The 60,948-nt window shown below is 35.6% G+C and overlaps 2 protein-coding genes, 1 non-coding gene and 2 pseudogenes across 3 annotated transcripts; 2 read left to right on the top strand and 3 right to left on the bottom strand.

The window, feature by feature from the left end:
- The first annotated feature begins 207 nt into the window (after nt 1-207).
- Nucleotides 208-11,553, top strand: LOC132167557 (protein DETOXIFICATION 24-like). Its single transcript, XM_059578572.2, has 9 exons — nt 208-397; nt 3,579-3,828; nt 6,192-6,733; nt 7,062-7,148; nt 7,236-7,292; nt 7,763-8,001; nt 8,094-8,212; nt 10,916-11,002; nt 11,129-11,553. Exons 2-9 carry the CDS (start codon nt 3,583-3,585, stop codon nt 11,189-11,191), a joined length of 1,440 nt encoding a protein of 479 aa, XP_059434555.1. The 5' UTR covers nt 208-397; nt 3,579-3,582; the 3' UTR covers nt 11,192-11,553.
- Nucleotides 11,554-15,577: 4,024 nt separating this feature from the next.
- On the top strand, nt 15,578-27,040 carry LOC132167567 (protein DETOXIFICATION 24). The gene is made up of 9 exons (XM_088513056.1): nt 15,578-15,744; nt 19,313-19,562; nt 23,208-23,749; nt 24,696-24,782; nt 24,868-24,924; nt 25,071-25,309; nt 25,411-25,529; nt 26,178-26,264; nt 26,803-27,040. The coding sequence occupies exons 2-9, from the start codon at nt 19,317-19,319 to the stop codon at nt 26,860-26,862; spliced, it is 1,437 nt and encodes a 478-aa protein (XP_088369182.1). The 5' UTR covers nt 15,578-15,744; nt 19,313-19,316; the 3' UTR covers nt 26,863-27,040.
- Nucleotides 27,041-29,123: 2,083 nt separating this feature from the next.
- LOC148587303 (uncharacterized) lies at nt 29,124-37,434 on the bottom strand (annotated as a pseudogene).
- A 5,845-nt stretch (nt 37,435-43,279) lies between these two features.
- On the bottom strand, nt 43,280-46,977 carry LOC132188359 (uncharacterized). Its single transcript, XR_015911411.1, has 3 exons — nt 46,758-46,977; nt 43,957-45,801; nt 43,280-43,883 (listed from the first exon to the last, which is right to left on the bottom strand). It is a non-coding gene; the product is annotated as an uncharacterized LOC132188359 (transcript).
- Nucleotides 46,978-48,872: 1,895 nt separating this feature from the next.
- LOC132172169 (uncharacterized) lies at nt 48,873-50,495 on the bottom strand (annotated as a pseudogene).
- Between the last annotated feature and the right edge of the window lie 10,453 nt (nt 50,496-60,948).

Here is a 60,948-nt window from a genome sequence, read left to right as displayed (position 1 = left end):
AAATAAAAAAAAAATGCATTGGTGTATATATATGTCCATAGGAGGTAGCACCATCTTCAAGTTTGGAGCCTATATAATAACAATCTTCTACGTTCCTCCATGACAGACAAATCATTTATGGGGCAATAAATTCGGAAAGAGGAACTTTTACAAGCGACAAACTAATTAAGTTTCTCAAAAAAAAGAAAAAAAAAAAAATCAGAATAAATTTCTCTCTCTATAGCTCTTCATGCTGCTCCTAGACGATTTGTTTATAAAATATAAACAAACAGGTTCGATCGTCACCACTATCTCTCTCTCTCTCTCTCTCTCTCTCAGATTGGAGCAATACACGGCTCTTGAAGTGAAGTTGGGTTCAGTCAGAAGGCATTCGTCTATCTATTCTCAGAAGGCAAAGGTAAGCTCTCTACTCTCCTACTCATGATATTAAAGAGAAGTTTCCTTTTACCTCTCTTCTCTTAGTTTATATATCATGTTGCACTAGTACTTTTCTATACATTTCCCAAGTGGAAGTGACTATATTGCCTCGTTAAGACTCTTGCTTTTAGGAATAATCCTGTTCACAACACTTTGCCTGTTACATCAACAAACCATGTCTCAAATGCTTCACAGAAGAGCAAGACTTGGTTTTTTATTCCCACATGTTAATCAGCCCTTTAAACATATGATCATGCTGCATATATGATTGCTAATTTTTCAACTATTTTTTCTTTAGTTAAAAATAAACCCTATTAAACAGTATTAACCCTATTAATCAGCCCTTTAAACAGTATTATTTATCTGTTCTTGAATCAACCCTATTAATTAAAAATAAAAATAAAAAGAAAAAGTCAAAATCCTGATGAACACTATCACATTAATGAAAAAAAAAAAGATTATAATATAGCATTATTCTATCTAGTCTTACCGTAGGTTGAGGTCCAGCTTAGACGATATTTTAGAAGAGAAGAAGGATGGGTCATTTGACATGGATAGCTGATAGATGATGCCATCGAGTACGTTGTGTTGTAACTTGTATTAGAGGTTTCGATGCTTACCCGTGGCCAAAGTCCCAACCACAGAAAGGATTGACCAACCAAAAGAGAGAAAATAGTCACTTGTTTCTTAACTTATTCAATTTTCAACTACCTGAAAGGTAGGTCATAGGTGGAACTTTTTATTCCTTAATTTCTTTTATTTATTTTTTTAGGAAAATTTCACATTACTCATGAATTGTCACTTATTTTATAAAGCCTTCCTAAAGTTTAAAATTTTTTAATTTAATGTATCAAACTTTTAACTTTTCTTAATATCCTTATTTTGTCAGGATTTTCGTTAAAATCTAACAAAATTCTCAAAATACCCCCCTTTTCCAAGAAAAAATATTTAAAATTTTTTGCAAAGATTAAGACATGGATATTTTTTGCAAATATCGATAAATTAAAACCAACCCCTTAATCTTTGCAATTTTTTGTTCTTTTTTCTTTTCCAAAACAAATAGGGTATTTTGAGAAAAGTTAACGAAAAAGTTAACTGAGTGGTGAGATTGTAAATAATTAAAAGATAGATACGCTAAATTAAGAGAAATTAAACATTAAGAAAAAAATCGTAAAAGTGATTACAATTCAAAATAGTTAAGTAAAGTTTGGTAATTTTTTATGTTCTTTTATGTGAGTGATGGTTTTTTTTTTTTTTTTTTTTTTTTTTGTTCTCAAGCTCACTTGAACTTAATGCACAGTTATTTCATGGCTACCAATTTTTTTTTTTTTTTTCCAAAAAAAAAAAAAACAAAGGCCTAAAATTAGCCACGTCATCAATATAAGTTAAGGGTGCTGTGTCTTCCACGTTCCACCCATTTCTGTACCCACGATCAACATAATTCCTGAAAAACGAGATAACACCCAGAATGAAGCCTACGATCCATCTCTAGATTGGATTCGTACATCAATATATCGTTCGTTTGTCGGAGCCGACAGGCAGATCCAAAAATGGTCTAGCTGGTCCTTTCGACAGTCACATTATATTATAGTTGACTACCAAATCCCACAATATGAATGAAAAGGTTGTTATGATTTGTGAGATAAGAGGTTTATGAATACAAACTTTACTATTTTTTGTTTTTAATTTTTCTTCAAATTTTTTGGGTTAGTGTTCTGCTAGGAGTTCCAAGCGTTCGACCTTCTTCTTCGGCATGAGCTCCATTTTGTTCAGCAAAACAACTAATCAATTTCTATTTTTGAGAAGGATTAGAAAGGTCTCATATATCGTTTTCATTGTCTATGTATATTGATAAAATATGACTAATTAAATTTAGGAGAAAGTCCACTACCCCATTCAAACTATCACATAATTGACAATGTTCTCCCCAAACTTTTAATTGTGACAATTTCTCTCCAAATTATCAAAACATTGTCAATGTCCCCAAATGACGAAACTACCCTTATAAAAAAAATACTAAAACTTCTTAAAAAAAAAAAAAAAACACTAAAAATGAGAGGAAAAAAAAATAGGAGTGACTAAATTTAAAAATTAAAAAAAAAAATCCTTTTTATAAGAAAAAAATTAAAAAATTTTGATTTATTTTTTTAAATTGAAAATTTTCGTTTTTATTTTTATTTTTAATTTTCGTTTCTTTTTTAAAATTAAATTTTTTTTATTATTTTTTTCGAATTTATAGGAGTAGTTTTGTCTTATTGAGACATATGTAAGGGCATTTTTATCTTTTTGCTAGCCTTGAGAAGGACATTGACAATGTTTTGATAATTTGGGAGGAACATTATCACAATTAGAAGTTTGGCAGAAACATTGTCAATTGAGTAATAGTTTGAGATTGATATGTGGACTTTACCTTTAAATTTATAACAATAATATTTAGTAGAATGTTATACGACTGATATGACATGACAGTAAAATCAGCCCTTGAGTTTTTTTTTTTTTTGTAACTACTCATCAAATAGCTATTTTTCATTGTCATATCTTCAAGTTGTATGACAGTCGTATATCAGTTGTATAAAACAGTCATTTTAAATATAGATAATTCTAATTACTCAATTACAATCCCACACACACATCTTATTGGGCTGATGTGACAATATCTATTAGGCTTTAATTTTTTTTTTCTTTTTTTAATAAAGGCTAATACTATAGCTGATTAAGCACAGCCACATCAACCCATTAAAATAGTAGTTGGATTAGAGTTGTATGGAACGGATCCGGCTTACGTGCCATTATTAAGATAACAGCATGTATACTGTAGTTTAATCAACGGTCAAGATTGAATATTAAAGTTAACTTACTTTTAGAAGCTTTTAATATGAGAGAGAAAATGAAGAGAAATTTTGAAAAATTCAATCTTAACCGTTGATTAAACTACAACATACATGCTGTTATTTTAATAAATCCGTATGAAACATTGCTCCATTTTGATATGAATGGTCATTTCGAAATCCGAGAGATAAGTAAATTGGTTGAGTGAGGAGTTTCAATGTCATAACATGCATTAATTAGTTTCTTGGTAATTAGTTTTATGAAATAATTTCATTGGTATAAGAACATGAAAATTACTCAATTGGTTCAATATTTCCATGTTCTTTTTGCAGAAGAATGGACAATGGAGTGGAGGAAAGGCTTCTTGGATTAGAAGAACAAGAGGAAAGTGATATCAAACAAAGGATATGGGTGGAATTAAAACTAATGTGGAGGATAGCATTTCCTTCCATATTGGCTAGAGTGACTGCTTTTGGAATGATAGTGGTGACACAAAGTTTTATTGGACATGTTGGTGAACTGGATCTTGCTGCTTATGCACTTGTACAAAGTATCCTTTTACGATTTTCAAATGGGATACTGGTAAGCTCTTAAATATGTTGTAAATTCTTTTTATCCTCAAGATTTGCATATTGTTTCTTTGGTTCCATATATATCTTTTCCTTGGCAAGAATATCTATTACCATGGAGGGTAGGAAAGCACTTGCTAGGGTAATATGGGTACGTTAAATCATCATTTTTCACAAAAATTTAAGCTTTAATTAGGCTCCGTTTACTTCGACGTAAAATGGTTTATTTTGTAAAATATTTTCAGGAAAGCCATTTTCCCTGAAAATATTTTCCGTCAAAAACATTTTACAGCGTTTACCTTACACACGGAAAATAATTTTTTTTTAATACCTTTTTTCATATATATTTTTTCCAATAAGGTCCCGACCGGGACCTCGCCAGGACTTGATTGGGACCTGCCCGGGACTTGCCCGAGACCTGACCGGGACCCTACCAGGACTTGACTGGGACCCGCCCGAGACTTGCCCTGGACTTGACCGGGACCCACCTTGGACCTGCTCGGGACTTACCCGGGACCCCGCCAGGACTTGACTGGAACTTGCCCGGGACTCGCTGGGACTTGATCGGGACCCGCCCGGGACCCGACCGGGCAAGTCCCGGGCGGGGACCCCGATGGGATTTGACCGGGACCCAACCGGCCAAGTCCCGGGCGAGTGTTGGGCAGGTCCGATCAAGTCCTGAGCGGGTCTCGGTCAAGTCTCGGGCAGGTCCCTGGCGGGTCCCGGTCAAGTCTCGGGCAAGTCCTGGGTGGGTCCCAATCAAGTTCCGGTCAGGTCCCAGGCAAGTCTCGGGCAGGTCCCGCTGGGGTCCCGGGCAGGTCTTGGGTGGGTCCCGGTCAAGTCTTGGGCTGGTCCTGGTCAAGTCCTGGTAGGGTCTCGATTAGGTTCCGGGCGGGTCCCGGGCAAGTCCCGGTTAGGTCCCGGGCGAGTCCCGGTCAAGTCTTGGGCAGGTCTCGGGCGGGTCCCTGTCAAGTCTCGGACAGGTCCCGGGCAAGTCCCAGGCAGGTCCCGGTTAGGTCCCGGGCGCGTCCCGGTCAAGTCTCGGGCAGGTCCTGGGCGGGTCCCGGTTAGGTCTTGGTCAAGTCTCGGGCAGGTCCCGGGCGGGTCCCGGGCATGTCCCGAGCAGGTCTCGGTCAAGTCCCGCCGAGGTTCTTGGCGGGTCTTGGCAAGGTCCATCGATTTAAGAATGAGATGCTCTTATCGGAAAATGGTTTATGGTTTTCAAAACCGTAAACCATTTTTCGAAAATTAAAGAATAATTTTTGGTCAAAAGGAAATTATTTTCCGTTGACCACTATTTTACTTCGAAGTACACACCGTAAAATACGGAAATTATTTTCTGGAAACTATTTTACGTCAAAGTAAACAGAGTTAGGTTTCGTTGGTTTGGGCATAAAATTATTTTTGAAAAATATTTTATGTATTTTTTTTTTTGTGTTGGTGCGACAGAAAACATTTTTGGTTTGACAGAAAGAACATATTTAATTTCCATAAAATAGTTTCCCATTTTTTAAAACCGTAAATCATTTTATGAGTTTGAGCTTCTCATTTTCAAACCATCGAGACTTCGCCAGGACCTAGTACGAACACTGCCGAGACCTAGTCGAGAATCCATCGGGACCCACCCGGACCCTGTTAGGACCCTATCGAGACTCAACCAGGACCTGCCTAGAACCCCTTCGGGACACTGCTGGCACTTTGTCGGGACCTGTCGAGACTCTGTCATGACATTGCTGGGATTGTCGGCACACTGTTGGAAAATTGTAGGGCCCCAACCGGGACACTACCAGATCCTGCCAAGACCTGCCGAGACACCATTGGCAGAAGGAGGCCAGAACATTGTTGGGACCTCGTTGTAACACCTTCGGGACATCATCGGGCGCCAACTGAAACAAGTATGTTTATGGCGGGGTCTCAACAGTGTCTCGGCAATGTCCATGTGCACCATTGTTAGAGCTCAAATTTGGATACGAAAATACCAGATGGGCAAGAGAGACAAAGAGCTCTCTGGAAGACTCTCGAAGTAACTATAGATCTATGAAATAACAAAAATGCCCTCTCAAAGGATGTGCATGGTCTGATCCATTGGTCTATTCAATAGGACCTATCATTCTGCAAGAGAAATTCTACACACACTCTTATGTACTAACTCTCAAGTGCTTCCTCCTTAATGTAATCATATAAATTACTATTAAATGCTACATGTACTTTTATTTGTTATTTCATCCAAAAATGATTTTTACTGTTACGTCTGTTAATGAATACTTGAAATATGTGAGGTCTTCCTCTTCTATAGTAGTAGGTAATATTAATTTATACAGTCATATAGGAACAATATTTTTTTGTTTATCTCTCTCTTTATATTTTTTTTTGAAGTTGGGCATGTCAAGTGCGACTGAGACATTATGTGGGCAAGCATTTGGAGCAGGACAATACCACATGATGGGTATTTACTTGCAAAGATCATGGATCGTTGATTTTGTTTCAGCTACAATTCTGGTCCCTCTCTTCGTCTTCACAACTCCCATCTTCAGACTATTTGGTGAGGAAGAAGAGATAGCAGTAGAATCCAGACCTATAGGCTTATGGATGATTCCAATTCTCTATTCCTTTGTTTTTTCCTTGACTCTCCAAATGTTCTTACAAGCACAACTGAAGAACATGATTGTTGGAGTGTTATCTGCTTTCTCGTTTGTTCTTCATGTACTCCTGTCTTGGATATTCGTGAACATACTTGACTTTGGTGTTGCTGGTGCCATGGGTTCCTTCAACATATCGAGCTGGTTAATGGTCTTCGGAGAGTTTGTTTATGTCTTCGGAGGTTGGTGCCCAAATACGTGGAAAGGATTCAAAAAAGCTGCCTTCTACGATATATGTCCTGTAATAAAACTGTCAATATCCTCTGGCATCATGCTTTGGTAATTCCAGGTTTTCTTCATCTTTATTAATTTGATCACCTGCCTGCATTTCACATTATTTAAATTGTTTAAATATGTATTAATATTGACTTCATATACTCGGGTAGATAAACAAACTTTAGTTTTCAAGGGGTAACTCATATACTCCGCTGAAAAAAAAATCCAAAAATCTTTATTCACTTATCTTCAGCACAAATCTGTCTTTTTTTTTCATTATTTATTATTATTATTTTTTTTATGCCATTCGTTGTAGCAGATGGAACACTATATAAACATTTTTGGGGAAATATCAAATGCATTTTATTGAGTTTTATTTTGTCTTCAATAGTTTAGAGCTGTGGTACAATTCTATCCTAGTTCTGTTCGCTGGATATTTGAAAAACGCAACGGTGGCAATCTCAGCTTTCTCCATCTGGTAAGATTTCTATTATTTTCCATCTCTCTCTTCTTTTACTATTCAATTTACTTGAGAGATTCTTCAACTTTTAACCTCTTTTTGCAGCCTCAATATCTGTGCTTGGGAATTTATGATATGCCTCGGATTCTTAGGTGCTGCATGGTAAGGCTTTATATATATATATATATATATATATATATATATATATATATATAACAAATGCTTTCCTAGTTCTATCTAAATATTATTTTTTGCTTCTTTTATGAAGATCTCGTAGAATAAGTTTTTTCTTTGTTTTTTTAGAAAACAACATCCACTTAGGACGAAGATAATACTAGGAGAACACCATGAGGAACCTAGCATTTCTATATATATTTCTATGAATAATTTTAAAAGTCCCTTTTGTATCATTTAAAAAATGAGGTGACTTTTAAAATCATTATTTGATCAAAATACAATAATAATCAATCGTAAGTCAAATGGTGATTTTAAGAGGTACATCATTCTTAGATGGACACATAAGTGATATAAGAGGGACTTACAACATTACTATATACATTTATGCCACTAACCTCTCTCTCTCTCAATTTTAACCACATATATGACTCTTGTTATGTAATTTGAACATACAGTGTGCGCGTATCAAATGAGCTCGGGAGAGGAAATGCTAAAGCTGCAAAATTTTCCATCAAAGTTGTCCTTGGTGCATCAGTTTGCATTGGAGTGATTTTTTTTGCCCTTTGTTTAGCTTTTGGGAAACAAATTTCATACTTGTTTACAAGTGATGAAGCGATTAGAGAAGAAGTTTCAAGTCTCTCTACTCTACTTGCTTTCTCAATCTTACTAAATAGTGTTCAACCAGTACTTTCAGGTAACAGTATTCACATCTGACTAAACAAATATTTAACAAAAAAACACAAACATGTTTTGATCAAAGACTCACGTCTAGGTTCTTTTCATCAGGTGTGGCTACTGGTGCTGGTCTTCAAGGGACTGTTGCATGGATTAACGTTGGCTGCTATTATGTTTTTGGCGTACCCTTGGCATTGTTGCTTGGTTATGTGGCCGATCTTCAAGTAAAGGTAATAAATCATAATTAGTCTGCATATAAAATTTCAAATCATCACCACCTAATTAGTTTATAGTAGTAGTCATTGCTCTATTTTCACTTCGACTAATTTGTTTCGGCGTAAAATATTTTTTGAAAAAGATTTTCCTTATTTGAGTGTTTGCCTACACCCTAAAATATTTGTCAATCTATAAATACTTTCAATTGACTAAGGAAAATAATATTGAAGGCGTAAAATGGTTTATCTATCTTATTTGTGTAAACCATTTTATATCGCTCTCTCACAACTCGGCATGTAATACGGCCCCCCTTATAGGGCTACCTGCTCGAGCAGTTCTAAGATACCCAAACACATGCCCAGATATGTGGATCTTACAAAGGCCTTCTGTTCACAATTGTGCTTGCAATATAGGTAGATAATTGTGAAAATTCTAAAACGACTCCAAACGATACCTATTCAAATGTCTAGGTGATTCACATAAAATATGCAGACTAAGATCTAACCTAGAAGTTAAAAATCAACCAAATACAGATATGAATTAAACATTCAAGAACACAGATATTTGGTAACGAAGAGGAAACCATTTAGATAACTCTCTAAATGTAAAACCTCTCCAAGGCTGTCAAACCCAGGAAATCAATCCACTATAAGAAGAATAAGGAATACAAGAAGAATTTCAAAACTTTTGACTCTTCCTTGCACATGACAAGTGACCTACTTGACTTCTACCTCAGTAGCCCTTTCCAGAACATCTGGCATAATTCTTCTAAAAGATTTCCTTTCACCGGAACTCCGATTGGCTTCATGTATTTTCTTTTTCTCAAATAAACTAGAACAATATTCTCTCTCTAAGCTCTATAATTTTGCTCTCAAAATACGTACATCTATTAGCAAAATAGTTTGTTTAAATAGAGAATAAACAAACAAATCAGCAGCCATGTCCGGACATGGATAAGTTGGTGTCCGGACATGGCTAGGGTTACATATGCGTAACCTAGTGGTGTCCGGACATCCAACTCTTGTGTCCGAACAGCTCATATAAAAAGGGCTTGCTGGAAATTGGGTTCGGACCTAGCTTCTGGCGGTCCGAACCTCCCCTTCAAAACATAGTTTCTGGAAATGGGGTTCGAACTTAGCTTCTGGCAGTCCGGACCTCCTCTTCAAAATGCGGTTTCTGAAAATCAGGTCCGGACCCAGCTTCTAGCGGTCCGGACATGCACATAAAAATCAACTCTTTGGATTTTGTGTCCGGACTCGGGTTCTAACGGTCTGGATAGGCCCTTCAACATGTATTCTCTGGAAATTGGGTCCGGACCTGGCTTTTGGCAGTCCGAATAGGACCTTCTAGAATCTGCTTCCTGGGCATGCTGAGGTGCTTATTTTCAACAACTTACATGCAAACCGAATGTGCCAAAACCTAAACTATCAAATTGTATTGAATCTCAATCTCATTCCTGAAGAACTTCTTGTTCTCACAGCTCCTCCATAGCTCTTCTTCGTCTTCCTTCTCTCTTTCTTACACCTCATATTTTACACCTCCTTAGATTAGATGAAAGAGTAAAGCTGGAAACAAAATTTTTATCCCACAATGTTGACATGACAATCCACTCAACTCTTATTTTATTTTATTTTTTTGTTGAAACACTTCACTTAAGTCGTTTTTGCAATTACTCATCTAAACTTCAAAAACTCTCAATTTAGTGTATCAATCTTTTAATTTTTTTTAATTTCACCTCTCCGTTAGGATTTTTCATTAAATTCTGTCAAAATTTCACCCCTTCATAGGCATTTTTGCAAATGACATAAATTTCCTCCAAACTAGTCTGAATGAAATATTCTCCAACCCATGTAAAATAGTGCCAAGTGTCTATAAACATTTAAAATGTACATTAAATTTTTAACCTCATTAGTAATAGTTTACTAACTTAGACTAAATTTAATATGCCTTTTAACTATTTATAGACACTTGGCAGTATTTTACATGGATTGGAGGAAATTTTTGTTCTTTTGCAAACTCTGTTAAATCCTGACTAATGCCCAAATCCTTACAATTTTCTTCTTCTTTTTTTTTCTAAAAAAAAAAAAAATGGGTATTTTGGAAATTTTGACACCTCTCTGTTAACATTTAATGGAAAATCCTAATGGATGGGTGAATTTGAAAAAAATTGAGAGTTTTTTTTTAAGTTTAAGAGGGTAAATGCATGTGATAGAAGTCAATTTAAGGGGTTAAGTGAAGTTTCCTTTTTTTTTTTTTTTCTTTTTTTTTTTTGTTTAATATTGTATGTGAATGAAAGTTTATTTTTATAGGTTAATATGATTGAATATATATATATATATATATATATATATATATATATATATATATATAAAGAAATTGTTAATTTTTCGTGCTAGTCAAAACTTCGGAGAAAACATTTTAGGTGGACAATATATAAAAAGTAAGATCACTAGTTCGAATCGCTCTCCCCCCTCTTGTGCGGACATGTTAAAAAAAAAAAAAAAAAGAGAGGATTTTGCTATAGGGCCCGCCATGATGATTTGTAGATACGTGGCAAAGCTGCCTGGGAGTTTTGCATCTAATTAAGAACAAAATATTACCTTTAAATACGACATTCAATGACTTAATTAATTTAGGAGATTTATATAGTTTGGTTTTTTCTACTATTTATTGTTTGCGTAATCTTAACTTCGTTTTTTCTTTATTTAAATTTGTAGGGCTTATGGATTGGATTGTTAGGCGGAGTGCTAATGCAAACACTTGCGCTTTCCATCCTCGTATGGAGACTCGATTGGGATGGCCAGGTACGTTTAGGTTATATCTTAGGCAACCCACTTGCAGAGGCAAGTAGGTTCATTGGACCTCTCACATTTTCTATCCAAAAATTCGAACAACCTGGGCAAAAACTTAGTCACTTCTTTATATTGTAGGTTAAGAAGGCATCCGAGCGTCTCAATAGGTGGTTTCTGGATTCGTCAGAAGAGACTAATTAGATCTCGGACATTATTCAAATTTCATGCTTTTTTTGCTTATTTTTCCCTCTTGCTTTCCAGATATTTTACTGTGTTTTAAGTACTTCTAGATAAATTATTATCCGTGCATCTACTTCCATGAATCAATTCAGAGGACAAAAGTTAATATTAGAAGATCTTGAAGGTCGAAATAACATATTACTGAAATCTGTTTGTCACGGTGGGTGTTCAACATCATCAGGAAAATTATTAGTTTTAACTTTTAGGGCTTTATCTCATAGTGTGGACTAGATTTGGAGCGAGCATATTCTTGTTTGTATTCGTGAGAATGTACTTGCTGAGCAAGATATTCATTGAATAATGAAATTTGGGAATCTCAATTAAAAAAGGAAAAAAAAAAAAAAAAAAAGGAAGGAAGGGTGTTGCTTCAAATCAGCGTTATCTATTAGTAAGGAGAGCATGGTTTTATTGACATAGTCCCCCAATATATTTTCGATATTATCTCTTTAGAGGGTTGTACTTAATTTGTTTTTCTAATAATATTTTTGCTCAATTTCTCTAAAAAAAAAATTAAAAAAAAAAAATTGTTTTTCAAAATATCCTTTCATTTCAATTTGGTCCCTGCATTAGATATTGTTATTAAAATAAGAAAAAAAAAATGGAATATATAACTTACACGAGAAATGTTATAGGTACTAAATCTTTTACCAATAAAGACTTACTAAACTGATGTGTAACTTATTCATTGAAAATCAAGAGAAATGTAACGAATACTAATGAATGAACTCCACATGATTTTGGTACCGTTATTTTGATAAAAAATTTGGTACCCTTAGCATTTCTCTACACATGCATGTTTTAGTACATTTGAAAAAATATACTCTACAATAGCTTCCATTTAGAAAATAACTTCTATGGACTATGGGATTGTAGCTAGGGGTGGGTATTGGTTTGATTGGTGTCGGTAGGGGCAATATTTTTGCTTACTGATTTGTGAAAGTTGGTTAAGTAGATTAATTAACCGACAATGAATAGTCTCGATTTGTTCAATTAATCAATTAGTCGATTAATAGGTGTGGTTAAGTCGGTTACAAGTTTTTATGTTAAGATTTATTAACTTCTTTGTAACTACATAATCAATAAATCATGTGCTTTATAAATGAAAATAAAAAAGTAATTTCTTCGAATACTAACCAAAATGACAATTACAAATCAACTGGACAACACACAATAAGGAAACCTACCATATCAAATTCAAAATTTACTTGAAAAATTGATTAAGTTGGTTAATTGTTGGTTAGCCGATAGTTTTTTTTTTTAATTTAATTTAATTTTTTATTTTTTTTTATTTTACATCCTACAGAACCAAACTAATGTCGAAACACTATTTTTACTCCGCCTACCAACTGCTGAAAGTCGGTTGTCGGTCGATGACGATCGGTAAGCAATCGGTAGGTGGTAAATGGTTAATTTGCTCACCCCTAGTTGTGGCACAAACTCATCATTTTATGCCCCCAATGAGAGATTGACATATTAGCTTATTACCATTTTTTTTTTTTTTTTTTTTTGAGAAATGAGAGCTTATTACAACTTAAGAAAAGAAAATAAACACACTAAATCACATCCATATATGTGAGGTGAGATTTTTTAATTTTTGGTAGATGTGGATGTGATCTAATGTATTTGTTTTCTCTTTAAATTGTATTTCATTGAGGTGCCAATCTTTTATTGGTGGGCATAAAATGACGAATGTGTACCACAATCTCATAAAAGTTATTCATTAATGAAATTATTGCGGAATATATTTGAAAATAGATAAGTAAAAGGTAGTTTAATTTCATAAATTTAAGAAAGAAAAAAAATTCTGAGAATGATTCGATTCACATCCCCTATTAAGTCTACTACTTTATCATGATGAGTTGAGTGTCTGTCGTTTTGAGGAAATTATTGCTTCCTTTTGACCAAGAGCTAAACGCTTGTCGGATGAAAAAAAAAAAAAAAAAAAAAAAAAAGTTTAAAAACAAATTCGGTTTAAAAAAATAAAAACCCGAAGAAAAAAAATGGGTCCATAGTTGACTTTCTATTTAGCTAATGGTCGGCCCTATGTTCGGCCCATCAAACAAAAAACACAAAGCCGAAGAAAAGTACGTCTGATATATACGCCTGCCCCTAAAAAACTAAAAGGATTGTCCATGGGGCTTTGGAGCTATTTAAGAACAAACTTCTATGCTCCTTCATGACAGAAATTAATTGGATTTTTAAATTAAATAATTCAACGTATTCTACTGAGAACTAGTAGAATTTAATATATGACTATCATATAATTAAGATGATGGACCGAGATCTCCTCAAATTAGTTTAAAATTTGAGGGCCTTAAATAATCGAATCTTGGCCATTGAATCCATCTAACGGTTCAAACTAAGTCACATGGATAAACATTGATTTCCCACTAATTCTTTTCCAAAATCCACTTAATTTTCCCTCTAAAAACAAATCAAACTTCTACACATATTTTGAGTAACCCCTGGGAAACTGCAAAATTCTCACGCCAATATGAAATAATGATTTTAGAAGGCATTGTTGAAGCAAAATTATTGGCATGACTTCTTCTTCCTCTGTCTCACGTCTGAAAAAAAAAAAATATATTAGCTTTTGACTTTTATTGAGATGAAAAAACTGACCAGATAGGTCTTTGTTTAATTAGGTGTGATTTCTGAACATTAGAATTTAGACGAGCTCAAACTCTTACTAATTTGATCCACTTTTCTTTTTATTTTTTGTTGAAGAAATTTTATTTGCTTGGCTATGGGTTCTTCGGATGCCAATAATTTTGCTTAAATAGTTTTGGGCTACAAGATTGCAGTTTCCTAGGGGTTACTAGGAATATGTGCAGACGTTTGATTTGTTTTTAGAGGGAATTTATCGGTATTCTAAAACTGATAGTGGGTTTTGGAAAAGAATTAGAGGGAAATCAATGTTTATCCACGTGACTTAATTTGAACCGTGAGATGGATTCAACGGTCAGAATTCGAGAATTCGAGACTCTCAAATTTTAAACTAATTTGAGAGGATCCCAGTCCCAATAAAAATTAATTTTTGAATCAGCAAGAGTTTGTAAAAATAAAAATTAATGACTGATATTTACTGTTACATTATTATAGTTATATAACAATCATATAAGAGTCTACTAAATATTATTTTTTTTAATTGTTATTTAAAAATTCTATGAGTAATTAATGGCTTCGTAATGAATTGTTTAATAATTATAACTAGTACAGAACCACCCCTTGGCTTGGGGGGACAGCCCCCCAAGCTATAGGGTGGTCCTCAAAAAATAAATAATAATAATACCTTTTAAAAAATTAACTTTTGCCTCCTTTAAGATTTTGTGTTTTTTTTTTTTTTTTTTTTTTTTTTTTTTTCAAATTTGCCTCCTCAAACTAAACATTTTAATTCTGTCCCTTATTATAAACATGCTAAAAGCTAAAATATAGTAATATCATTAAATTCTAGAATTTAAAATAGGAGACAAAAGGAATACTTTTGATGTATTAATTATTTACTCGTTACAAAAGAAAAAAATTTGTAGTTGATCTTATTTATATATACTCCTCTTTCTACGTGAATTATATTGTGCTGATCGACTTGAACGCATAGAATAAAGAAAAATGCTTATATATAATTTATGCAACATATAGAACCCGTGGAGAGAAATATGATGAGATACGTTATTTATTGAACTCATGTATGATTTCTATACAATTGAGATGATAAGATAATAGAAATTATTATTATTATTATTATTTCTTTTTTTTTTACAAATGCTAATCTAAAGGTTGATTTTTACTACAACGTCATCTAGTAATATGAGGATTATTTAAAAATATACTAAATAGCTTTATTCAAGTATGATATGTATCAAGTAGTTGAACTTCAATATACTATTGATAAGAATGTTATCAACATACAAAATATGGCATCTCTTAAAAAAAGAAAGAATGTCAAATGTTGGTGCAATAAATTCTCAGGAGAAATTCTACACTTATATATTCTTATTATCACATTTATAAATAGAAATTAAGGTCCTCTTCAGTTTAAATGAACTGTAAATAATATTTTTGTCCATTCAAAAAAAATAAAAAATACCTTACAAATAGAACTAATTTGATCATCTATCTAATTAAACACTTTTTGACGTGTCACTAAAAATTATCATTAAATTCAAAATTTAATGATAATATATTTACAACCTAATGTTGAGTTGTAGGCCACGTCCACGAGTACGAAAATGATCCATACGTGTAGCCTTTACCAATTCTCAAAGAGCAACTTTTGTAAACGACAAACTAATTAAAGTTTGTCCCTCTCTCTCTCTCTCTCTCTCTCTCTCTCTCAGAGAGCTCTTAAGGATTAGCAGCCGAGCTCCTAGACGATTTGTTTGACACGTCTGTTTATAGTCAAACAGGTTCCATCTTCCCTACTATATATATTTCTCTTCGCATCACTTTCTCAGAAGTTGGGTTCACTGAGAAGGCATTGGTGCTCCAAAGCTATCTACTCACAGAAGGCCAAGGCAAGCTATCTTCTATTCTCCCTCTCCTCATATAAACTCAGAAGTTTTACCTTTTTATATATATCTCTCTCTTCTTTTACTTCAACATGTTGCACTAATTTTATATATATACTGTTTGCTTTTGCGAATCGTTGTCACAAGAGCACAAGCTACCAAACTAACCTTAATTACACAACACTTAGCTTGTTATACACTAAAGTAAGTACCCTCCAAGACTAATTTTCTAGGATCAGCAAAAGCTTCATAGAATCATATATTTACCGAGTTGACATGTTAATCAGCCGTTTAAACATACCATTCAAGCTATAGTTGTGTGCGTGATTGTTCATTTTTCAACTATTTTCGTTTAGGAAGATAATGGGAGGAAAATCCTTATCTTACATTCATGGTTGATATGACAATGTCCATTAAAAACAAAAGAAAAAAAAAAAAAAAACAAAAACTCTACGCCGTTAGGGATACCGTAACATGCATTAACCCAATAAAATGAGAACATAGTGTATAGGATTGCTCTATCCCATCTCACGATTAGGAGTGGGCAAATACATGCTCTGCCCCGCCCATTTTCTCTAAGAAAAACACAAATCTGGGTTGGTTTTTGCGTTACCCGCACGGGGCGGGTCGGATTGTAGTAGCTCGAGGCCAGCTTAGACATTCTTCAAGACAAGATTGACTCATCGTTTGATGAAGATGAAGACATCGAGTAGGTTGTGTTCTATTAGGTTTCAATGCTTACCCGTGGCCGAAATGCCAACCACAGAATAGATAGGATCAACCAAAAGAGAGAAAGTTCCTTTCTTTTAATCATTATAGCTTATTCAATTTTCAACTACCATTCTGCTCCTCAACTGCTGAAGGGCAGTTGGATTAGCCTTTTATTCACTTTCTTTCTTTCTTTTGTCCTGTTGTTCTTTTTTCCAATATTCGTATTGTTCTTTTTCTGCTGGTGTTATACCATATATGGCTTTCCTTTGGCATCCATGATCATCACTTTCTTTGGTTTTTTCTTATCATTTTGACATTCAAATCCATTACTGAATCTTTTAAAATAAACTAGAGAATATAGGAATAAAACTGTATACTATATTTCTGGGTGTTTTGAACTGTATACAAAGAGGCCTATTTATAGTTAAATAAGACTAAAAATACTAGGAAATACACATTAGTTTATTAGCTATTTCAACCTTCAACTACCAGTCTGCTGAAGGGTAGTTGGAACTTTTTATTGGTTTTCTATATTTGTTTCCTTTTGTTATTTTCTGATGAGAGTGATGGCTTTCCTTTGGTCTCTGTCACTTCCCTTGGTTTTTGTATTTTTTGGTTAATTAAATATTGAAGATGCCAAGTTTGTAAAGTACAAATCAAGTGATGACATATAGATTGGATATTATGAAGTATCAGTTTGAGGCAATCCATGCCTTTGTTATTCAATAATTACCAAGAAATTATTTATCAACAAAAAAAAAGCACAAAGAAATCTTTGAGATAAAATATCTGCCAGAGTATCGAAGTTATAAGTATGATATGTATTTAAATTTAGATTTAAATAAAGAAAATGTGTGAAACTCGAGTGGCTCGTTGGCTTTCTTTATTTAAATTTAGATTTAAATAAAGAAAATATGTAGTAGCGGTAGGTCCAAGAGGCCAATTTTTTTTATTATTATTATTATTATTTTCTAATTGAATATGGAGAAAATATTACGAGGAGGATCTTTCATTTTTTTATTTTTCCTTTAAACTATGAAAAAGTATGAGATGCATTGAAGGAAGAGCCAGAAAATTAGGATACGAACTACGAAGGACGATATAGGAGAGAGAATGGTAATTATATGCTCAAGTGATTTCATGTTATTTCTTCACTAAACTATTTTTTTTCTGTACAACAATTAGAAATCATATTAGTAGATAAGTTAATTTTGGGGAGCATGGTTTAGCTAAAGTAACGGTTAAACAAATTTGTCTTTATATTTGTGATATTGTTGTGTTAGAGAAAAATGCTCTATTTTTATGGTAATAAATGAAAGTATTATTTATAAAAAAAAAAAAAAAAAAAAAAAAAAATTGTTTTTTCTTTTTTTAAAAAAAATTTTTTTATTTGTTTTACATTTTTTAACAAAACACTGTGATTATAATTTATACACCACATCACATTTTTTGTTTAATTAAGAGTGGTATTTGGGCAAGTCTTTGAATTATTTATATGTTAATTATTAAATAATTAAATTTAACTATGATTAACATAATTGTGTAAGGAGTTCTAATAGCATATGTTGTACCTCAAGGCTCAAACATTTTTCTTAATAAATTACTATAGGAGTGAGCTTGAATGGTAACAGATCGAACACGACACACAAAGTCACGACTTGTCTGTTTCTACAATAAATGAGACCTTTTTTTTTTTTTTAAATAAATGAAACATTAATTGCTTAGAAATATACTTTCTTTTTTTTTTTTTCTCTAATTCTTGCTTAGAACTATATTTTATATACATAGAACTCACCAACCCCCTCTTGTTAATGCTGTCATGAGGGCCGTACGTTTCTCGGAGTCGACAGGCCCTGTAGGCTGTAGATCCAACATTTATGGCCTCGCGGACGTTTACATTAATCAATAAACAGAAGATTAATGCCTCTTTTTTTTTTTCTTTCTTTTTTTTTTTTGTGTTTTTTTAAATGTAACATGATTTCTAAAATTATCATTAAATTTAAGATAATTATTATTAAATTTTAATTTATTGATAATTTTAAAAGTCATGTTACATTTAGAAAGATACAAGAAAGACTTTAATCCTCTTTCTAATGTTACTCGGTTTATGAATACAAACTTTAATATTATTATTATTTTTTTTTGGCTAAATTTTTTTTGGGTTTGTTTTTGATGCCTGCATTGCCAGGAGTTCCAAGCGTTGGGGCTTTCTCTTTTTAAGTCCTTTGGCTCGACCTCCATTTTGTTCTAGAGAAAGCAAAATAACTAATCAATTTCTATTTCTGAGAGGGAGAGAGGGGTCTAATTTTTCTTTTTCAATGTCTATATATTAGGGGCGATAATGTGTTTGTGTCTTGGATTTAGTTTGTGTCAATCAATGGGTATAAGACTATATAGATCAACTATAATCCAAACTATTTAATTAAACAGATCAAACATCTCAACCATAACCTTCTAATTTTGTATTGGGTTAGTGTCGGGTTCACAGATTATGTTAAAAATTGTCAGCTATTATGTTGCGTGTCGAGTTCGGGTTGTATCAAGGCATAGGTATAAGACTATATAGGTCAACCCTAACTTGACATATTTAACTAAACGGGTTAGACTCATCAACTTTAACCCTTTAAGTTCGTGTTAGGTTTGTATCGATTTCGTGGACCGTGTCAAAAATTGACAGTCCTACTATGTATATAGATAAAATAGGACTAATTGAATTTAGAGTAATGTTATTTAGTAGATTGTTATACTACTGACATACAACTGAGATAACGTGATAATAAAAATCAGTCCTTAATCATTATTATAAGAAGATGAAAATCCAAGTGTACTCAATTGGTTCAATAGTTTCATGTTCTTTTTGCAGAAGAATGGACAATGGAGTGGAGGAAAGGCTTCTTGGATTAGAAGAGCAAGAGGAAAGTAATATTAAACAAAGGATATGGGTGGAGTTAAAAATTATGTGGAGGATAGCATTTCCTGGCATATTGGCTAGAGTGAGTTCTTTTGGAATGATAGTGGTGACACAAAGTTTCATTGGACATGTTAGTGAACTGGATCTTGCTGCTTATGCGCTTGTACAAAGTCTCATTTTGCGATTTTCAAACGGGATTCTGGTAAGCTCTTAAATATGCTTTAAATTCTTATATGATACAATGCATTTTTATCCTCAAGATTTGCACATTGTTTCTTTGCTTCCCTATCTTTTGAGAAATGTATAATATCACACTCTCATATCATCCTCATTCAATTAAAAATATGAATACTTCTTATTTCATTTTAAATGGATATTATTTATTTCATGATTATGATTTAAAGTTTGTGCATCTAAGACTAAATCTGTACTTGATACTACATTATTTAAATTTTTTAAATGAAATTAAAAGTATTCTTGTCCCATCTCACTAAGTTAATCTGACAGTGCTCAATATCTATTATCATCAAGGGGCAGCCATGTGAGTCATGTGACTTTGTCGTTAACTAGTACAAAAAACAGTGGTAATTGATTGGGGGCAAACTTGTCATAAAAAGCTAGCAAGGGTAATGGTAATGGAATCCTCTCCATTTCAAAGGAAAGGAAAAGCATCCTATTAGTACAATTTAAGAAGATAAAGTGATTTTTTTAATTAAAAAGATTATTTTTGTCCTCTTATTTTTCCTTAACCGATTCCTCGCTGATCGGAGACGATCCTTTGGAAGGGTAATGGGTCTTCTGCTTAAGTTTTAGCAATTGCATTGTAATTATAATAATGTTATAATAACTATTTTGTTGAAAAAGTCCAACCCTAATAATTGTTCAAAGTTTCATTAATAATTAACCTTTTTAATGGGTTTTGATGTCACCCCTCACATAAGCCATTAAGACTGTTTGGTGCAATACATAAAACGTTTAGGTAATCGGAATCATTTCCTAATCAATAAAAAACTATTTGTTTTTGGAATGTCATGCATGACAAGGCTTGGCATGTTCCAACCCCTTCTCCCGCCATCGATCCTGAAGATCACGAGAATGAATGAGGCATTTTCGTTTCTCTAAGAGTGAGATGATTTTTAGGCTCTATTTGTTTTGATGTAAAATAATTTATAAAAAATATTTTACGTATTTTTGGATGTTTGGTGTGACGTAAAATAATAGTCAACAGAAAATATTTTTCCTTTGATAAAAAATTTTTCTTTAATTTTAGAAAAATAGTTTAACCATTTTCTGACTTTAAGCATCTCATTCGAGCATCTCATTCTAGAATCGACGGACTATGCCAAGACTTGCCCAGGACCCCACATGGACTTGACCATAACCCACTCGGGACTTGACTGAGAACTGCCCAACACCTACCCGGGACCCGTCTGTGACTTGACTAGGACCCGCTCAAGACGCTACTCAGGACCTGACCGGAAACCCGCTGGGATTGGACTGGACCTGCCCGGGACCCACCAGGACCTGACCGAGACTCGCTCGGAACCTGCTCGGGACTTGATCGGGACCCGCCCGAGACTTGGGCGGGTTCCGCCTGGGACTTGATCGGGAACCGCCCGGTACCCTGCAAGGATGGGACCGGGACCCGCCCAGGACTTGACCAGGACCAACTCGGGACCTGACCAAGACCCGCTCGGGACCCCGTAGGGACCTGACCGGGACTCGCCCAAGACCCGCCTGGGACCCAACCAGACCTGCATGGGACCCACCAGGGACCTGACTGGGACCCGCCCGTGACCCGCCGTGGGACCTGCCCGGACCTGACTGAGACCCGCCTAAGACTTGACCTGAACCCGCCCGGGACCTAACCGGGTTCTGCCCAGGACCTCACTAGGACCTGCTCAGGACCGCTGAGGACTTGACCGGGACTCGTCCTGGACTTGACCGGGACTTGCTCGGAACTTGAACGGGACCTGCACATAACTTGATCGGGACCCCACAGGGACCGGCTCAGGACCTGCCTAAGACCCAACCGGACCTGTCTGGGACCCGCCCAGGATCCACCCTGGACCTCACCGGAACTTGCCCGTGACTTGACTGGGACCCGATCGAGCAGGTCCCAATCAGGTCTCGATGGGGTCCCGGGCTAGTCTGGGCGAGTCCCGAGCTGGTCCAGGGCGACTTTTAGTCAAGTCGTGGGCAGGTCCCGGTCAAGTCTGAGGGGTTCCTAAGCAGGTCTGGTCGAGTCCTGGTTGGGTCTTGGTCAAGTCTCGGCGGGGTCCCGAGCGAGTCTCGGTCAAGTCTCGGGCAGCTCCTAGCAAGGTCCCGAGCGGGTCCCGGTCAAGTCTCATGTGGGTCCTGGTCAAGTATCGGGCGGGTATTTTTATATTTTATTTTTAAAAAAAAATTATTGTATATTAGTATTTTTATGTTGTGAATATAAAAAATATTTGTGATTTTTCGTGCGTGCACCAAACGCTAGAAAATGTTTTCATCATAAAATATTTTCCTGAAAAATTTTACGACAGAAAATATTTTATGCCGAAACAAACGAAGTCTTCAAATTACAATTTGATCAAAATTCAATACTCTATTCTAACCTCTTTCGCAAACCACTATGATGGAATCGACCTTGGCTCCACCAGACTGTCGTAAAAAATTGATGCAGAAGACTTTTGTCATTTTTTTGTCTTTTTAAAATTGATGTAGCTTTTAAATTACCATTACATAAAAAATTAGTGATCCATTTTAAATTCAATAGTAATTTTAAAAATCGCGTCAAAAGAAGAACAATAGTTTTCCTTATAAAATTATTCTTTAAACTTTCATAACTTTTGCAATCACTTCCCCAAAATTTAAAAGCTCTCAATTTAGTTTAGTGTGTCCAAATTTAAAATTTTTTACAATATCGCCCCTTTGTTAAGAATCCAAAATAGCCAAAATACTACTGTTTAAATTTTTTTAAAAAAATTTACTGTCAGGCTAACACATGACTCAGCTACGGCCAAGCCATGGGTTTCATTTTTTTTTTTAGAATTTTTAATTATTTAAATTAAATAATTTTTAAATACAGGGATAAAAAAGGAAATTTCACCTGTACTATCTCTGATCTCACGTTCTAGACACTCGAAGCACTCTTGCATCAAGTCTTTGTTGCGAAAAACAGAGTAGTTCTGCAACTCAGTCTGACTCTGCATCAGCCCTGCTAAGCAATCCACATAAAGACGACGCAACTCGAGAAGATGATGAGACAGAACTGCTCAGCTGCTCTCTCTGCAGCAAAAGCAGCTGCGATATTGTCATCAATGCCCAATCCAACTCATCATCGAAAACAGAGCATAATGCATTTAGGATAAAACTATAATGTAAATGCATTACCAAAAATTAATGAATTAATGACAGAATTCCGTAACTTCTTAAAATTTATGTCGTTCGTACAGTAAACATGACATAAAAACTATGTTTTTGTATCGTTTAAAGGAACCGGCATAGAAAAAAGGCGTAAAATGCCTTTTTTTTTTTTTTTTTTTTTTTTGTAGTGATGAGTCACTTAAGAACTACTTCAATCTTGGTACTGCCCAATGAAATACTCTGCTCAATGAAATAACAAGAATTCCCTCTCAAAGGATGTGGTCAATCTATTCTCTAGGACCTATATTTCATTCTCTAAGAGAAAAATAGTCCACGTCATTTCAGTAATAGGTTGTTCTAAGACTGAAATGACTTGGACACTCATATTTATTGTATAATAGTTGTATAGCAGTCTATTGATGCAGTCATATATGGACCATTACTTTTGTTTCTACTTGTATTAATCTGTGTCTTTCTCTTTATTTGTTTTTTGAAGTTGGGCATGTCAAGTGCGACTGAGACATTATGTGGGCAAGCATTTGGAGCCGGACAATACCACATGATGGGTATTTACTTGCAAAGATCATGGATCGTTGATGTTACAACAGCAACAATTCTGGTCCCTCTCTTCGTCTTCACAACTCCCCTCTTTAGACTATTTGGTGAGGAAGAAGATATAGCAGTAGAATCTGGACCTATCGCCTTATGGATGATTGCTATTATCTACTCCTTTGTTTTTGCCTTGACTATCCAGATGTTCTTACAAGCGCAGCTGAAGAACTTGATTGTCGGATGTCTAGCTGCTTCCTCGTTTGTTATTCATATTCTCCTGTCTTGGATATTCGTTGAAATACTTGACTTGGAGGTTGCTGGTGCCATGGGTGCTTACTGCATATCCAGTTGGTTAATGGTGTTAGGAGAGTATGTGTACGTCTTTGGAGGTTGGTGCCCAAATACGTGGAAAGGATTCACAAAAGCTGCCTTCTATGATATATTGCCTGTAATAAAGCTCTCAATATCCTCTGGCGTCATGCTTTGGTAATTCCTGGTTTTCTTCATCATTATAAATTGTTTAAAGACATGTCAATAGCTTTAAATTCTGACCATGAAATTCATTTGAAATTGAGAGGATCATATTCTATAATGTTCTTGCTATGATATGTACATGACATTCTCTAGCCAACAAGGAGCATGTTTCTTGAATTCTTTAGAGCATCACAATATTCTACTTTACCTACTACTTTTTTAATAAAAAAATTAAAGGCAGTTTCTATTCATTAGAGAAATTATTTGCTTTGAAAACTCAAAGGGAGAGTGATCATTATGTAATATACCCTTTGTTCTTCCTTTGTTAATAAAGTGAGGCTAAAAGCATTGAGATCCCTAAACAAAGCCTATCTTGTCTCATCCTCTTTTGAATGTTACAGGATTATTTCCATAAAGAACCGATTTTTCTCCAAACTGGAGAAAAATCGGTTCTTTATAGTTGAACTGGAGATAATCCTATATCATTCAAAAGAATTGGAGAGGATCCGAATTCCTTTTGAATTACGCAAATATTCATAGAATTGAACTTGATGCATAACATTAATATGAATGGTAGCCTCAAATGATTCGTTGTTTATGCTGAAATCCATGTTTGCATAAACATCTTAACTAGTTGTGTTAATAATTAATATCTGTTCCAACCATACATAAAGATTTTCCTTATCTTTATTATCCCTCAAACCAGCCAATAGATGTCAACATTTTAATTATAAATGTACGTTCTGCATCCTCAAATCTATATACTCTAATTTATAATTAGATGATATATCCATAGATCTTTTCTCTTTTTCGACTGAAAAAAATCCAAAAATCTTTATCCATATAGATCTTATCTTTTTAATTTTATGCCATTCGTTGTAGCAGATGGAACACTACATAAACATTTTTGGGGGAAATATCTAATGCATTTTATTGAGTTTTGTTTTGTCTTCAATAGTTTAGAGCTGTGGTACAATTCTGTTCTAGTTCTGTTCGCCGGATATTTGAAAAATGCAACGGTGGCGATCACAGCTTTCTCCATCTGGTAAGATTTCTATTATTTTCCATATATATTCTTTTACTATTCAATTTACTTGAGAGATTCTTCAACTTTGAACCTCTTTTTGTAGCCTCAATATCTGTGCATGGGAATTTATGATATCCCTCGGATTCTTAGGTTCTGCATGGTAAGGTTTTTATTTTTTTTATTCTTTATAATTAATCCGACTCTTAAAATTATTATTAAATTATTGATGAATTAATATTAAATTTTGATTCAATTGTGATGCCATTTTCCCCCAAATTTATGGCTCTTGTTATGTAATTTGTACAGTGTACGCGTATCAAATGAGCTTGGGAAAGGAAATGCTAAAGCTGCAAAATTTTCCATCAAAGTTGTCCTCGGTGTTTCAATTTGCATTGGAGTGATTTTTTTCGTCGTTTGTTTAGCTTTTGGGAAACAAATTTCATACATTTTTACAAGCGACGAAGAGATTGCAGAAGAAGTTTCAAGTCTCTCAACTTTACTTGCTTTTTCAATCTTACTAAATAGTGTTCAACCAGTACTTTCAGGTAACAGCATTCACATTCAACTCAATAAATATTTAACAAAAAAAACAAAAAAATGCAAACATGTTTTGATCAAAGACTCAAGTCTAGGTTCTTGTCATCAGGTGTGGCTATAGGTGCTGGTTTTCAAGGTACTGTTGCATGGATTAACATTGGCTCCTATTATGTTTTTGGCGTACCGTTGGCTTTGTTGCTTGGTTATGTGGCCGGTCTTCAAGTAAAGGTAATAACTCATTACTCCTCATTTACAGAATATCAAATCATCAAACTACTAATTATATTACTCCCAAGTGATTTGGTGAGTAGTGAAAGGTCTTAGGATCGAAACCATAACACTGACATGATAGTTATAATATTCAACTCTCAGGAGTCTTTTTTAGTAGGATTTGATTAAGTTTAGGCTAAACCCGAATAAGTACTACTATAGTCACGTTCAGATATGAAACCATTTTGATCACTCATCCTATGCCCATCTTGAGAAAATAAAAAATAAAGCTGTCATGAGTAGTGGCAAAGAAAGGGTTTGGCTCTAGAGGCCATGATTTGACCTATATATTATAAGGAGATTTAAATATTTACGGTTGGCTTCTATGGAATACGATCTTCTTCATGTTAAATAAAATAAAAAATAGTTATTTTATGGCTAAAATTTTATTTTGTTGTATCTAACAGTATACATAATATCACGTAATTTAAAAGTTTTAAATAACATGATATAATGTACACAAAATTATATAAAATAAAATGAAATCTTGTCCATGAAAGACTCATCATATACACCGGCATCTACTTGCTAAACTTTGTTTCTTTTCTACTATTGTTTGCATATTATATTCTTTTTAACTTCATTTTTGTTTATTTAAATTTGTAGGGCTTGTGGATTGGGTTGTTAGCCGGAGTGCTGATGCAAACATTTGTGCTTTCCATCGTCATATGGAGACTCGATTGGGATGAACAGGTACCTTGAAGTACATAAGTCAAGTTACAATAATTATTTAAATTATTTCTTTATCACATGATCCTCTCAATTTTAAGTTTTTTTTTTTTTTAAAAAAAAAAAGTTATTTTATGATTATAATTTAATATCATTATATTTAATGATGTAGATGGTACCACATAATAAATAATGTGGCATTATTTACACTCTTAGATACAATAACATTAAATTTTGACCATAAATTGACTCATATCTATTTCGGATAAAGACCTTTAACAATTTTACTGCCTAGCAATTCGGACAACAAATATGAAAGAACTTGTATGAATCTACTTGCCCAAACAAGTTTTGGGCAACCCACCCACCTACTAGGCAAGTGAATTCGACAAAAAACTTCTTCACATTTTTTACCCAAATTGCTAGAATCTGAACAAAAAATTACTAAAAATATGTATCCCTTCATTGTTCTTTTAATTGTCCCGCATCCTCATATTTGGTGTTAATTAATTTGAGGCCCATAATTTACAATATAATGACAAATCACTTGTTTATATTATAGGTTAAAAAGGCATCTGAGCGTCTCAATAAGTGGTTTCTGAATACAGAGGAAACTAATTAGATCATCAGCTCCGACAATTCTACATGTACTTGGATATTATCCTTGATCTCGGTGATTACAACATAAGTTCTAACTTCTAAGATGGTAAATTAATTGGGCTAATTACTCAAATTTCATACATTTTTGCTTATTTTTTCCCTCTTTCTATATAATATACTGGTGGGTCCAGATTTTTTACTGTGTTTTGATTATTTCTATAAGTTATTATCTGTGCATCTAGTACTTCTTTCATGAATCGATTCAGCGGACAAAATGTGAATTAATGTCTAATTTTAGCTTTACTATAAAAGAACAAAAGATCATGAGCTCTAATTTAAGTATATATTATATCTTCTGAAAATGATTAAAAGCTGGATATTATATGCTGCTTGTGAAAGACGTTCTGTTAATATTAGAAGATCTTCAAGGTTTAAATAACAAATTAATTACTAAAATCTGTTTGTCAACATGAAAAATGATTAGTTTTAGGGCCGGAACTTTCTTCTATAACTAATTGCTTCAAATCTATTAGGTTTTTATTTTTGAGTTAACTTCACAAAGGTTCTTTGAACTTCTATTCGTTTTGAGAAGATTTTATAAAGTTTAAAAACTCTCAATTTTACCCCTCAAACTTCTAATTTGATGCAATCTACCCCCTCCGTTAGGATTTAGCGTTAAATCCTAATGGAGGCTATAAAAATACCAAAATACCCTCAACTTTTCTTTTTCTTTTCTTTTTTTTTCTTTTTTTTTTTTTAAATTAATGTGATATTAAGGATAAATTTAGAATTTTATAAAAATTTTAGGGGTAAAAGGTCATTTCATCCATTTTAACATATGTTTAACGTCAAACCTTATCAGTAGATTACATTAAATTAAAAGTTTAAATGGTAAAATTGAGAGTTTTTGAACAATTTTCTCAAAACGTGTAAAAATTCAATTCCCTTTTTTTTTTTTTTTTCTTTTTTTTTTCTTTTTCTTTTTCTTTTTAACCAAAAACTCACCTAACCCTTTGACATATTCTGATCGTCCATATTCAATAACAGAAGATATCATGTTTTTAAATATAACGGAAGGCAAGCCTAAGTCTCGTATGTAAATGTCATTTGTAATGCCATGGCAGCTCGGTTCCATCCTACAACTTCTCTTTAGGGCCTTAGGCCCCCTCCTTTTTAGGGGAGGCAAAGGCTATCCATAAATCTCATAACTTGACTCAATCCTTTTAACAAATAGGATGGATCATTGTTCATTCACTTTGAGGCATTATCAATTTCAACTGGTAAATTATTGTTATTATTATTATTTTTTTTTTTGGGTTAGAAAAACAATTAAATGTAGACTAACAAATTCAACTAAAACTGAATTAATGAATGCGGGCATACTCCCCATTTGAGAAGATTATCTGTTAATTAAATACAATTTTGGCATCTTTACTTTTTTTTTTTTTCTTTTTTCTTTTTTTTGAGCAGTTGGCATCATTACGGTTCAATACCCTAAGTTCAAAGAGAAATGTTAGAGGCACAACTTTGGCTCAACTTTTCCCTTATGTGGTCAGTTTTTTTTTAAAAATTAAACAAAAAAAAAAAAATTCTTAACAAATAATATCCTATGTGGTCCTTTTTTTTATTTGGTATTTTTTTTTTTTTTAAAAAAATGGTACTTTTTCTTCCTAATAATGACCATTTTATGAAGAAAAATACAACTTTATTATTATTTTTTTTTAAAAAAAACCAAATAATTAAAAAGAGGACCACATAGGATGTTATTGCTTAAGATTTTTTTTTTTTTTTTTTTTAATTTTTTCTTCTTTTTTTTTAAATAAAAAATAAAAAATAAGAAAAAGGTTAGGCTAAATTTATGGCAAAAAGTTGTGCATTTATTATTTCTCAAAATAAAATGAAGTATGTCGAGTTCGATTTGGTTAGCGTGAAGGGAAGGTATAAATGTAAGCAATATGATAAACACTTGCCTTTTTTTTAGCCTTTATTTTACATACCGGCAATGAATGAAGTGGATTGTGTTTTATATTCCATGGAACACTTCAAAATAATTATAGCTATTTACAAATTTGAATAATTTTATTTTCATAACAAGCAATATTAACTTACGATACTATGCTAAGAAACATAAGACGATTTGTTTTGTACAAAAACATTCAACTGTATTTGTAGTGCCAAAAATAAAAAATACACATTCACAAGAAACCTAGTAAATTATAAGTCAATCGAAATATAGTAGAAAATGTAAACCTAGTAGAAGATAACATAGATTGACTAGTAAACTTAATCATCATACAAGTCGATGAAGTCGAAATACCGCGTTGCAAACTTTGAACCGGTTGGATCATTCAGTATGTCATCTTTTATTATGTCATCGATTTGACTGCTAGACGCATAAGATGATAAATCTATTTCATTTTCCCAATCATAAGCATCATGAGAAACTTCGCCCAGTTCCTCGAAAATGATTGGTTTGGTCGATTGTGCTTCTAGGGATTTACACCTTTCCATCATCAATGTATTCACCTTTGTTAAGGATATGAATCCATTAGAATAAATGATGATTTTGTATTCCCTAAATCAAGGGATTTAGATAATATTTGTTAATCCTGATTTAAGGGATATCTTTGTATTTGAAATATTTCAAATCATATGTAAAGCTCTATAAATAGAGCTGTGTACTCAGATCATATAATCAAGGAAATAAGTAGCCTATTGAGGCTTTAGTGTGTGGATATGTAGATGTAGGCTATATGCCGAACCAACTTAATCGTTGTATCTTTCTCTATTTCCTTCATTTCAAATTATTCTACATTCTATACTCATCACATTTTGAGATCTTATATGGTATCAGAGCTAACAGGCTAATGTCAATTGTTAGATCGTTGATTGCAATTTTTTTATTTTTTTTACTTCATAGTTTTCTCTCTGATTTAACATGTATCAGAGAAGAAAACGATCTCCATTGCTTGCCTAAAAAAAAAAAAAGAAAAATGGAAGTTTTTTGGTTCATGGAGAAGAGATAAAAATGACATCAAAAGAAAGATATATATATATATATATATATATATATATGTATATATATATATATATATATATACATATATATATATATATATATACGTGAAAGGCAAGGCGGGCTAGGCAAAAAAAAAGAAAGAAAAAAAAGAAGTTCAAAGAGACAGATGTTTTGGCCCATTATGGCCTATTTCAAGCACATAGTTGGCTCATTCCGGCCATAGTAGCCGATGTCAAAATTCCAGCCAAAAGTAGTAGATGTCAAAATTCCAGCCAAAAGTTGCAGATGTCAAAATTTCGGCCAAAAGTTGTTGATGTCAAAATTCCAGTCAAAGTAACCGATGCCGGTCAAAAAGTTGCCGATGTTCAAATCCCGACCATAGTCGCCGAAGTTCAAGTTCAAGAGCAACTGATATTTCAAATCAGGTGCCATCAACTCCAGCCACTCGATATGTTCAAGATCAACGATTGCTAACGTACCGTTCATCTTGCAGGGTATGTTAAGGATATGAATCCGTTAGAATAAATGTTGATTTTGTATTCCCTAAATCAAGGGATTTAGATAATATTTGTTAATCCTGATTTAAGGGATATCTTTGTATTTGAAATATTTCAAATCACATGTAAAGCTCTATAAATAGAGCTGTGTACTCAGATTATATAATCAAGGAAATAAGTAGCCTATTGAGGCTTTAGTGTATGGATATGTAGATGTAGGCTATATGCCGAACCACCTTAATCTTTGTATCTTTCTCTATTTCCTTCATTTCATATTATTTCGCATTCTATACTCATCAAATTTCGAGATCTTATATGGTATCAGTTGAGATCTTATAACCTTAAATGTATCATCATTATCAGTGTCCCTTATGTCCAACCAATGTCCCGTGACTATTGAAGAAGTATAAGGTTGACTCAAGATCCGAATTGCATATTTTTGTAATACAGGGAGATGATTGCCATAACGTTCCCACCATATTCCTGCACAATTCAAAAGAATAACATAAATATATAAGTTTTAACAAAAAAAAAAAAAAAAACAGAATATACTGAACTGATCACTATGATGGTATGTTTTAAGCATCAGCATGGCTTCAGCTGTGAACACGTTTGGGTCTTTCATGCGGTATATTTGTTCTTCCTTCATGAAATCTTCCTTCTCTTCCACTGCAACTAAATTTTCCAGAATATGATTTACACCATTCTCCATTTAATCATTCTCAAATTTCTCACTACACATGTAAATAGGATTTAAAAAAGCAGCAGTTGCGTATATTGGATGAATAATATCACTTTGTAACGTATCTAAAATTTTCCATATATCATCATAACGGACGGCATTGCTCTCACAATATTGTTCAACTGTATCTTCTACTCTTTCCATCATCTCATATAAGTATCCTAATGTTGGGCCATCATGATGATAAATCAGACAATTAGCTTGAACTAGTGTATGCATAACTTGTGCTACCATTTTCCCTTGTCTCCAAAATTCTTTGGAATGAATAGCATAATCAATAAACTTTGTCTCTTGCATAAATTTTGCCACTTGTGGGTCATTAAGTGGCTTTCCCCCATTCATTAGACAACGTTCCAATAGATACCTCCAGATTTTGCAATTCACTTTCAACTTCTAAAAGTGACATAAGCTTGAAAACATCGGGATCAATAAAACCATCCTTTTTTGTGTACCACTCTTAACAATATTGTTAGTTCTTGTTTTGGCTTAATTTAGTTCCAAAATGTAAATGCTACTGTTCACGAGCTCAAACACTGATATAGAATGCTCAGAATCCAATCTCCACTGTTCATAATGTAGATTCATGTGTTATGAACATCCCTACAAAATTTCAGCTCAATCGGACCACAAACACCCATCGATCGGAGCTGTTGATCAAGATTGGACAGCATTTCCAAAATGCTGATTGCATGCCCGGTACGGACCACCCTTCCCCGGGTCCAGACTGCATTTCCAAAAATTAAAATTTTGCTCCACACGGCCCTGTCCGGACACCCCGTAAGTTTTAGGCTAAAAAACATGATTTTAAGTGGGTTAGGTCTAGGGTTTTGTTGGGGGTATATATACATCATTATAGAAGAGAGCGATACAAATTTTCACCCCAGAGAGTTCGTGTGAGGCTGTGCTTGAGTGATTATTTTGTTGTGAGCCAAATTGATTCCTCTTAGAGAATTTTTGTTAGTTTTGATTGTGTGCTTAATTGAAGTCTATCGGAAGGGTCCGATAAAGGAGAATCACGTTGAAGAAGATTGTGAGCGAGGAGACAAGTTGGAGGCTTGTCGATCTTACAGAGTCAAGGTCTTGCAAAGGGTTGTAAGTATTCCTAGTGTCTGTAATCTCTAGATAATCTTTTGATAGTGATTTCCTGGGTTTGGCTGCCCCGGAGAGGTTTTACTTTTAGAACGTTTTCTAAAAGGTTTCCTCTTCGTCTCCAAAATCTTTGTGTGTGATTGTTCATATTTTGGTGATTGTTTGCTTTGATAAATATCCGTTAATTCCGCATAAAATTGTGATATTTATCTGTTTAGAGTTTTTCAATTGGTATCAGAGCGGGTTCACTCCGTGAAGGATTAAATTCCTAAGTCTGATCTTTGTTTCTTGTTTAAGATGTCTCAAACCCTTAACACTGTGCCTAATTTTGATGGATCAAAATTATGGCTATTGGAAGTCCCATATGAGATTTTTTTTAAAATCTATAGATGTTTGGCATGTCATTGAATCTGGATTTAAAGCTCTAGATAAGCCGATAGCTGAATGGTCTAATGTTGAAAAACAAACTCGTATGGCGAATGATAAATCTATGAATGCTCTATGCTTGGCAATTTCACAAACTGAGTTCTCCAGAATTTCAAATTGTGATAGTGCCAAGGATGCATGGGAGATCCTAGAAACTACGTATGAAGGAACTAATCTTGTTAAAGCTTCAAAACTTCAAATGTTAGTTTCTCAGTTTGAGGATATTAAAATGTTAGAGGATGAGACATTCAATGAATTTTTTGGTAAACTTAGTGAAATTAGAAATTCCATGATAATTTTAGGAAAAAAAAGTTTCTGACACTAAGCTTATTAGAAAAGTTATGAGATCACTCCCTGAAAGATTCAGATTGAAGGTAACTGCTATTGAGTCATGCATTGATCTTAATACCATGAGGATAGAAGAGTTAATTGGTGCTCTTCAAACTTATGAGTTTTCCTTGCCTCAACCTAGGAAAAATAAGGATATTGCCCTTAGAACTCTTAGGAAGAACTCTGATGAGTTATCTGATGAGGATTCACCAGATGAAGAGGAACTTGCCTTGATAGCTAGAAGGTATTTTAGAAATGAACATAGAATTTCCAAGAAATTTGGAAAACAAAAAGAGAGTACTCATGATAGAAATGAAAGAGACCCACGTGATCCAAAATGTTATGAGTGTTCTGGCTATGGTCATATGCAAAAGAATTGTGCTAACCTCAAGAGTAATAAGCCAAAAGACCAAAAAGCCTTCAATATTACCTTGAGTGACACCGATGAGAAAGAAACTCCTAATTATATGGCTTTTGTTGCATCCTATGATTCTGATGATTCTAATCAATCAGATGCTCAGTTTGCCTCTGATAATGAATCAAATAGGGTTAATGATCTTCAAAACTCCTTTAACAATTTAATGGAAAAGTTTTATATGCTTAGAAATACTAACTTGAAAATTGTTAAGGATTTTAAGAATCTTGAGCTTGAAAGAGATAATTTGTTGAAATCTTTGAGTAATTCACATGCTGTTTGCAATACTCTCAAATCTGAAAATCATGTGTTAATTGCTAAAAATAAATCCCTTCAAAATGATCTGATTGCATCTAGAAATCACTTGAGTAAATTCTCTAGTGAAAAGCTTGATAAAATGTTGCATATTCAAAAGTATTCTAGCGACAGATCTGACTTAGGATTTGATAAAACTGCTTCTTTGTCTTCTAACCATGCTTCTACTTTAAAGACTGTTTTTGTTAAACCGGTGAAAGTAGAAGAATCTTCAAGTGAAGAAAAGCAAGTAGTTGCTCCGACTCTTCAAGGTAAGAAAGGTAAAAAAATCTACATTGAGCCTCATGTATCTTACCCTACACCTAGAGTCTTGCATCCTCCTAGAAAATTACCTTCTCAAAGGTTTGTCCCCACATGTCATCACTGTGGTAAAGTGGGTCACATTTGACTTCATTGTTTTAATTTGAAACCTCATGTGCATATAAATGAAAATTCTTATTCTAGGAAAGAAAGTGAGGGTTTGGTCATAATGATGAGAGAAGTGCTATCTAGGCTAGATAAGTTTGAGCAAAGTCATAAGTCTAGACCTAAGATTTCTCAAGTTTGGGTTAGGAAGGATAATACCATTCACCCCTTGAAGGAAGTGGTGATAATCTCACCTTATGTTAGGTGAGTCACCCACATGCCTAGGATTGATTTTCTTGCATATCTTTGCATATCCTAGAGCATGTTGTTTTTCGTTTTTCATTGCATTTTTGTTTTATTTTGTTTTGAAATTGTATTTTGTTTGTGTGCATTTCTTTTGTGAAAAATAACAAAAAGACAAAAATATTTTACTTTGGTTTTTTTGTTTTTTTTTTTGTTTTTCTTCTCTTTATTTTGTCTTATGCACTTAGATTGTTCATTAATTTCTCATGTTGCTTTTTATGAATTTAATTCCTTGTGTCTTGGAATGTTCTTAATATGCATGAGATGAAAATTTGTGTCAATGGACTTGTTTTTGTGTTTACCTAAAGCCTGAGCTTATGTGGTACATTTTGCCTATACTTTATCTCTTGTGCACAGTTAAGCTTAAATTGAGGTTTTGTTTCACTTTATTTGTGAGGTTTGTTAGGTAACCATATGAGGTTTTTGACTAGTCATATTATTCAAATTGACCATATGCTAGTTGAACCTAGGGCTTAAAAATTCCTGCTTTCTCTTTTGTGATAAGCACCAAAAGTTTAAGGACACTTTATCAAAGAGAAAAATAAACAAAATAGTGAAACAAATAAAATCAAAATATCATATTCCAAAAGGAATTTATTTCACTGTGTCAAACTTGTGCAAAATATTTTACAAAGAGAAATGTATAGGATGAGAGTGGCTAGGCCCTAGTATGATAATGTTTGACTTTTGATTTGATATACTTGTCAAAACCTCATGGTGGTGAAACTTTCTCCTCATTTTGTAAGTTGAAAATTTTTCTCTTTGGATAGCTTACACACACACCACACAAGCAAGGGTTGAATGAAACATTTTTCTTTGCTTGGGTTAAGCAATATGAGTTTCTTGTCATTTCTAGTCTCATGTATATTTTGCATCTTTGGAGTATGTTTGGGATATTCATTGTGCAATACATTAGTTATTGATGTGTATATCATGTGTGTTCATTTGACTTTTGAGGGGGAGAAACATGTTTTGCATTTCCAGTTTCTTGTTGTTAATTGAGTCATACATTGATGGGGAGTTTTGCTGATGTTTATTTATGATCACACATTCTACGTCATTTTTTTTTTTTAGTTTTATTTATGTCTTTTTGTTCCACATATGCCTTGATGTATTTTGTGAAGTATTTCAGAAAACATGAAGATCTTTTGTCATATATTCTATGACAAAAAGGGAGAGTAAATATGGGGAGAAGATGAGATTGACTCGGCATTTTGGTTTTGTCACTGAATTGCCAAAGGGGGAGTTTGTTAGTTCTTGTGTTGGCTTAATTCAGTTCCAAAATGCAGAGGCTACTGTTTACGAGCTCAAACACTGATATAGAATGCTCATAATCCAATCTCCACCGTTCATAATGTAGATTCATGTGTTATGAACGTCCTTGAAAATTTTTTAACTCAATCGGACCACAAACGCCAGTCGATCGGAGCTGTTGATCAAGACTGGACAGCATTTCCAGAATGCTGATTGCATGCCCAGTCCGGACCGCATTTCCAGAAGCTAAAATTTTGCTCCGCAAGGCCCTGTCTGGACACCCCGTAAGTTTTAGGCTAAAAAACATGATTTTAAGTGGGTTAGGTCTAGGGTTTTGTTAGGGGTATATATACATCATTATAGAAGAGATGGTACGAATTTTCACCCCTAGAGAGTTCGTGTGAGGCTGTGCTTGAGTGATTATTTTGTTGTGAGCCAAATTGATTCCTCTTAGAGGATTTTTGTTAGTTTTGATTGTGTGCTTAATTGAAGTCTATCGGAATGGCCGATAAAGGAGAATCACGTTGAAGAAGATTGTGAGCGAGGAGACAAGTTGGAGGCTTGTCGATCTTACAGAGTCAAGGTCTTGCAAAGGGTTGTAAGTGTTCCTAGTGTCTGTAATCTCTGGATAATCTTTTGATAGTGATTTCCTGAATTTGGCTGCTCCGGAGAGGTTTTACTTTTAGAACGTTTTCTAAAAGGTTTCATCTTCGTTACCAAAATCTGTGTGTGATTGTTCATATTTTGATGATTGTTTGCTTTGATAAATATCCGTTAATTCTGCATAAAATTGTGATATTTATCTGTTTAGAGTTTTTCAAATATATTAACTTTATACTTGTAAATATATAAAACAATCCACTTCGCTACTGTAATTGTACACTTTACAACAGGAATATAACATATTTCTTCGCAGAGAGAGAAAATATCAACAATAGAACATCGGGTCAAGTAAATCCAAGGATACTTACGGCAAAACATATCCTTACTTGGCTCGATCTCAAAAACATCAACATCATTAATGATATCATAGATGTCCAGGAGCCATTCCTTACGATACCACCGTCTTTTGTACATTAATGTACAACCTGTTTTAATTGACTCCTTTATGACATTTTGAATGTATTTCTCAACTTCATTTTTGATATTTGGCGCCAACTTTGATGTGATATTGAGAGGATCTGGGAGTTTGTAACTGGGACCATGTTCAGCAACGCCATTCACAAAGTTTTTGAAGAAGGGTGATTCAATTGCACGAGGACGAATTCCCTCCGACACGAGGAACTTAACCAATTGTTGATCCACTGTACTCTTATCTTGTACCTCACATAGATTGGGCATATGTACTGATGATGAACCCGAAATACTCTTACCCTCAAAAATATTATTTGATGCTGCCACATTTTTAGCTCTCTTAGTGGGAGGGACTGCATCTCGGGCTTGTGACTGAATTGTTTGAGGTACTTTTTCACAAATTTGAATATCTCGGCCTCTAATCCCAGACAAATGTGCTTTAATTCTTGAATTACCCCCAGGAAAAACGACCATTTTTTAAGTCCTTTGCATACTCCCAAAATGGATCTTTCCTTCTAACCATGTTCAATTTTTTTTCCTACATGAAATGAATTAAAGCCAAATAGCATCAATTCAACCAAGATGAGCACAAAGGAAAATCAATCATCATGAACACAATAGAACATACATGCATCATCTCTTGATAAACATGGTGTTTGCCACTACAAGAAATGAATGTAAAAAAATTACCCATAAATTGAGAGTATTAGCATTTTGTCGGCTCAAGCTACCTAAATAATATTCTCCAAATGCAACAAAAATTTAGAGCAGTGAAGAAATCTCTCTGAAACACAACCCCGGCCCTACTTTGGTTCATGCAATCCAATTTAAACTCAATCTTATAAAAAACTAATCCAACACCAAACATAATCTTCCAACAACACCACCACAAAAATCTAAATTTTAAAGAGGTTACCTGGACGATTTTTCTCCCCTTCTTTTCCTTTTCCTTTTCGTACTCTGACTTCCCCAGAACGATCCACCCTCTTCCTCTCTCCCTCTTTCAGCTTCTCAGCAAAGCTTCTATGAAAGCTCTCGTCCGTCAAAGTTTGGGATTGCTGTTCTAAAAACTTTGATTTGAAGGTTTTGGCCGGCTTAGGTGCTTATTTATTTATTATTTAGTAATTAGTATAATAATGAAAGAGAGTGCTTCTTAGCAACTTCGCTAACATCAAATGAAAATAGTTTAATGGTATATTAACATGTCAAGACAATTAACCAGCATGCAGGCCGGCATTGGCAAGCAAGAGGATGACTTTTTAAAATAAAAAAAGAAAAAAGAAAAACGAGGGTGTGTTGCCAAACACGCCACTTATGCAAGAGACGCACCAGTGTCCTCGGACTCATTATTCCATGTCTTTTTAAGGAAAATTTGTGTAGTTTAAAGAGTAGTAATCAAAGGACCAAAAGAGTGAAAACAGGCTTCTCTGAACCAAGACTGGCACGCTTTTAAAATAGCTGCCGAATGAGATGTGTCATGCAAATTAAAATGAATTGTGTCATGCAAAAAAATGAGTTTGTTTCGTAAAAAAATTTTAAAATTATTTTTTGACTTTTTTTTATCTAAAAAAGCTCAAAGTTACGTTTTGAAAATGTTTGAAAATGATTTTTTTTTTAAAAAAAAATTATTTCTAACTTTTGCCAGACATATAATGGTATAAATTATTTTATGTTGGTATCAAATGTAAATGTGGGGTTAGCTTAGTCATTTTGTACATATGCATGGTTTTCCAGAAATTTCATCTTCTTATATATGAATGAGTAATGTTAGAAGGAGAACTAAAGTCCTCTTAAATCTTTGTAAATGTGATTTGATTTTTAAAATCACGATTGAATTTGAAATGATTATTATTATATTTTGATCTATTGAGAATTCTAATCCTACTTCTAGCATTACTTTGTACGAATAATAAAGTGGATAACGAAGTTATGAAGTGTGAATTTGTTTGTTTGGTTTAATTTTAAATATTAATTAAATAATGAAATTTATTTTTTATTTGCTTAAACTTGTAGCATTTTAGAGAATCGCAGTTGCATTTAGTATCTTACGTTCATTTTAGGGAGTGGGTCCTTTTCTTTTGACAGTTGAAACCAACATGTCCGAATGAATCAAAACTCAAAAGTACGGGCGTCGTTTAATACGGGTGTGTCTAGAACCCGAATGATTTAATGCTTTATTCAACTGCTTGGAAGAAAGCGTGTTCCAAAGCCAATTCCTTGACCCTACTGTTATATATATATATATATTGCAAAGTGTGTTCCCCAAATCCAAATCCTTCACTCGTGGGTGGACGGAAGAGAGCAAGAATATATGAGTAATTTTAAGTGATCTACTTGTATTTTACTTGTGTCCTACTAAGAATGATGTGACTATTAAAATCACGATTGAGCTTTTAATTGATCATTATTAAATTTAAATGGTAATTTTAATAGCCACATCATTCTTAGTAGGACACAAGTAGATCACTTAAAATTACTCAGAATATATAATTCTCCGTTTAATACGTTGTCCCAAATGAGTCAAAAATACAAGATGTTTCTATTTTTCTCTCTCCCAAAGTCTCGCCACACCAATTAATATATATATATCTCCCTCTAAAGGGTGGAGATCGACAACTCTCCACCACAACTCTAACGTACTTCTCTTCTTCATTTCTTCCCCTTTTTTTATTTATTTTTTATTTTTTATTTTTTATGTTTCCTTGTTCCTTAGTTTTTCTAGTATTTTGTTTGAATTATTAGAGGTTATATCTACCAAAAACCCATAACCTCTACAGCACCTCTAGCTCTCATTTTAGAGTATTTTTTGTCCATACAAATTTTAAGACCCTAATATGGACCTAAAAAATATTCGATTTCGGTGGTTTCCCGCCTCACCGCCTTAGATGAGATCTCCTCCGCCACTGTATAACTATCTCTTAGTCTCTCAAGCAAAATTAAGTTAAAATTTGTCTTCATTATCAATAACAACATTGTCCACCATGAGCCACTATAACAAACTTTACAATTTCCATTAGTTTTGGATTATATATATATATATTAAGAGTTGATGAACACTGTCACATCAACCTAATGAGATGAAGGTGTAATATCTTGTAGGGTAGTAATTTTGTACACGACTCGAGAGCCCAACACGAAATTAGCAAGTTAAGATTTGATATAATCGAATTGGGGTCACAATCAGGGAGACCCGCGATTTAATATCAATAAATCAGTTAAAAAAAATAAAAATCAATATACCAGAACATGAGACTTTCTGCGTCGTAAAGTGCTATAAACAAAAAGAGAATCTTATGTATGTTCATTTGAGGGAGTGGGTCCTTTTCTTTTGACAATTGAAAGTTGAAACCAACGTGTCCGAATGAATCAAGTAATGGTGAAAATACGGGTGTCTTGGGTTGAGAGAATCTGAATGATAGTTGAGATGTTATCTTTTCTTTCAATACGGGTGTCTCCCGAACCCGAATGATTTATAAAATGCGGGAAGGCCGTTTAATACGCCCGTCTCAATATGATGACTTTTTATACGCATTGTTGGATTTCGAAGAGGGTGTGCCACGCCAATTCCTGTCCCCCCCACCCCCACTATTATATAAAGCCAGCGTCTAAATGGGAAATAGCAGCTCCTACAACCAATTCACCAAAATCCTTCACTCGCAGACAGAAGAGAGCAAGAATATAGAAGAAAATGGAGGCAAACAACATGGGCAATCGTGAAAGGTTTGTGTAAATTTCTCTCTTCTCTTTGGCCTTTCGCTCTCTATCATTTCTGCACTCAATTTTCACTGTGATTAACCAGCAAAGTAGTGTTAGTATCCTACCTACATCTACATGATCATTTTCTTTTCTTTTGAAGTAAACATTCTGATCATTTTCTTTTTTGGTTTTGATAGTGAGCAAGCAGACACTGGATACGTGAAGGGCGATCGTCAATTTCAGATTGCAACGTTGCTTGCCCTTATCCAAATAAAGTATCAAAACTCAGGCAGATCTCCATACGACATGCATCCTACAACCATGTCGGCTTTCATTGTAACAGCATATTTTTACACAGAAGCGTTGGTGGCAATTTCCCGAGTCACCCAAGCAATTCCAAATAGCAACTACCTCCCTGTGGCTATGCTTTTTTCTGACATTTTGGGTGCTCTAGCCTGTTCTCTACTAATATTCATCCTCGTTCCTCCTTTTGGGGTGTTCCTTTTGCTTTCATGTGCATTGGTATTCATAAGGGCATTGCACAGCTCATATCAGCAGATATTTGAGTTGCTTCAACAGATTTTTAAACCACCCTATCAACCAGAACCTCAAGCATCTAACGAAAACTCATTGGAGCAAGAGGGCAATGGTGGTGTTCCAACAGCGGTGTAAATTGTGAAACCTTCAATAATTTCAGTGTACTTTTATTGTTGCTTTGTTGTTGTACCATGGATGTGAGTTTTTTAGATAGATACCATGTTGAATATTTAATGATATTTCTTTTTCCAGAAAGAAAATGAGAAAGAAGATGCATCTTCTTTTTCTTAATATTTGTATTTTGTAGTGACAAAAGCGACGTCGGTTTTGAAGCAATCCCCTATTTGTTTTTGCCCGTGCAATTTGCCCGTGCAATGCCACATTGCCACGGTGATATACATAGAAAGACGGAAAATGCGGGAAACCGAATAGTTGGGTCCTTATACTAGTCAACCCATGGGGATGGGGCAATTGGTAAATATGCAACGGGTGTCATATAGAAAGATGAAACAAACGGTGTCCGAATCCGAATGAATCAAAAATATTATTTGATCTTTTATATATATATATATATATATATAAGTTAATTTTAGTGGGTCCATTTCTCTTTTGACGGTTGAAAATAAGGTGTCCGATTAAATCAAAAATACGGGATGTTTTGGTCCCCTATTTTTCTTTCTCTAAAGGAAGGGTCCCATGTACTTCTCTTCTCCATTGCTTTTTTAATTTTTGTTTTTTTTCCAGGTTCCTTAGTTTTTTTAGTCTTTTGCTTGAATTATTAGAGATTATATCTACCAAAAACCCATACAACCTCTGGCAAATCTCTTTTGTCACAGCACTTCTAGCTCTTATTGTAGAGTTTTTTTTTTTTTCCATAAAAATTTTCAAATCTTAATATGGACCTAAAAGAATATTCAATTTTGGTGGTTCTTTGTCTCACCTTCTCAGATGATGTCTCCTCTATCATTGTATAACTACCTCTTAGTCTTTTAAGCGAAATTTAGTTAAAATTTGTTTCCTTTATTAATATCCCGATCGTCCACCATGGGCCACTATTACCAACTTTACAATGCCCATTAGACTTGGATTAGTCATCTTAAAAAAAAAAAAAAAAAAAATTGAAGGGTTATGCACACCGTCACATCAACCTAGGAAGATGAGGGTATAATATCTAGTAAGGCTAGCAATTTTGTACACGACCGGAGAGCCCGACATGAAATTAGTGGGTTAGAGTTTGACATAATCGAGTTTGGATCACAGTCAGGCGGACCCGCTTAACCCGTTTAATAAGCAAGTAAATTATAGGTGAAGCGCATGACCTATAGTGACCCAACAAATGTTTTTTATTTACATTTATTTCACAATTTAATAAAATAAAAATAAAAATTTGGTCAAAGGGTTTCCTTTAAACGGGTCAAACAGGCCATGTTTGGGCTAACCCAAATGACCTGTGTATTAAATAGGTTATATAAAAACATAATTTTCATGCTTCATTTTTATCATAAAGAAATTTGAACAGCATAATGACATTAGAAGTGTAAACCGCACTATATGGGCAAATAATACCCCATATTCTGCATCGCACTTTGAGAAGAGAAGGACAAGAATCTGTCCATAACCACACACAAGTGGGTTATTTTGTTTTACTAACATCCTATAACATTCTTTTTGCATTTTAGGCTCTTTTGGGTTTTTCAATTTACTTAAATTACATATATGGGCTTTAAAAAATAATAATAATAATAATAAATAAAAGGTCTTTTAGATGGCTTTATCCAATTTTTTGAACTAAATACACTTGTAAATTGTAATATGAGAAAACATGTTGATTGTAAACATTCGGCAAATACAAGTATTTATAACTGAATCCTAATAGGAAAAAAGAAAAAAAAAAATACATCTATTTATAAAATTTGGGCAGTATCCACAATACAAGTGAATGGAAAAAAAACTCACAAAATACAATTGCATTGAATTATATTCTCTAAAAAAATACAAATAAATTGACTTTAATTCCCTTGAAATAATGTCCAGTTAATAATGGACACACAAGGATCTAATACTTCCTAGTGGGCTTCTTAGGATACTAAAGTAGCAGTGATGGATCATTACATCCCAACAAAAATTATAACATTAGAAATTGAACAATAACATTAAAAATTACTAGCTCTTGCTGATAATTTCGCCCAAATATTGCAATTAAGTTATTGAAGAATTCAAAATTGATTGTATACGGATAAAAAGAATTCTACTGGGCAATGGACCCTCGTAGGATCATCTGAACAAGCATGGCAAATTTAAATGGAAACTGACAAATCCATCTAAATGAATTATTGAATGGGCATACTCTCCATTTGAGACTTAACTTGGACACTTCAAAATAGTTATAACTGAGTCACAAATTCAAATAATCTTGTTTTCATAAAAAGCATTAACTTACAAAACTATGCTAAGAAAACATAAGACAGTTTGTTAATGTTGAAAAACTTTCAACTGTATTTGCAGTGCCAAAAAACACGCTCACAACAAACCTAGTAAATTATAAGCTATACAAAACATAATAGAAAATGCAAAACTAGCAAATCATGAAACGACTGATTCCTACAAACAAAAAGGATATATATATTTATTTTTGTGATTCCATTCCATTCCTGGGCCACCTATCCAACCACGAACCAGTTGGATCCTTTATTATGTCATCGTCAAAACATTTAGTCAAATCATTAAATGACTCTTCATAATCTCCATCCCAATCATCCCAATCATCATCAGAAACTTCACCAAGTTTGTCAATAATGATTGGCTTTGTCATTTGTGTTTCTACGGATATATACCTTTCCATCATCATTGTATTCACGCTAAATGCATGATCATCCAAGTAACTCTGCTGCATCTCATATCGCTTGCATAATGAAGAACTAGCTACAAGGTTGACTCAAGATCCGAATGGCATATTTTTGTAATACAGGGAGATGATTGCCACAAGATTCCCACCATATTCCTGCACAATTCAAGAGAATAACATAAATATATAAGTTTTTACCAAATAAAGAAACAAAGTTAACTGAACTCACGAGGATGAGATGTTTCTAGCATCATCATGGCTTCAACTGTGAACAGGTTTGAGTCTTTCATGCGGTAGGTACAGTTGTACTTGGTTCATGAAAGCTTCCTTCTCTTCCACTGCAACCAAATTTTCCAAAATATAGCTTACACCATCCATCATTTCAACATTCTCCTTAAATTTCTCACTCCACATGTAAATAGGATTTAAAAAGGCAGCAGCTGCATGTATTAGATGAATAATATCATCTCGAACTTCACTCAAAATGTTGCATATGACATCATAAAGGACATGATTGTTGTCACAACATTGCTTAACTGCATCTCATATAAGTATCCCGATGTTGGGCCATCACAATGAACCAAAGAAAGAGCTTGAAATAGTGGCTTCATAACTTGTGCTACAATTTTCCCTCACCTCCAAAATTCTTTGCAACAAATAGCATAATCAATAAATTCTGCACCTCTTAAAATTTCTGCCAGCTCCTAGCCACTAATTTGCTTTCCCCAACCACTACACAACGTTAAAATAGATACCTCTAAAGGTTGCAATTCACTTTCAGCTTCTAAAAGTGATGTGAGCAGGACAAAATGGGAAGCAATAACATCTTTCTTTTTGTGTACTCTTCTTAAAGACACATTAACTTTATTCTTGTAAATATATAGAACTATTCACTTCACTACTTCAATTGTATTATATATAAAAGGAACATTATATATTTTTCTCAAGAGTAATCCAATCCCACGAGTAGCACACGGGGTCTGGTAAATCCAATGATACTTTCTACAAAGCATATCCTTAGTCTCACTTACCTTCTCACTGTTGCCATGACTGTCATTATCAATGTTATGCTCGGTACCACCATCATCATAATTATCATTAGTAATGATAAGTTGTACAACATTTGTAGGCCCAATTAACTCCATGATGGAAGACACAGTTTCTTCAAAATAACGAATGTCTAGGGGCATTATATCAGGTGGATCCATGCATGCCACTTCTATTGGTGTATATGCAAAGATACCCACGAAGATGAAAATTGGCGTATTGGACGATTTCCTAGTCCATATATTGTACATCAAGGTACAACCTGTTTTAACTGAATATCTTACGACATTGCTAACATATTCCTCAACTTCTTTCTTGATATCTGGAATCAACTGGGATTTGAGAGTTAGAGAACTTGGTAATTCATAACTAGGACCATGTTCAGCAATGCCATTCACAAAGTCCTTGAAAAGGGGTGATCGGATGGCATCCAAACAAATTCCCGATGACATGATGAACTTAGCAAGTTGTTTATCCACCATACTCCTATCTTGTCCCATACAAAGATTTCGCATATGAAACGATGAGGAACTTGAAACACTTTCACACTCTAGAACATTACTTGACGCTGTCACATTTTTAGCTCTCTTAGTGGGATTGTCAATTGCTTGTTTTGCTTCTAACTGAACGGCTTCAGGTACTTGTAGACAAATTTGAATCTCAATGTCACTGTCACTGTCACTAACCCCAGACAAATATGATTTAGTTCTTGAAATACTCATATCTTGCCCCTTACATAGATTTGGCATATGTGATGATGAGGAACTTGAAAAACTTTCACACTCTAGAACATTACTTGACGCTGGCACATTTTTAGATCCCTTAATGGGGGTGTCAATCACTAGTAGTGCTTGTTTTGCTTCTAACTGGATTGCTTCAAGGTCAACAACCCCAGACAAATGTGATTTAATTGCTGAAATACCCCCATCAAAACCTTTTTCACAAAACTTACAAATAAAACCATTTTCCAATTCCTCCGCATACTCCCAAAATGAATCTTTCCTTCTAACCATGTTCAATTTTTTTCCTACATGAAATAAATTAAAGCCTAATAAGATCAATTCAACCAAGAAGAGCACAAAGGCAAAAAAACACCCATAAACAGAAAGTATTATCATTGTCAGGTCAAGCTAAGTCAGTAATATTCTCCTAATACAACAAAGATTTAGAGAAGTAAAGAAATCTCTATCAAACACAACCTCTGTTCATCCAATCCAATTATCAAGGGCACAATGTCTTAGAGTTTGATTCGCTTGATTCTATTAAATGCGATTGTCGATTAAAAAAAAATTAAAAACAAGAATACTCAAACCTAATCTCTATTTTACTCTGATCAGGTCAAATTCAAATACATATTAAATCAAAAGCATTGAGAAGTATATATTCTTGAATGACGGTTAAGATTTAAATCTCTACCTTATAACTCGAAAAACTTCTTGTACACACATCAAGATAAAATGGTATCAAAGTTAAGAAAGAAATTGCAATCACATACACAACATAAAACAACAATTTACTCTTTTGATAAGTTTGAAAATGCACGGAGGAGTACAATAAAAGATAAAAAAAACAAAATCTCATTACTACCTAGTTAACAGGCCTCCAATTGTAATACTAATTAATTATAGCTAAGGTTTATAATACTTTGCACCTCACAACAATTGTACAGCATACTTTTCAGTCGATCTAGTATTTTATCTTTAGAGTTTAGAGAACTTTTGTTATATTGATTATATATGTGTGTGTTGACAGAGAGAAATTGATGAATTTGGGTAATTGTTGGAAAATAGTTCTATAGATATCGCCAAATCTCAGTACCTAATTCCCCAAATTCATCTTCGTGGAATATTTGGTTCTCAGCAACCGAAAACCATCTCAACAGCAAACTCAAATCTTATCAAAAATTAACCCAAACACCAAACATAAACAAAATATTATACAACAATAAGAACACCACAAAAATCTAAAGTTGAAAGAGATTACCTTGAAGATTTTTCTCCCCTTCTTTTCCTTTTATTTCTTTGGCTTCCCCGAACGATCCACGCTGTCTCTTTGTCTCTAACATTGTGTGAAAGACTCAGAGCTTTCGTCGCTCAAGTTTGGGACTGCGGTGTTAGGCGCAGAGTGCTATCAGTCTTGTTTCGGATTACCAGGAAATAAGGAAAAAGTGTCGCAAACGTGGGAGAGGATTTGTAGTTTAGAATGTCTTTTGATTTGATTTCTTGTACGGGTAGGAAATCAGTGTTACCAGTCTTGTTCAGGAGTCTTCTTGTAGGCCTGGGCCTTTGCATGCGGCCAAGAGTGTGGGTCTGCCGTATATATTTAAGCCCAATATGATCTTTCAATACAATTATGGTATGGTTGTAAATAAACTAATTCATTCGACAACCCGTTCGGTTTAACTCGAACTTGATATTGTAGAAATCCATTTGTCACTGTAGAAGCCACTCAATTAATTGACGTCTCGGACTTGAAAGGCTTAGAGCCTGTTTAGGATTGCGTTTGAAAAATAGAATTTTTAAGTAAAAAATAGCTTTTAGGAAAAAATTTCATTTTTAAGCTTTTGCTAAAAGTGTGTTTTGGCCTTTCAAAAAACATAAAAGTGTGTTTTGATCATTTTTAGACCATTAAAAGCACTTTAAATTTTTTTATCAAACAAGTACTTTTTTCTTGGAACTGACTTTTTGAGTTTTAAAAGTACTTTTAGACTCCTCAAACATCCCAAACAGGCTCTTCAAACTATTTTCTTTAAACGTTTCTCAGTCATAAATATCCTGTATCATTAGATCCATTTTTTACCATATTAAAAATCTTATCTATTAATAAATGTAATATTTTCATAACATAAAATGTTTTTTTTTTTTTTGGGGGGGGGGGGGGGGGGGTGTTGGGGGTGCAAGTATAATATGTTAATTTTGATCTACGATCCATTACCTTAAAAAAAAAAAAATAATAATAATAATAATAATAAAAATTGATCTACGATCATTTGGATATAGATAATGGGCCTTCCAAGATAGGTCTTGTTGATGGGCTAACCCAAGCTTGACCTGGTATAAACACACCCGAATTTATTTGTTACATGGAATACTTGGATGTTGATTGTTGATCCGATTAATGTATTTTAATTATTGCTGGGTAATGTTATAAGTAGGAATGTTGTCTTTTTTATTTTATTTTATTTTTATTTTTTATCCTTAAAAGGTGTTGTGATTTTTAAAATCATATTGAATTAAAACCTATATTAATACATTACAAATTCAATGATAATTTTAAAAGTCATATGATTTTTTGGAAGAAAAAAATGGGATATAAGTAGTATAACAATGTAGAAACCTTTAATAATTTCAGTATGCTTCTCTTGTTGCTTTATTGTGGTACCATGTAACCATGGTGATAGCTGTGAGTTTTTTATTTATTTTTTATTTTTTTATAAATAAATACGATTGTTGTATTCTACATGGGACATATTGCATAGTATTTTCTTTTCAATGTAGTGATTGGTGATTACATCAATCCAAACTTATTGACGACCTCTTGCTTATAATTTCAACTTATAATTGAAATTACTTTATTGAACATTGCAAACATAAAAGTCTAGATACAAGGAATTCAAATGCATCTTCTAAAAAGAATTCAACTAGGCAATGGACTCTGGTAGGATCTCAACAAGCATGCTAGATTTAAATAGAAACCGACAAATTCATCTAAATGAATTATTGAATGCAGGTTATATTACAAGGAACTAATTCACAAACTCAAATAATCTTACTTTCATAATGAGCATTACCGTACGAAACAATGCTAAGAAAACATAAGACGATTTGTCTATATTGAAAAGCTTTCAACTATATTTATAGTAGGGCTGGCAAAACAGGTACTTGACAAGTACCTATTTATTCTATGCATGCTTTTTTATAATAAGATTTTAGATTAGATGCATGAATTATCTAAAATCTTATTATAAAAAAAAGCATGCATAGAATAAATGGGTACGTGCCACGTACCTGTTTTGCCGGCCAGCCCTAGGCCAGTGCCAAAAAAACACATTCACAATAAACCTAGTAAATTATAAGTTAATCAAAACATATTAGAAAATATAAAACTAGTACAAGATAACATTGATTGATCAGAAAACATCATTTTATCACATTAAGTGACAAAAAAGTATCCGCAAAAAATTATAAAATAAAAAGCAAATTTGTGTCTTTGTTAATGCTACAAACAAGAAGGTAATAGTTTCTTACTTTGATGATTGGATTCACATCTTGGGCCAGTAATCCAACCATGAACCAGTTGGATCCTTTATTAGGTAATCCTCATAACTCTCAGTTAATTCATCAAATGAACCTTCATAATATTCATCACTCCATCCATCATTCCATTCGTCATCAGAAATTTCATCAAGTTTGTCAAGAATGATTGGCTCTATCATTTTTGTTTCCAGGGATTTATACCTATCCATTATCGTTGTATTCAGTATAAATTCACGATCATCTAGCGGATATTTCTTGAATAATGAAGAGCTACAAGGTTGACTCAAGATCCGAATGACATATTTTTGTAATACAGGGAGATGATTGCCATAAAATTCCCACCATATTCCTGCATAATTTAAAAGAACAGCATAAATATATAGGTTTTACCAACGAAAGAAACAAAATTGATTGAACTTACGAGGATGGAATGTTTTTAGCATTAAAATGGCTTGAGTTGTGAACAAGCTTGACACTTTCATGCGGTAAAGTTGTACTTTGGCTCATGAAAGTTTCCTTCTCTTCCACTGCAACTAATTGTTCCACCATATAGTTTATACCATCGGTCATTTCAACATTCTCCTTAAATTTCTCACTACACATCTAAATAGGATTTAAAAAGGCAGCAGCTGCATGTACTGGACGAATAATATCACATCGAACTTCATTTAAACTTGTCCATATAACATCATAAACAACATGATTGCTGTCACAAGATTGCTTAAATGCATCTTGTACTCTTTCCATCATCTCTGATGTTGGGCCATCACAATGAACCAAACAACGAGCTTGAAATAGTGGCTGCATAACTTGTGCTACCATTTTCCCTCGGCGCCAAAATTATTTGCAACGAATAGCATAATCAATAAAGTTTGCACCTCTAAAAAGTTCTGCCATCTGCTTGTCACTAAGTGGCTTCCCCCAATCACTAGACAACGTTACAATAGATACCTGCAAAGCTTGCAATTCACTTTCAACTTCTAAAAGTGATTTGAGCATGAAAAACCGAGAAGCATTAAAATCTTTCCTTTTGTGTACGCTTCTTAACGACACATTAACTTTATGCGTATAAATATATAAGACAATCCACTCAGCTACTGAAATTATATTTTGCACATAAGGAACGTAATATATTTTTCTGAAGAGTGATTCAATCCCGCGAGTAGCACACGGGGTTTGGTAAATCCAAGGATACTTTCTAGAAAGCATATCTTTTGTTGAACTGACCTCATCACTGCCGTCATAATTAATTGTTGTGCTTCTAACTTAATTGCTTCAGGTACTTGTTGACAAATTTGAATATCACGCCTCTAACTCCAGACAAATGTGATTTAATTCTTGAAATGCCCCTTCACAACCCCCCCCCCCCCCCCCCCGGAAAATCTTGTTTACAAAAATTACAAGAAAAATGACCATTTTCTAAATCCATTGCATACTCCCGAAATGAATCTTTCCTTCTAACCATGTTGAATTTTTTACCTACATGAAACGAATTAAAGCCAAATCATTAAGCTCATTTCAAACAAGAATTAGCACAATTAGGCATTTCAATTATCATTAGCACGATAGAACACACACATATCTCTTGATAAACATGGAGTTTGACACCACAAGAAATGAATGTAAAAATAATACCCATAAATTGAGATCAGTATTAGCATTTTGTCAAGCTCAAGCTCCTCAATAATACCCTCCAAATTAATTCAACAAAAATTTAGAGAAGAAAAGAAATATCTCTTAAACACAACCTCTGTTTTAGTTAGAGTTATATTATCAAATTACAGTTATATATATTGTGCCAAAATAAAACGAGGGAAAAAATAACTTGCAGTACGAAAAGAAAAGAAAAAAAAAATTACAAAACTAAAATCTCTAGCAGCGCTTTAAAACGAGAAACATATAAGATTTATCATTAATTTTAAAAATGAATTCTGAGAGAGAGAAAGAGACGTACACCAAGCGCCAACCTATCTTCTTCTTGAATCCTCTAATGTAACTCTGGGCCGGCTCAAGCCTAAGGCGAGTTATGCCTCGCCTAGGCCCCCAATTTAATAAGTTCCAAAAACAAAAATTAAGGCTCAATTTTTTTTTTTTTAATAAAAACTTAAGGCATATAATCATGATAAGTAAGTAATATAAATAAAGCCTCAATTTAAAAAGGCCAAAAAAACAAATAAAAATTCAAAAAACTTTTAAGGGCCAAATTTTTTTTAATAAGACCAAAAAAAAAAAAAAAAAAAAAAAAAATCATCAAAATTTAAGGCCTCAATTTAATAATGCCCCAATTAATAAGCCCATTATAAATTCTAAAAATAATTCAAGAAAAAAAGGAAAAAAAAAAGATTTATTATAAATGATGAGAATTTGGTGAGAAATTCTCATCATTACAAATAAAATATTATTTATTTATTTCCTATTTTATTATCTAGGGCAACGACCAAAAACATAACTCCATAGTTTTTGGCCGTTGCTCTCTCTTTGTCTGCCTCTCCTCTTTGCTCTCTTCTCTGCCTATTTGCTAAGTGATAAACTTCTAATTTTCTCTTCATCTCCGTGTCTCCAAGAACTGCTTCATAATTCCTTTGTCAAATCAGGTTTTATTGTTCTATTTTTGTAATTTATTTTATTAAATATTGAGAATAATTTAGGTGAAAAACTCATAAATGAGCAAGAAATTCATCAAAAAGAATTAGAAGATAATGAAAATACTATTGCTGTATCTGTTGAAGCACAGTTTTCCAAAAGATGACGTGGCACGCTTGCCGAGCTTGAGTTGGACCAACACCCGAACAATTTGACTGCACAACAAAGAAGAAAGAAGGATCGAAGTGACCGGGGGTGAGCCGGCGTGAGCACTCCGATGCCTAAGTCAGAATGGAAGGGATAACAGTAACAACTACAGAGCTCAAGTTATGAGAGTTGTGATTACCTTTGCTTTGATCATATGACTTGTATTTATAGGCATTGGAGGAAATTTGATTTCTCACTTATTAAGGAATCTTATCCCTTGATATCGGCTAAACAAACATTTGAATGAAAAGATCATGTCTGTTAGTTTTTCCACGATTTAAGCGACTTGAGATCAGAGGATCAACTTCATAATCTTTTTAAGATATCAGAGTTATTCCTTTTACTGAGACTTAAATGTCCTGAGTTATTCTCGGACTTTATGGTCTCAACTAGGGGTTGCCTCGGATTGGTGGTCTCGGATAACATGAGTAGGTCTCGTCTCGGATCACTTGATTAGGTCTCGGACTTGGGCCTTTAGAGTAGGTCTCGGACTTGGGCCTTCTCTGGCTGGGCCCAAGGACTGCTCAATAAATAGTAAGCTAGTTCATGACCAAACAGTTACCCCCCAATTTCGAAGTTTGTAGAACTAAAGAAATTTCATGTCTTGATGGAATGAACCGAGGCCAGCTTTTATTGAAAGAAATTCCGAGATAGTTAATGTTTTTCCAACTCCGTCTCGGATTAATAAGGCGGCAAAAATTTTGAAATTTAAATTTCGGAGGGAATATTTAAATTTCAAAATTTTCAGGCGGTGTCGGTTGGTATTCCGAGGCCTCATCAGTATATTGAACTTAGTCATAAAGTTTGTCCACGTGTCGCTTGCCGAGGCCTGCTCCATACGGCGCATTTAATGTGCATGTTACCGAGGCGGTCTTATTAAAGCGCAATGGTCCTCTTTTCCTTCTTCCATTCTCTCCGTCTCTCGCTCGAGTTCTAGCTTTCTGCTTTCTCTTCGTTCTTCGAAAGCTTTTTCTTTTTCTATATACCATGTCTGGAGATGAGGGATCAGGATCCGACGGCCTCGGCGGCAACACCTACCCAGCCTGCTGGCGGCCGTTGTTAACTAAGGCTGATGAAGCCAGAATTCGGGAGGAGTGCTTTATCCCCAAATCCGTAAAGTTGCGATTCGATGATGAACGGATGGGTGCCATAGTGCATTCTGATGCGCACGAAGTTTGTCTGTACGAAACGATGTTCCGTGCTGGTTTCCGCTTACCCTTTCTGCCGATCATTCGAGAGTTGCTGAGCTATCTGAATCTGGCTCCCCACCAAATTGTGCCTAACGCCTGGAGACTTATCTACGCCTGCGTGCTACTATGGCCCTTAGCGCTCGGACCGGGACACCACCTTACTGCCCGAGAATTTTTATGGGTATATCGGCTCCAGAAAAACCCGAAGTGCGATGGCTTGTACAACTTTCAGTCCCGACGGGGTAAATTCGTCCATGTAGATGGAAAGTATTCCAGCAACCATGCGTGGAAGGGAAAATATTTTTTCGCAACGGGCCAATGGGAATTCCATCCGACTGAGGTTGCCCAAGGTCCAAGAGTGCCTCGGGAAACCAGTGTTCCTGCCGGGAACGCTTCTAAAGAGCCAATCCTTACCGACCACGAGCAGAAGTGTGTGAACGACGTTTTAGGGTGGACTCGAAAACATGAAAGTCTACTGAGTTATTCACTGCTAATGAGTACGGCCTCGGAGGGGAGAGGCCTCGTTGCAGTAGAAGGAGGTGTCGGCGGAGGCAAAAAGAGACTTGCTTCTGTAATTACCCGAGACCCAAAACTCATTATCTCAGATCCTCCGGCTGCTAATACCCGGGGGGCTACTCCGAAGAAGCCCAGACTCGATAAAGGTAAAGGTAAATTAATCGAGTCGCCTAAGCAGAAGAATCTACCACTCCAAACCGGTGGAGCTTTGAAGATAAGTGGGAGAGTGGATCCACCTGCTGTTCCGCAACTCCGAACCACAGGACCATTGAAAATGGATACGAGGGCCAAAAAACTTAACCCTCCTCCTCGGGCAGCTAGGGCTCTATGCTTGGTCGATGAGCCAGTGGAATCTGTCAAACCCGAGGCCCCTCAACCTAAGAAGAGGAAGCAGGTAAAAGCAGCAGAAGTGAAGGTACAGGATCAGTTTGCCAGTTTGCTGGCTGCTAGGCGAAAGGCTGCTCCTGGGCCTGTGGTGAAGCCGGTTGCCGAAGTTGAGGCCTTTCTGGCAAACGAACCTGTCCCGGCACGCCCATTAAATGCCACTCCCTTGGCCTCGGATGGAGTTGAGGCTAGGACTGCAATCCCCATAGAATCTCTTTCGCTCCAACCTCTGGGCTCCAATATCCAACATATTTTGGATGATATAGAGTTGGTGGAGCACTCGGATAGCTCCGTGGAGATGGTGTGTGAGAGGACTGAGGAGCCAACTGCAGCTGTCGAAGGAGCTCGACTTCTTTCCCCCATTGACGAGACTGAACCGGAAGTCCACAGTCCTACATCTACTAGGGCTCGGACGCCGACTCCTGTCACGAAGGTTACCGAGAAGGCCTCGGCTAAAGAGATGGAGTCTACTGCCGAGACCTCATCTTCTTTCGCTTCGGCAATCAGACCTCAAGGAGTAGATTGGACTGTCGGCGGACGTCTGGCAGACTTTAGTGGTGACCTGAAGGGTAATCCTTTCTTAGCGTTGGTGGACCTAATTCCGCACGAGAGTCTGGTAATGGAACGTGATATCTCTGCTCAGGGCATGACAGAGCAGATGATTTTTTTCCAGCTTACTGTAAGTGTACTACCTTTCTCTATTTTTTTTTTTTTAACATATATGTATACTGACACAATCCCTGTACAGGGTGTTATGAGGTCGTTGGTTTTGTATTGCTACTTCCGAAAGGTAGCTAACGACTCGGCCACAAAAACTAACACTCTCCAAAGCTTAGTCACTGGTCTGGAAGCCGAAAATGCTAGGCTAAAGGAGGTAGTGGCTAAGCAAGATGAAGAGCTGCTGCTCTCGGGCCATCAACAGTCAATAATGGAGGCCGAAACTTCCGAGGCGGCCGCGGCTCGCGCAAGGGCTGAGTCCAAGGCCACAGAGTTGGCAGCTGAGATTGAGGGTCTTCAAGCGGAAATAAACCGACTCCAGGAAGACAATTCTATTATAAAAGAAGACCTGAACCAGCTGGGAGAAGCGCATACGGGGGTCTCGGATCAGCTAGAGTTGGCTCAGGCTGAAATCTTGGGCCAGAAAAACTTGGTGGTGAGAGCGAATGAAGCCAAAGTGATTGCCGAGGAGAAACTAAAGTTCTTCAAAGGCAAATATGTTCAGGTGAGGGCTCAACTGAGGGAGGCTAAAAGTCGTAACGCAAATTATTTACGCCAGTTATCTTTTGCCTCATGGGTTCGAAATTCTGCTTGGGCCGACGGGCTCATCCTCGGTTTTGAAACCTTTCGAGAATGGGCGAAAGACTCAGCCCGAAAGATAGACCTCAATAGGGTAAAGATCGAGGATATTCCTTGTTCGGATGCTGCTATGGCTCAACTGGTCAACCTAGGCCAAGAACAAATGCCTGATGCAGCAGGGATCAAAGAATTTTTCTTTGACCCTTTCTTAGACCAACATTGCCAAGGTGCCGAGCCTGATCCTGATGATACCCGATCCGAGGCCGACTCTATCGAGTCCGTATCTGCCGAGGCTCCCGATATTAATCCTGCTTCTGCCCCTAAGGCAGAATGATGTAATACCATTTGATATCTTTTGTACATATCTCAAGTTTCTTAATGAAATGAGTTTTTTGCGTTTATATGGATTTTGAAGAGACAACTTGATATTTGTTTGTTGCCTAAGGTAATTAAAAGAATCTTACAACCATATTTCTCCGAGTTATGTCTTGGAGAGTCGGATTCCTGCTCCGAGCCAGGTCTCGGAGAGTTTGGTTCCTACTCCGAGTCAAATCTCGGAGAGTTTGGTTCCTACTCCGAGTCAAATCTCGGAGAGTTTGGTTCCTACTCCGAGTCAAATCTCGGAGAGTTTGATTCCTACTCCGAGTCAAATCTCGGAGAGTTTTGTTAGGGTTTTTTTTTTTTACCCATAGTTATGCTACTCCGAGTTAGGTCTCGGAGAGTTCTATTATGCTACTCCGAGTTAGGTCTCGGAGAGTTCTTTTTTGAGGTTTCTGAGTCTGGGTTACAAATGAGCCTTATATGCTGCATAACTCCGAGATACTTTTATTCATTAAAATAAAGTAATGAAATGACAAACAAATTACATATCGCAGCATTTTAGACATAGTACTTTTTAAGGTGCTCAGCATTCCAAGGCCTTGGAAGAGCCTTACCTTTGGAATCTTCCAAGTGGTATGCTCCTGCTCTTTTGCACTCAATCACCCTATAAGGTCCTTCCCAATTAGGAGCCAGCTTTCCCTCAGCTGGGTCCTTGGTTGCCAAAGTAGCTTTACGTAGAACCATATCTCCAACTTTGAAGCTCCGAGGCTTGACCTTTTTGTTGAAATAACGAGTCACTCTTGCCTGATACGCTGCCATAGCCACTTGGGCTTGATCCCGTTTCTCTTGTAGCAAATCCAAGTGCAGCTGTAACCCCTCGTTATTAGTTTCGGATCGGAAGGTCTCTACGCGATAGCTGCCTGTGCCTACCTCAGCTGGAATGACTGCCTCAGTTCCGAATGCTAAGGCATACGGTGTTTCTTCGGTTGGAATTCTCTTGGTTGTTCTATATGCCCATAATACTTCTGGAAGGTCTTCTGCCCAGTTCCCTTTCCGATCATTCAGCTTCTTCTTCAAGATCTTAAAAATTGTTTTGTTGGTAGCCTCTACCTGCCCATTTGCCTGGGGGTGCCCTGGGGACGAGTAATAATTTCTTATTCGTAGCTGGGCACACCAGGCTCGGAATGACTCGCAATCAAACTGCTTGCCATTATCTGTGATAAAAGCATGGGGAATGCCATACCGACATACGATATTCTTCCATAAAAATCGCTCTATTGCCTTAGCCGTGATATTTACCAAGGCTTCAACCTCTGCCCACTTGGTGAAATAATCTACAGCAACAACTGCGAACCGCACACCTCCCCTGCTCCGAGGCAGTGGTCCTACTATATCTACCCCCCATTGGGAGAAGGGCCAGGGTGAGGATATTGCACTCAAGTCTTCAGAAGGTTGATGAGTGATATTCGCGAATCGCTGGCACTTGTCACAATTTCTGACTATATCTGCCAAGTCTCGACTCATGTTGGGCCAATAAAAACCTGCTCGGACTGCTTTATGCGCCAATATTCTGGCCCCAGAATGGCTTCCACAGACCCCTTCATGGATCTCTCTAAGGATATAATCTCCTTCATCCTTCGAAACACATTTTAAGAGTGGCAACGTGAAACCCCTTTTGTAAAGGACTCCATTTATCATTGTAAACCTTTCGGCTCTCACCTTCAACCGGGTAGCAAGCTTTCTATCTGAAGGAAGTACTCCTCTTTCCAGGTATTCCATGATTTCTAGTTGCCAATTAGGTATGGTCTCGGCTGCCGAGACCGACACCGCCTCGGTAACTGATGATTGTGGAAGAATTTGGATAGGAGTCTCGGATTCAATTTCTTCACTAGCTGTTGAGGCAATTCGGGCCAACTGGTCTGCTTTTTCATTCTCTGGTCTCGGAATTTTCACAATGCTAAACTTCTTAAATAAAGCTTGAAAATCCTGCACCTTAGATAAGTACAACTTCATCTTGTCTCCCTTGGCTTCAAATTCCCCTTGAATGTGTCCTACAACGACTTGGGAGTCACTCCGTATTTCTACAAATTCGGCTCCCATTTCAAGAGCTAAACCGAGTCCTGCCAAAACTGCCTCGTACTCGGCCTCGTTATTTATGGTCTTGAACTTTAACTTCAATGAACTACATAATTCTTCCCTATCGGGAGTAATCATTACTATTCCAGCTCCACCATGCTTCTTTGTAGATGATCCATCTACGTAGATTACCCAAGTCTCATCACTTGGCCAGCTGGTGATGTCTGGCAAATTAGTGAATTCTGCCAGAAAATCAGCCAGTGCCTGGCCCTTGAGAGAATTCCGAGGGAGAAACTCGATGTCGAATTCTCCTAGTTCAATAGCCCAACTAGCTAATCTTCCCGAAAGATCTAGCTTTCTTAGTACTTTCTTTAGAGGGTATTCAGTCAACACCCTGATAGTATGAGCTTGGAAGTAGGGTCGGAGCTTCCTGGATGCTATAACCAAGGCGAAAGCCAATTTTTCCATTTGGGGATACCTTTCTTCAGCGCCTCTCAAAGCCCTACTTGTGAAGTATACGGGCTTTTGAGCTCCCTCTTCTTCTCGAATTAATGCCGCACTGATACCCGTTCGGGATACGGCTAAATACAAATATAGTACCTCCCCAGGTATTGTCTGGCTCAGCAAAAGCGGGCTCATTAGGTATTCTTTCAGCTCTCTGAAGGCTTCTTCGCATTCGTCTGTCCATTCAAAGGCTTTTCGCAAGACTTTAAAAAACGGAAGACACTTATCGGTTGATCGTGAAATGAATCGATTTAGTGCCGCTATCCTTCCTGTCAATTGCTGGAGTTGTTTCAAGTTTCTCGGAGATTGCATATCCAAGACAGCTTGTATTTTTTCAGGATTGGCCTCTATTCCTCGGCTGGACACCATGTAACCAAGGAACTTTCCTGATGAAACTCCGAATGCACACTTTGAGGGATTTAACTTCATCCCGTACTTCTTCAAGGTTGCGAACGTCTCTTGCAAGTCGAGTATGTGGTCATGTGGCAACACACTCTTGACTAGCATGTCATCAACGTATACTTCCATATTGCGTCCGATCTGGTCTCGGAACATCTTATTTACCAGCCTCTGGTATGTTGCCCCTGCGTTCTTCAAACCGAAGGGCATGACTTTATAACAGTACAGGCCTCGGTCAGTTATGAACGCAGTTTTCTCACGGTCTTTAGGATGCATGTATATCTAGTTGTACCCAGAGAAGGCGTCCATAAAGCTGAGTAAACCATATCCAGCTGTTGAGTCCACCAATGCATCGATGCGAGGTAATGGAAAACTATCTTTTGGGCAGGCCTTATTGAGGTCAGTGAAATCCACGCACATCCTCCACTTTCCATTGGACTTTTTGACCAATACTACATTGGCCAACCAATCGGGATAATATACTTCTTCGATGAAACGTGCCTTGAGAAGTTTCTCCACTTCTTCTGCTATGGCTACATTCCATTCAGGGGCGAATTTTCTTCTTTTTTGCTTCACCGGTTTCACACCTGGATCGACATTTAGCTGGTGGAGGATGTCTTCAGGATCAATTCCTGTCATATCTTCGTGAGTCCACGCAAAAACTTCTAAATTTCTTCTTAGGAAAAGGATAAGGCTGTCTCGGATTCTGGGACTGAGCTGCGTCCCAATCTTCAAAGTCTTGTCCCCGCTTATTACCACATCCTCCAGAGGTTCAGCTGGTTCCCCTTTTGGGTCATTCCTGTTATTCCCACAGACGGCGCCAAACTGTTGAAGCACAGTTTTCCAAAAGATGACGTGGCACGCTTGCCGAGTTTCCATTGTCCACCAGAATTCTGTGGATCATATGGTTGGCCACTGTTATAGTTACTACTAACGGATCATCATGGGGCTGCATTACCCCCCTAGCGTCCTCTTCAAAAAAAGAAAGGATCACTGAATCCTTTTTTGCAACTTTGGACGGTCTCTGCACTGTAAAGACTTCCTCGGCCTGTGTCTTCCTAGCATGGGCTTTCCTGGCCGAATTAGACTGTCCTCCACCAGCTATTCCTCCGGCAATAGTATGGATTTCTCCTACTACTCCTTGATCCCGAGAGGGTCTCGGATCTTCTCTAGGACCATCATCCCGATCACGTCTCGGCTCCCGTGCCCTTTCAGCTCGGTTTCCATCTAATAGGAGAGGCTGCTGGTGCACCGCTCCTTAGTTCCTTTCCCCTGCTAGGAATCTTACCAGCCTTCCATTTCTAATGAAAGTTTCAATTTCCTGCCGCAAGGTTATGCAGTCTTCCGTCAAATGTCCGTGATCATTGTGATACTCGCAGAACTTCGTCCGATCTCGCTTCCTCGGATCACCCCGCAACTTACTTGGCCACCTGAAAGCTGGGTCTCTTCTGATTTCCATAAACACTTGGTTGACCCTGGTATTCAAAGGTGTGAACCTTCGATCTTCACGTCGCCGGGGTTCTGTCTTCGGGACTGATGGTACAGTCTTCTTTACTACTCTCTTCTGCAACCTTTCTTCCTTCGGAGCGGACGCTATAGGTGGCTCCTTTTTGGCGTCCTCCTTCTCCCGGTCTTCTTCCTCTTGACCTTTCGTGAGAGCCTTAATCATTTCCTCCTGATTAATATACTCTTCTGTTTTGGCGATAAACTCGGGAAGAGTTATTTCTGTAGAACTTTTTGATACTTCGGCCATTAGAGGCCCATTTGGCCTGACTCCATGCCATAATGCAGATAATACCGTTTGATCCCCCGGATTATCCACTAACAATTTTTCTTTATTGAACCTATGCATGAAATCTTTCAGGCTTTCTTCCTTCCCTTGACGTAATGACAGTAAGCAAGCCGAGTGCTTCCTTCTCTTCTTGGTAGCCAGGAATTGGCTTAAAAAGAGACTTCCAAGTTCTTTGAAACTATCTATCGACTTGGCAGGCAATCTGGCAAACCAGTCCTGAGCAACTCCTTCCAGCGTAAGAGGAAAGGTTCTGCATGCTATTTCATCTGGAAACCTATGAAGGGAAAAGTGAACACGGACGCTTTCCATATGTTCAGAAGGGTCGCCACTACCGTTAAACTCCTTGACGCGAGGCATCTTGAAGTTTTCAGGCAAAGGGAAACTTAACACTTGATCAGTGAACGGCAGGTCGGTGTTATCCATAAGCCCCGAAGCCGGGGTTTTTCCATCCTTTTCAGCCAGCTTGCGAGTTAGTTCTTCGTATTTTTTCTTTAAATCTTCCATGTCAGCACTCATCTGGGCCTCATTTCGCCCTTGAAATTGCTCCCTTCGAGGCCTAGTATGCTGAGACCTCTCTGGGTTCTGCTGCTCACGATGCTCCTCATTCTGGACAGTAGTATGATGGCTAGCTTGGACTGAACTTGCTTCCT

Source organism: Corylus avellana, chromosome 2 (assembly GCF_965113065.1).
Source record: "Corylus avellana chromosome 2, dhCorAvel1.hap1.2, whole genome shotgun sequence".
Classification (NCBI taxonomy): Eukaryota; Viridiplantae; Streptophyta; class Magnoliopsida; order Fagales; family Betulaceae; genus Corylus; species Corylus avellana.
This window is presented reverse-complemented; position numbering and strand designations above follow the sequence as displayed.

Coding starts and splice junctions, on each gene's coding strand:
- LOC132167567 (XM_088513056.1), top strand. CDS start 19,317: ATGGACAATGGAGTGGAGGAAAGGCTTCTTGGATTAGAAGAGCAAGAG. Junction 24,925..25,070: donor GGATTCTTAGGTTCTGCATG/GTAAGGTTTTTA, acceptor TAATTTGTACAG/TGTACGCGTATCAAATGAGC. Junction 25,310..25,410: donor TGTTCAACCAGTACTTTCAG/GTAACAGCATTC, acceptor TCTTGTCATCAG/GTGTGGCTATAGGTGCTGGT.
- LOC132167557 (XM_059578572.2), top strand. CDS start 3,583: ATGGACAATGGAGTGGAGGAAAGGCTTCTTGGATTAGAAGAACAAGAG. Junction 6,734..7,061: donor TCCTCTGGCATCATGCTTTG/GTAATTCCAGGT, acceptor TGTCTTCAATAG/TTTAGAGCTGTGGTACAATT. Junction 7,293..7,762: donor GGATTCTTAGGTGCTGCATG/GTAAGGCTTTAT, acceptor TTGAACATACAG/TGTGCGCGTATCAAATGAGC.